Raw genomic sequence first — 72,089 nt, 5'->3', positions numbered from 1 at the left:
TTTGCTGAGCGCTAAGCAGGAGCAGAAACTACCACTTTTATAGACTTTGGTGTGTCTTGGCCAGGGGACAGAACCCAGAGCCTTCCTCACAGGGGCGAACGCTCAACGCAAGGCCAAAAGTGAGGCGGTGCCAAGGAAGGCATTAGGAAAGATAAAGTCAGTTAGGAAGAAAAGAAAAGATAAGATCCTAAATTTAGTCTCCTTTTACGATCATGCAATAGGGGCAGCAGGTACAATTCTAACGCCCTACCTGCAGGGCTCACTATGACAGAACCTGTACGATACCGATGTGATGATTTTTGGTTAGAGTTACGTCCCTTGCGACGGAGTTTTCTATTTTCTATTAGAGTTATTCCGCTTTGCACTACATTAGGTAAACATATGGTACATATGTTATTTTGTTACTCTACTAATTATATTTGATTGTAATAGGACATTTAATTAGTGATAATTGCCGATCACACCTAATGATAATTTCATGATTCTACAGAATTATTTGATTTAATTGTTTGACGGGAGATAGATAAAAGGGCAGTCATTATTTTATATCGTTTAATTGTAATATGCAAATCAGCGTCACGAATGTTTAATACTCCAGGCCCGAAATAAATATAAGTGAGATAGATTACATTGGGTTGGATTTTTTGCTGAGGACGCCTGAGATCGAAAACTATTCAACGACGACAGGTAAGCCACTTTACAAAGTGCTGTGCCAGTAGCTCCTGAACAAGGGGTTGCCTGAAAAGGCTACACTGGTTAACGGTACGTTGTATTGTCGCTGGAAGCTCCTGAATAAGGGGTTGCCTGCAAAGGCAGTCTGTCGGCGTGCACGTTGTGGGGTGGTGTCGGTGTGTGAAAGGTTCTGGGTACGCCAGTGGCTCCTGCATAAGGGGTTGCCTGAAAAGGCTACACTGGTACGCTCAGACCAGCAGCATACTGGTACTGGTGGTCGTGATAAGTGTGTTTCAGAGGTATTGTAGATAAGTTTGCCTCGGAGCAGGATACTGTCCGTCAGCCGCGTTCTGGCAAGCGTGCCAGGGGTTATTCACTACAGTAACAAGGTAATAGGTTTACCTTGAAGCCGGACAGCTCGTGCTGGCAGTTGTGCAAGGGGTAGTCACAGCCGTGACAGGTTATAAGTTAACCTCGGAGCGGGACACTGTACGTCCGGCTTGTACTGGCTGTTTTGCCAGCGTTTGTCACGGAGTAGGGACTGTGGTAGTGGTCCTTAGAGACACGTGGTTGTAGTGAGTTAAGGTTGCTGGCGAGTTGTAAAGCCAGTGTTAGTGGGTACGACGGTTGGCTAAGTAGGACAGAGGCACTGTCCAAGCGTGTATTTTGTATATAGTTATTTTTGATATTGTTATAAATATTGATCAACTGTCCGACCAGGTAGTCGGGGATCCCAATCGCTTCTGGAGCAGGTAGTTCTCTCTAAATTGAGAGGTTGCACGCTACACCTTTAAAAAAAATCAAAAGGCCCCAGGTGTCTGTGCTAGGGATGATTTAATGTTGCCATCCCGAAGTATACACCAGAGTTCCCTTTTAGGTCCAAAACTATATCAATCTGATTGAAATACAGATCCTTATAACCACTCCGTTCAATAGAGGATCTGAGAAAATCCGATTAAGGGTCATGTTCGAATGACCTTTATACCACGTGTAATTCAGATCGAATGCATTTTCTGCACGTTGCTCTGTCAATTGACAATGCCATTTCGCCCCAATATTTAAATACGATTAGCTTTATTGTGCTTTTTGGGCGAGATGACTACGTACACGGAAATTATTCTGACAGATTTTCAAACTATTTCGTCCCCTGAAATTCACTGTCAAAAAATTTGATTGGCCATTTACAAAGGTCACATGGACATGACCCCTGATGGGATTTTCTCAGATCCTCTTATCTAACGTAGTGATAATATGGATAATAATATAATAAGATTGAAAACTATATCCAATGAATGTTCAATTTCAAAAACCGATATCATGTTCTCAAAAGTATACATTTGCGCAAATTTTGACTGAACAGATGTAACTTAAAAATTTGAAATAATATTTTTCTAGCTTCTTGAAACCAAAAATAACCAAATTTGGAGGTCTATTTTTAGCTATATCAAATTTTCACCAAAATGGTACACCCACTTCCAGGTCTTGTACACCAAATATATTTAGCAACTTTTTAGCACAAAATATTAGAAAACTATTCAAAATTTCAAAAAAAAAAAAAAAAAAAAAAAAAAAAAAATCGATGACCGGTAAAGTTGTCATCTGAAAGATAAATCACATATAATGATAATTAAAGGGTGCAAACTATTATATTTCTTTTAAAATGATATGTTTTTATTAATAGAATGATTTTCTGATAATATTAGGCACTGAAATTATATTATTTAGCGCATTAAGATAAAAATATTTAATCCTAAACCCCTAAAGATAGGGTACTTCTATTGAAGATTTGTAGCTGAACAGAGTTTTAACGAAAGTCGTTTACTTTCTTCCGGTTCTTGTACACAAAAAATATAAAGTAACTGTTTTGAACATGATGTAAGAAACCTATGTTCAAAATTTCCAAAAAATCCATGACCGGTAAAGTTGTCAACTGAATGGTATATATATATTTCTATTTACATGATATGTTTTCATTAATAGAATGAATTCTTGATAATATTGGGCAGTGAAATGTTATTATGTAGTGCATATAAGAAAACAATATGTAATATAAAGCCCAAAACGTTGGGGTTCTACTATAGAAGATTGTAAGCCAAACAGAGTTTTAACGGAAGTTGTTCACATACTTCCAGTTCTTGTTTGTTTGTTTGTTGATTAATTAACGTCCTATTAACAGCTATGGTCATGTAAGGACGGCCTCCCATGCATGCGGTGCGTTGCGTGTATGTTGTGCGAGGTGCGTGTCTTGGGAGACTGTGGTATATTCATGTTGTGTCTTCTTGTATAGTGGAACTATTGCCCTTTTTATAGTGCTATATCACTGAAGCATGCTGCCGAAGACACCAAGCAACACACCTCACCCGGTCACATTATACTGACAACGGGTGAACCAGTCGTCCCACTCCCGTTATGCTGAGCGCTAAGCAGGAGTAGAAACTACCACTTTTATAGACTTTGGTGTGTCTCGGCCAGGGGACAGAACCCAGAGCCTCCCTCACAGGGGCGAACGCTCAACTCAAGGCCAAAAGTGAGGCGGTGCCAAGGGAGGCATTAGGAAAGATAAAGTCATTAAGGAAGAAGAGAAAAGATAAGGTCCTAAATTTAGTCGCCTTTTACGATCATGCAATAGGGGCAGCAGGTACAATTCTAACGCCCTACCTGCAGGGCCTTCCAGTTCTTGTACTCCAAAAAACAATGATAATGCTAATAAACTATGGTCAAAATGAAAAATTAGCAAAGGAATATAAATTTGAAAGCTTCTACGAATATTCTTCCCATAACAAAATCATAATTTAGTATATTACTGAAAAAGGAAACAAGTATGCTTGGAATCCCGTCCACAATAAAAGTGTTGGAAATCATAAATCCAGGAGATAAAGTAGAGAAGTTATTGCTTCTGATTTGAAGTTACCAATTTTATGTCAACCGTTAGATGCCACATGACATTTTATTAAGCATTTAACGTCTTTCAGTTGGCATTCATAGCCAACATGAATGCCAACTGGACAGAGGCAAATTCCATAAACGCGCTAACGTTTCATGTTGAATTTATCTGTGTCCAGTTGGCATTCATTTTGGCTATGAATGCCAACTGAAAGACTTTCAATGCTTATATTTAAATTTGGTTACAATTTTATGATGAAATCTCAAGGGATTTTGCATCTATAATGAATTAGTCATTCGTTATCGTCATGGATGTAACAGCCGTTTTCCGTGATCGCTGGCACAATCATAATGACATCATAATAAACACAGAAGTTCATAGACTATTTCAATGCAAATTGCGCTTGGTATGGTGGGACTGCAGTATAAATGTAGATATAGAAGCATAAATTACTTCTTGTGACATGATAAGAATATTTCACCCTATCAGATCATAATGACCACAAAAATACTTCCTCAAAGCTGTTCTACTACGCTGTATTTTCTTTCTGGAACCAAATGCATGTTAAAGTGAATAGTCGGGCAAAGAAAACCAGTCTAAATGCGTTCATTGGCCTTCCAAAAGTTCTCACTTATTAATACGACGGTCAAGTTATGCTTAGTTTCTCAGTTCTGACCATTAAAGTAAAGAAAAGTTGAAAGCATTGATTTTGGCGAGAGATTTTATTTTTCTATCTCATAAGAAATTATACTTGATACATTCACACAATTTTTACCGACTTTAGCCATCCTTGCCCGACTGTTCACTTTAAATTCATTTCTGAATTTTAAATGTTGACGCATGTGTTTGATGAGTTTAGATCACAATATGCATTTGCCCTATTGGTGAGCAGATGGCTGAAGTGCTTTAGCATTTGTCAGATGGGCATAATAGCCCAAGTAATACATGGTGAATGCCACATGGGCACGCATTTCTGATGGCCTTTTGTCAGCAGGACATATGCAATAGTAGGTCGTCACAGGATCATCAATTGCATCATGATTAAACTAGATCCAGACAATAAATTCAGTTTGAGACTTATGGCCAGAGTTAATTTGACCTCAGATGATGTTGTTTGCATGTTGGTAGACGCATATCTCATATTCATCGTTGTTTGTCTGGGGTTCTGTAATGTAACCTGGTGCATGTTTCAGCTGATAGGTTCCACAATCCAGAGTTTCTAGGTGATCCAAATCTAGCTTTGGAAAAGAAATTTCAAGAAATTGTAAGCTACTACCATTCGCTCTTTGCTCTTCAAGACATATTTGCTTTATCTGCAACACGCTTGGCCAATTCATTGTCCCCATTTGTCAATTATGTCTTGGCCAATTCATTGTCCCCATTTGTCAAGGATGTCTACATCTTTAACTTAGTAACGCATACATGAATCCTTTACCAATGTCAGTTTTTTTTCTATAATTTTGACCAAAGTTTATTTGTTAACTGATCTAAAACATTATTTTTGCTTTTCCTGTGTACAAGAACCGGAAGTAAGTAAACTACTTCCGCTTTATCTCTATTTGGCTTAAAATCTTCTATATAAGAACCGTATCTTTTGGGGTTTTAGGTAACATATTTTTTTCTTAAATTCACTAAATAATAACATTTCAGTGCCCAAAGTTATCAAGAATACATTCTATTAATGAAAACATATCATTTTAATAGAAATATAATACTTCGCACCCTTCGATTTGTCATTATATGAGCAATATAAGGATATATGATTTTTCTTAAAAAACACTATCCTATGGTAATTAACCATTACGTAGACTTTACCGGTCATGGATTTTTTGGAAATTTTGAACATATGTTTCTTACATAATGTTCTAAAGAGATTCTTTATATTTTTGGTGTACAGGAACCGGAAGTAGGTAAACTACTTCCGTAAAAATTATGTTCAGCTACAAATCTTCTATTGAAGTACCCTATCTTTTAGGGTTTAAGATTGAATATTTATTTCTTGATGCGTTAAATGATAGCATATATCATTTTAATAGAAATATTATAGTTTGCACCCTTTAATTATCATTATATGAGCCATATAAGGATATATGATTTTTCTTGAAAAATTTACCCCACAGTAATTTGTCTTTTAGACTTTTAAATGATAACTTCACCGGTCATGGATTATTTTGAAATTTTGAATATAGTTTTATATACATTATGTGCTAAAAGTTGCTAAATATTTTTGGTGTACAAGAACTGGAAGTGGGTGTACCATTTTGGTGAAAATTTGATATTGCTAAAAATAGACCTTCAAATTTGGTTATTATTTTTTTTGGTTTCAAGAACCTGTAAAAAAATATTTCAAATTTGTAAGTTACACATGTTCAGTCAAAATTTGCGGTAATGTATACTTTTGAGAACATGATATCGGTTTTCGAAATTGAACATTAATTTGATATAGTTTTGGACTTAAAGGGAACCCTGGTGTGCACCTCGGGATGGCAACATTAAATCATCCCTAGCACAGGTCCATGGGGCCTTTTGAATTTTTTAAAGGTATCTTACAGGTTCACTGTCTTAGTACTACAAAATGCACCTGGGTTTTGTTATATTGGTTTGTGGGCAAAATTCAATGGTAGGTGTAACAGGTCCTTTGGTTACATTCCATGCAGAACTCTATGACTAGTAGCGATTTAAAGAATTTACTACTATTAAGCGCAGCCCCTCCTGCCCCCAGGGAGTCAAAGCCAAGTTTTATACAGACTCTGTTCCCCTTCCCCAAGGATGTTTCTGGCACAATTTGGTTACATTCCATTCAGAACTATATGACTAGTAGCGATTTATAGGCTTTACCTCTTTTTCCTCCCATTAAGCCCCGCCCCTCCTGCTTCCGGGGGGTCGGAGCCAAAATGTACACAAACTATGCTCCCCTTTCCCAAAGAATGTTTCTGGCAAAAAATGATTACGTTCCATGCAGAACTCTATGACTAGTAGCAATTTACCTTTATTTACATTATTGGGCCCCGCCCCTCCAGTCCCCGGGGGCCAGAGCCAAAATGTATACAATACTCTGTTCTCCTTCCCCCAAGAATGTTTCTTGCCACGTTTGGTTACACTACATGCAGAACTATATGACTAGTAGCGATTTAAATGGTTTACCTCTATTTCCCTTATTGGGCCCCGCCTCTCCCGGATGGGAGGGGGGTCAGAGCCAAAATGTATACAAAACTCTGTTCCTTGCCCCCAAGAAAGTTTCTGACCACATTTGGTTACACTCCACGCAAAACACTATGACAAGTAGCGATTTAAAGATTCACCACTATTTCCCCCATTGGGCCCCGCCCCTCCTACCCCCGGTGGATCAGAGCCAAAATTTATACAAACTCTGTTCCTCTTCATCCAAGCACTTGTCTAATGTAAAAAGAAAGATTCAAGGAACTGCATTAAAAGGTTTTTGAAATGTAGCCCGGAAAAGGATTTCTTACGGATTGAGAGCAAAATAATATCCTGCGCAAAAACGTTTCGCAGGAGATAAAAACTGAGAAAATTTGCTTTGCTAGAAACCAGACAACGCGAAAATCTGCGGAGCTACAATCGCGTATTCAAACAAGATCTGAAAGAAATGGGAAAAAATATAGTAAGAACATGAACATCAATAGCCCTGCAGGTAGGGCGTTAGAATTGTACCTGCTGCCCCTATTGCATGATCGTAAAAGGCGACTAAATTTAGGATCTTATCTTTTCTCTTCTTCCTACTTGACTTTATGTTTCCTAATGCCTCCCTTGGCACCGCCTCACTTTTGGCCTTGAGTTAAGCGTTCGCTCCTGTGAGGAAGGCTCTGGGTTCTGTCCCCTGGCCGAGACACACCAAAGTCTATAAAAGTGGTAGTTTCTGCTCCTGCTTAGCGCTTAGCAAACGGGGGGTGGAACGACTGGTTTGCCCGTTGTCAGTATAATGTGACCGGTAGGGGTGTGTTGCTTGGTGTCTTCGGCGGCATGCTTCAGTGATATAGCACTATAAAAAGGACAATACTTCCACTATACAAGAAGACACAATAAGAATATACCACAGTCTCCCAAAACATGCACCTGGCAGTGAAGTGAATCAAGGTCACAAGCTAAAAACACAAGCATGTGGTATGACTTGAACATTTGTCATGAAAAGTGGGACAGCTTGTCAGTTTTCAACTTCGGTTGATCACTACATCAGCATTCTGTCGCTATTGCCTGACAGGCTGGCAGTACACTCTCGATACCTTGCTCACAGTTTTGGTTTTGTTATCTTGACGGTGCCACCAGGTGGCGCTGTTACTGTGCAAGTGGGACAGCTTGTCAGTTAAGTTTATTAAATCTACGACTAAAAGAGTATTTACAGCAAAAACCAAGAATAAAATGTTGTGGACTTTTGAAGGTAATGGACTGTTTTGAGCAGAATATCAGTGTACCATTAAAAGAGGCCTGGGATGCCTATGTTTACTACCATTGCTTGAAACTAACATCATCAACCTATGAATATGTTTCAAATGACGCAAGAGATTTCTTATTGAAAAACTTACCACTTTGCTGGCACTCAAGCGCATTAGACAAAAAGACTTGAAGGAGTGTCATGAACACAGTTATTAGAAAATCTGGCATGGCCTTACATTGATTAGGTAACAAAAGTTACAAAATTCCATCATGCCTGCTCTCGGCTTTGCTACCACCACCAGAGATAGTATTTTATTGAAGTGCATGTGGACTATGGTCTGCGGAGCTATTGCAGTATCAAAAACATTTGGATTTCACAAGGGAATTTTGGCAAAATATGTTACACCGACTCAATTTCAAATAGATAAATATGACATTAGATGTCGGAGGCATCTAAATTTATATCAACCACGATAACTACCGTCCAGACATCGTTCCTACCGCAAAGACCGCACATCTTGTAACGTTGCGCTGTCACACTACTGTACTAACTACCACTTTTAAAATGCACCCGCACTTCATACACGCATTCCAGCGCACACATGGGAGGCCGTGCGTGTTCTTACATGGCCCTGGCTGTTAATAGGACGTTAATTAAATTAAACAAAATTATAGACTTTGGAGTGTCTCGACCAAAACCCAGGAATCCGGTGCCTAAGATAATTATAATATCTTTATTATGAGAAACCTGTATATGACGTTCACATCGTTGCTTTAATGGTCTGGTTTATTTGATTATATTACACGAACAAACAGGATCAAAGACGGCGTACAATGTGTTGTTTGGCTGTCAATGTTTTGGAGGCTGCGATATATTTGTATTAGGCGAACCAGTCGTCCCACTCCCGGTATACTTTGTTTGTTTCATTATTTTGCGTCCTATTAAGAACCATGAACTCCTGACCTTTTTATAGTGTCCATCATATATGCGGTGTGTAGTGCGAGTTGCATGTCTTGAGAGACTGCGGTATGTTCGTGTTGTGTCTTTTTGTATAGTTAAACTATTGCCATTTTGTAATGTTATATCACTGAAACATGCCGCCGAAGACACCAAGCAACACACCCCACCCGGTCACATTACACTAACTACCACTTTTGTATACTTTGATGTTTCGGTCCGGTAACAGAACCCAGAGCCTAAGACATCTATAATATCTTTATTTATGCCTTTAGTTGTATTACAGCGTGAGATATATGTGTGGGATGTGCGAGGCAGCCTGGGGCAAAACCTGTTACGAAACTGTGTATTTGAAATCAGTCCTAAGGCAAGACATAGGAAGTGAAAATTTGATAATCAGGATGATAATGCATAAGTACAATCAGTGGGCGGCGTGTAGACCAAAAGTAACAACCTGTAACAATTCATTATTTTATATCATAATATCAATGTATACTCTATATTTTTCAATTAAAACGAATGTACTGTTTGTTGTGTTGCCGTTTTATCTAAACGCCCATAGCACGAGTAAAGACACTGTCCAGGGTGTACTGTTAATTGCGAAAAGTGATTTAGTGTCAATTGTAATGTACGTCATGCAGTTAGTGTTACGGGGGTTGAAAAGTGCAGATCGACATCAGGATATTTCCTGTTCTTTGTATACAATTGGCAAATGTGCTTAAGTGATCTATTATTCGCGGTCATTGTAGGCGTCTCCGTCACGTGAAGATTGTCACACTCTGACCTTGTGCTAATATTGTCCAGATATTGTTGCACTTTTTGCAAGTTTAATTTTTCCAGTATTACAAGTCTATGGGGTTCGTAACATATTTCTATCGCCAAACAAGAGGCCCATAGGGCCTGTATCGCTCACCTTGTTTGTAATGCTAATTAATGTTCTGATTACAGGTTCATTTTTTTCTGAAGGAATTTGAATATTTAACTCTAATTTCCCTATTGAGTCCCACTGATTCTGCTCAAGGGGTCCGAGCCAAAATTTATATTTGGTTCCAATTCATGCAGAAGTTTTTTACTTCATAGAAGCGATTTAAAGGATTTGCCTTTCATTCCCCTATTTGGCCCTGCCCTTCCTGCCCCAAGGGGTTCAGGCCCACACACAAAAATCTGTTCCCTTTTCCAAAATAATGCTGTCTACTTGGATACAATCCATGTATAACTTTATGACTACCAAAAATAGATACATTGTCTATAATTTAAGACAGATAAAAGGTATTATCGATGAAACTGCAAAGCATAAAATTAATGAAGCAATACATTTTTTTTAGATTTCACCAAAGCATTTGATACTGTTGAATTAGAATTTCTTCATCAAGCTCTTGGCAAATTTGATTTTAATCAACACTTTATAACTTGGATTAAAGTACTATATAGCAAATTAAACTGTGATCAGCAATAAGGCCATAGTTGTGTTTTTTTCTGTTTTGCGTCCTCTGGAATTTGAAAAACCTACCAGCCAGCAAGGGAAAAAAACAAACACGAAAAAAAAACCCACAAAGTCTACCCTTTGTCTGGAATGCCTACACTTTGACAATTTTTGTTCTTGCAAGCGTTAGAATAGACGATATTGCATGAATAGTCTCCTTATACTTGGTATAGAACACAGAGCACAATATTTAATGCAACAAGTATGATAAATTATTATCCATTAAAAATTGAAAAAAAATAACTGTCGGATTGCATATATAATGGGGGAGGAGAAATAGGTTCCCATGTACCCCTCTGGCAGTTTTCCGAAACATGTTTTTTAGGACCGGCATGGTGTCTAGTTTCATTTTATGCTTATTGCCATTGCCAACTAATGTCCCATGGGGGTCATATGGCAGCCATCTTGGATTTCAGGTATCAAAAATGGCCAAAATGACACATTCGCATAGATAGAGAACCAGACAACATTCAGATGCATATAAACACATTTTTGATATGATTGAAACATTCTGAATACGATTAAATCATAATAATGATGTTACGTCTTCTCATTGTTGTGAAATGACGGGAAAACAATAAAATTTTCAGCTTTTCCCCCCTAAAAATCGATATATGTCATAATTTGTATCACAAGTAAAATAATTGATGGACAAATCACCTTGTAACAGTTATTTCGAATTGCACTTACTCTTGTGTAAACATATGAATAATATAAAAGATAGATCACATCAATGAGGTCGGAAAAAGAGAGGGACCCCCCGAATAAAAAATTATCAAAAAAATGGCCAAAATGACACATTCGTATATACGCGCATAGATAGAGAACAAAACAACACACAGAGGCAAATAAACACATATTTGAATATGACTGAAACATGCTGAATACGATTAAATCATAATAATGACGTTACGTCCTCTCATTTTTGTGAAATGACGGGAAAACAATAAAATTTTCAGCTTTTTTCCCCTAAAAATTGGGTAAGTGTCATAACTTTTATCACAAGTAAAACAAATGATGGACAAATCACCTTGTAACAGTCATTTCGAATTGTACTTACTCCTGTGTAAACATATGTATACTATAAAAGATAGATCACATCAATGAGGTCGGAAAAAGAGAGGGACCCCCCCTAAAAATAAATAAAAAAATGGCCAAAATGACACATTCGTATATACGCGCATAGATAGAGAACCAAACAACACACAGAGGCAAATAAACACATTTTTAAATATGACTGAATCATGCTGAATACGATTAAATCATAATAATGACGCTACGTCTTCTTATTTTTGTGAAATGAAATTTTGATCAATATCATAATTTACATCATAAGTAAAACAATTGATGGACAAAACACCTTGTAAGTCATTTTGAATTGCACTAACCCTTGTGTAAACACATGTGTACTATAAAAAGATATATCGCATGAGTAGCACTATAAAAAGGGCAATAGTTCCACTATACAAGAAGACATAACATGAATTTACCGCAGTCTCCCAAAACACGCACCTCGTGCAACATACACGCAACACACCGCATACATAGGAGGCCGTCCTTACATGACCGTAGCTGTTAATGGGACGTTAATTAATCAAACAAACAAAGGGAAAAAGAGAGGGAACCTCCCCCCACACACACACCGAAAAGAAAATGCAGATGAAAAATTGAGAAACAAAATCAATAAATTAAAACTCCAAATATTCTAACAACACACATTGTAACAGTTATTCTGAATTGAACTGACTCTTGTCTAAACAAATGTGCATTATTAATAAAGGGATAGATTTATGGTTTTAGCAGGAGAAGCGAGATGACCTCCAACCCCCTCCCCAATAATTAAAAAAAAAATATTTACGGATCCAGTAAACATCCATAGGCTAGTTCACATGTTTTATCCATAATTCAGGCAGTTCCTAATAACCGTAATGATTTATTTCAGGCAGTTCCTAATAACCGTAATGATTTATTTCTTTTCAGTGAAAACAACTGGGTTCGAATTATTCTCCTTCAATTTTGGATATACCTCCCCATGAAAAAAGTGTACCGTTGCGATGCCTGCTCGCATAAGTTAAAAACTACAAATGCATATAATATCTGCTGAGGAGGAACAAACACAGACTGGGCCGCCACAACGAGACCCTAGGAAAACAGTCAATTAGAATGAGAGGGCAGGGACCGTAGGTAAAAGTCATTGAAAGTAGTCTGACCACGCCAAAAGGCAGCAGACATGATGTCCTTGAACCAGGACCCATTATGGAGAGCCAAAGAAGCCGCAAGGGCTCTGACCTCATAGGCCATCTCCTTGCATTTCGCCCAAGATTGATAATTTGACTGCTCATAAGCAATCCTGATCACCTGACATATCCATCTGGAGATTTCTGTGATGAGAAATCCTGCTGACCCTGTTTAATGGGCAAGAATAGTACATCGCCCCCTTATCTTATCAAGGGAAACCTAAGCGTCCGACTGGGACAAAGCAGCCGATCATTCTCCTTCGACTCAATAGAGATTGTGAATCTTTACCAAAAAGGCAGGATCAGTGAGTAGAGTAACAGAGCTATATCTGGCCCAATGAAGCACGGAAAGTGAATAGATGGATATCACTCCTCATACAGCCTGAGGCAACAGCAAGTCAAAAGCAAAACCTTAATGGAGACCGACACCAAAGGCTCTTAAGGAGCCCCTTTCTGTAACATGAGTGCTAGATTCCACTGTGGAGCTAACTGCCGAACCCTAGGCCTGTCCAGACTGAACCACCTAATCAAGGCAAAGAGTTGGAAGACCCTAACTCTGGTCTACCATGAGCATACAGTACACTGGAAATAGCCATGCGATAGCCTGCAATAGTACTAGAGGTAAGTTTGCGTTCCCTAAACAAATAGAGAAGGGAATCCGCAATCAGCTGGGCAGAGGCCTTGGCCTGATCAATCTTCCTGTCGATACACCAATCACAGACGATCTTCCATGACTGTTAGACTGTTGGCCTCCTGAGATAGCTTCCACGCTCTTGAATGGATCTTCCGGGACCGAGGCTGGCGCAGGAGATTGGTTCTGAATAGGAAAACCAGAGGAATATCCACCAACAGAAACGACAAGAGCTCCGGAAACCAGGATTGTCTCGGTCACAAGTGCGCTATCAGAAGGAGAGGAAAATGATGCTCCCGAAACTTCTATTAGAACCCTGCCCACCAGGTTGAATGGTGGAATGCATAAGCATGTATTCCCTCCAAATCTAGAGATAGAGCGTCCACAGCCCAAGTCATTTGGTCTGGCACCGGAATGACAAAAGTGGACAATTAGTGGCGAAGAGGTCTATATGAGGTCTGTTCCACACCTAGCAAATGCCCTCGAAGATCGGGAGATTTAGCTGCCTTTCTGCCACAACCGGCTTGCGGCGCCTGGAAAGAGTATCCACCAGAACATTCAACCTGTCTGGAAGATGCTTAACTAAGAGAGTCAACCGCATTTCCTAACAGAAGAGAAGAGCACGAATTACGAGGGGACAAAGGACCTAGGACTTTGCCTCCCACCCTTTCCCTCCAGATACGCGACAACTGTAGAGTTGCCTGTAGTCACACACACCACCTTGGAATGTAGAATCTTCCGAACAGCCTGCAGAGCCAACCGAACAGCCTTATGTCCAGCACGTTGATGTGCTCTGAGACCTGATCCCCAGACCACTCCCCCGACTGGCAATGGCCGTCGAGGTAATCCCCCCCAACCTGTCATCTGTCATCGCTCCAACGATTCCTAGACTCGGTGGAGTATGAGGGAATCGTCGAAATAGATGTGTTCATTTATTTTCCTGGAGTGATGAAATCCTACGCCAACATGCAGCAGTTTGATGAAAACAAAAGCAACAGTCGTGATACCGAAAGAATTTAGTTTTGTGGTGATGAGCTGTGCTATACCAAGATAAAAAAATCAAGGATAATAATTCGAACACAGTGGTACGTTTCGTGTTGGCACGAGCCGAAAATTTATGAAAAATTGTATGTTTCCAGTTCACTTAAAGAGAGTGGATTATTATGGTTCTAACCACGTTCTAGTAATTGGGGCCGCGAAGGCCGATTGGTGTGATGTCTCGACATATTACCACAAACCCTCCACCTCTAGGTAGCTTGTTCGAATCTACAGGGGCAGTTGCCAAGTATTGACTGTTGGCGGTGTTTTTTTTATTCGGGAACTCCGTCTTTCCTCAACCAATAAACCTGGCACATCCTTACATGACCCAGGCTACTAAAAATGTAATTGTAGTTTGGAACTGTCTGAATCAAAGATCGGGAAATATGTAATTTATGTTATAATAATTATGATATTTTTTTTCTCTATGAGTAGTGTTGGGAGGGGGATGTCCACGATTCTTCTATTAAAAAAACCTTAAAATCCTTTTAAAATACACATATGTTTACACAAGGGTAAGTGCAATTCGAAATGACTGGTACACGGTGTTTTGTCCATCAATTGTTTCACTTGTGATGTAATTTATGACATTTATCGATATATTAGGGGGAAAAAGCTGAAAATTTCATTGTTTTCCCGTAACGTCATTATTATGATTTAATCGTATTCAGCATGTTTCAATCATATCAAAAAAATGTGTTTATATGCCTCTGAATGTTGTCTGGTTCTCTATCTATGCGCATATATGCGAATGTGTCATTTTGGCCATTTTTTGATAATTTTTTATGGGGGTGGGGTCCCTCTCTTTTTCCCACCTCATTGATGCGATCTATCTTTTAATAGTACACACGTGTTTACACAAGGGTTGGTTCAATTCGAAATGACTGTTACGAGGTGATTTGTCCATCAATTTATTTTACTTGTGATAAAAATCATGACATTCATCAATTTTTTTACGGAAAAAAGCAGAAAATGTCATTGTTTTCCCGTCATTTTACAAATATGAGAAGACGTAACGTCATTATTATGATTTAATCGTATTCAGCATGTTTCAATCATATCAAAAAATGTGTTTATTTGCCTTTGAATGTTACCTGAAATCAAGATGGCCGCCATATGACCCCCATAGAACATTAGTTGTCAATGTATATCCATGTTTATCCTGCTTTGTCATTCTCTGCAACACTTTTCATTGTGATTCATAAATGCTATCAGTGTCATGGCTGTACTACCACAACTACACAGTTATATACAATCTGTTAAAAGAAAACTACAACAGAATAATAAATATTTGAAAATTTAATTCAACAAAATAAAAATTAACAAAAGAAAAATATTTCTATCATAATATCTGACTAGAAGAACAGAGTGCAGAATATTAAATTGATATGGATTTATTCATATTATATTTGAAAAAAAAAACAATATATTTAATATAAAAACATTTCAGCAGATCATTTTATATCAAATTTAACCTTAGATATCAGAATTTCTGGAAATTTGACAAAAAGTATCAATCAAAGTACTCAAAGAACTGCAAATACAACGCAACAGAAACAGAAAAATAAAATGAAATCAAACGAATTTCCAAAATCAAAATATATATAACCATATTATAAAGACTTTGATATCAAGTATTTAAGAACATTCAACTGATCACAGAAAATACATGTTTTGTTTGACATTTTTAGGGCGAGCAGAGTACGCTCGCCCTATTGTTTTCCTTGTCGTGTGTAGAGTCTGTGTACATCCGTTATGCCTAGTGCGCATGAAATACCGGAAGTGAGATCTACGTATTGAATAACTATATTCTGTTGGTCTTTGGCTTATGGTTACATACACAGCTTATGATTTCATAAACATAAATTAAATATTAACTCTTTTGCAACGATTTACATATGCAATTGTCAGTAATCAAGAACGTACCTGGATTAAACACTTATCACAAAAATACGTTTGGAACTGGAAGCGTATAATCATAAAAACGCTTGCAACTCTCTATATATTCAAGCACCTCGCCGATTTTGTACACCAATGTGCATTAAGGTTTAAATAGTCGATAAAGGATTATGGAACTGGAAGCGTATAAACATACAAACGCTTGTATCGCTCAAGAAATCCAAGCACCTCACCGATGATGTATTAAAAAGGTTCAAATAGTCGATAAATATAGACGCATTGTGAAGCGCATTATCATACGAGTGAAACAAAAAAAAAGACAATATAAAATATCAGTCTGGGTGTCTGAGCTCTAGATCTAATGTACCCCAGAAAGGCGTTCAAGCGTGGCACAGGTGAGTCACCATATGCACAGAGACTAGACAGTGTTCTAGCGGACGACTATTTTGAACAGCGAATCAAGTCTTGAGTCTATCGTATCAATATCTATATAATAATAAACACGCTTCTATGTAACAAAGAACACACTTAACAAAGTTCAAAGGTATTTCACATTTAAAGTTCTGATGAAGTAAAGGAATGTATCTATTACAATACACCAAGGGTGTAAACCATCTCCTTGCAATAGTCCCAGAGATAATGAGCGAAAGTGCTATGTACACGGGGACACCTGTTGCCGAGGATTATTTCATACTGGAAATTAAGGTTAGGAAGTAGTTAGCGAGCACTTAATGTCTAACAGACATATTTCTAGTTCTTCATTTGTTTGTTTGTTTGATTTATTAACGTCCTATTAACAGCTAAGGTCATGTACGGACGGCCCCCCATGCATGCGGTGTGTTGCGTGTATGTTGTGCGAGGTGAGTGTACTGGGAGACTGCGGTATGTTCGTGTTGTGTCTTCTTGTATAGTGGAACTGTTGCCCTTTTTATAGTGCTATATCACTGAAGCATGCCGCCGAAGACACCAAGCAACACAAGTTCCTACATGAAAATTACAAAGAAAACAAAAGTCTTCATTAAAATGAGTTTTTATCCTTAATATACTCTTGTTTCTTATGTTGCACATACACCTATTTTGGTAAAACCATGCACATATGAGGGCAGCCTTATACATTATTCTGCCTTTACCTCAGATCTGTGTTTAACATTCATTTAAAAACATTATTTTAAAGTACACAAAAAGGGCATATGATTAGTTTACTTTAAAACTCTTATGTCTATAAGCATTAGATAGTAAGTTATCATTAACAGAGATTATGTAAGTATGACAGAGGAGTCACCAGCAAGCAACAGTTGACCTAGATGGGCTGTGTATTATATAACACTCTGTGTATTCTATACACACTGTGTGTATTCTATACACACTGTGTATTCTACCAATCAGTAGGCAGTCTTCCCATGGCTACTGATTGGTCCAAAGGAATATTATTCAATGAATAGGGAATTTATGAATGGAAGTTTATGAATGAAATGGTTCAAGAGGTCACCACTAGATGTCATTGTAGGGCAAGTCCTACTCAGTCTTACACATCAATAGTAAACCGGATAGCATTAATACAACCGCTAGTCGCGTTGTATTAAAAATCTGTGTAACACTTATCAAAATTCTATTCAAATTTGCTATGGTACTATGCTTTTGAATAAAGTACATCCAAATAAGTTTCCAAACCTGTAAAACACCAAATTCAATTCTATTCAAATCTGATATGTATATATTACCAAATTCAATTCTATTCAAATTTGATATGTATATATTACCAAATTCAATTCTATTCAAATTTGATATGTATATATTATCAAATTCAATTCTATTCAAATTTGATATGTATATATTATCAAATCCAATTCTGTTCAAATTTGATATGCATAATTTTACTTTCTAATAGAATACATCTTAATAACAAATGACTGAATCTATTGAACAAAATTTAGACGATTAAATAAGACTTCCTGTCAACCTGTACTGTATTTGGCACTTCTATATTTGGCACACTTTATTATCCATGGAAGGTACAGCATTAAAAATACAATACAGTACGGCAAATTAAAAAAAAATAACACAAAACTTTTATCCTGGACAAACAGACACAGAAGCACATTCATATAAACTATACCCTTGACCCTCAATCAGATCAATTAATGCTCCATGGCACTTGGATGATGATCTTGGCAATATAAAATATGATCAACCAACTATAAATGGAATTAATGTATCAAAACTTTCCTTTATACAAATGTGAGAAAGATATAATAATGTATTTATGAGAATGGTACACTTTGGCAAAACTTACAATACAAGTGCAGGATTCATTGTAGTGACACAGATGCAACTTAATTTGTTTATAACATACTCAATATTCATTTTTAGCTCACCTGGCCCGAAGGGCCGGTGAGCTTATGTCATGGCGCGGCGTCCGTCGTCCGTCTGTCCGTCAACATTTCCTTTAAATCGCTACTAGTCAAACTAGTAACCAAATTTGGCCACAAGCATCCTTGGGGGAGGGGGAACAGAACTTGTATAAATTTTGGCTCTGACCCCCCGGGGGCAGGAGGGGCGGGGCCCAATAGGGGAAATAGAGGTAAATCCTATAAATCGCTACTTGTCCTAGAGTTCTGCATGGATTGTAACCAAATTTGGCCACAAACATCCTTGGGGGAGGGGGAACAGAACTTGTATAAATTTTGGCTCTGACCCCCCGGGGGCAGGAGGGGCGGGCCCCAATGGGGGAAATAGAGGTAAATCCTTTAAAACGCTACTTGTCCTAGAGTTCTGCATGGATTGTAACCAAAATTAGCCACAAACATCCTTGGGGGAAGGGGAACAGAACTTGTATAAATTTTGGCTCTGATCCCCCAGGGGCAAGAGGGGTGGGGCCCAATAGGGGAAATAGAGATAAATCCTTTAAATCGCTACTAGTCATAGAGTTCTGAATGGAATGTAACCAAATTTGGCCACAAACATCCTTTGGGGAAGGGGAACAGAAATTGTATAAATTTTGGCTCTGGTCCCCCGGGGGCAGGAGGGGCGGGCCCAATAGGGGAAATAGAGGTAAATCCTTTAAATCGCTACTAGTCATAGAGTTCTGAATGCAATGTAACCAAATTTGGCCACAAACATCCTTGGGGGAAGGGGAACAGAACTTGTATGAATTTTGGCTCTGACCCCCCGGGGGCAGGAGGGGCGGGGCCCAATAGGGGAAATAGAGGTAAATCCTTTAAAACGCTACTTGTCCTAGAGTTCTGCATGGATTGTAACCAAAATTAGCCACAAACATCCTTGGGGGAATGGGAACAGAACTTGTATAAATTTTGGCTCTAATCCCCCAGGGGCAAGAGGGGCGGGGCCCAATAGGGGAAATAGAGATAAATCCTTTAAATCGTTACTAGTCATAGAGTTCTGAATGGAATGTAACCAAATTTGGCCACAAACATCCTTTGGGGAAGGGTAACAGAAATTGTATAAATTTTGGCTCTGGTCCCCCGGGGGCAGGAGGGGCGGGGCCCAATAGGGGAAATAGAGGTAAATCCTTTAAATCGCTACTAGTCATAGAGTTCTGAATGGAATGTAACCAAATTTGGCCACAAACATCCTTGGGGGAAGGGGAACAGAACTTGTATAAATTTTGGCTCTGACCCCCCAGGGGCAAGAGGGGCGGGGCCCAATAGGGGAAATAGAGATAAATCCTTTAAATCGCTACTAGTCATAGAGTTCTGAATGGAATGTAACCAAATTTGGCCACAAACATCCTTTGGGGAAGGGGAACAGAAATTGTATAAATTTTGGCTCTGGTCCCCCGGGGGCAGGAGGGGGGGGGGGCCCAATAGGGGAAATAGAGATAAATCCTTTAAATCGCTACTAGTCATAGAGTTCTGAATGGAATGTAACCAAATTTGGCCACAAACATCCTTGGGGGAAGGGGAACAGAACTTGTATAAATTTTGGCTCTGGTCCCCCGGGGGCAGGAGGGGCGGGCCCAATAGGGGAAATAGAGGTAAATCCTTTAAATCGCTACTAGTCATAGAGTTCTGCATGGAATGTAACCAAATTTGGCCACAAACATCCTTTTTGGAAGGGGAACAGAACTTGTATAAATTTTGGCTCTGGCCCCCGGGGGCAGAACAGGTGGGGTCCAATAGGGGAAATAGAGGTAAATCCTATAAATCGCTACTTGTCCTAGAGTTTTGCTTGGTTTGTGACCAAACTTGGCCATAAACATCCTTGGGGGAAGGGGAACAGAACTTGTATAAATTTTGGCTCTGACCCCCTGGGGGCAGGAGGGGTGGGGCCCAATAGGGGATTTAGAGGATAATATTATAATTCCTTCAGAAAAGAAACAATGAACCTGTATTCAGAACATTACTTGGCATTACAAACCAGGTGAGCGATACAGGCCCTCTGGGCCTCTTGTTAGTTCTTTCAATAAGTTCCATGTGACCACTTTTAAAATCACCAGAAATGATTCTTAAAGAATCATTTTTTCCTTTTTTGTCCTTTTTTTCTCGCCTCTCTTTCTTTCTTTTTATCCCTTGTCAAAACACTCAATGGAATTAAAATTCCAGTAGTTGAACAAACTAAATTTCTTGGACTAATATTTGATTCGAAACTGTCCTTTGTTCCACATATCAAACATCTGAAGGATAAGTGCTCGAAGGCGCTGAACATTCTACGAGTTCTTTCCCATTCTGATTGGGGTGCAGACCGTGAAATGCTTCTACGTATCTATCGGGCACTTATTAGATCAAAACTTGACTACGGCTCTATTGTCTATGGGTCGGCTCGCAGCTCCTATCTACAGATGCTTGACCCTATACAGAATCAGGGACTGCGTCTCGCACTTGGAGCTTTTCGGACAACACCTGTGAAGAGTCTCAATGTGGACGCTAATGAGCCATCTCTAGACGATCGACGAAAGAAATTATCCTTACAGTATGCTGCTCAACTGAAATCCAACCCCAAAAATCCCGCATTTAACCTTGTATTCAATCCACAACATCAAGAAATATTTACACAAAATCAAAAGCTCATACCAACATTTGGCATCAGAATTTCAAAATTGTTGCTGGAACTAAATATAAATTTCGACACCATTGACGAGTACACCATATCGGATGTACCACCATGGCTCATTCAAACACCTGATATCAATTTATCTCTACATGAGAGGGCAAAATCCAGTGCATTACCCGAAGAAGACAAAACCTCCTTTCGGGAGTGCATTGGGGCTTTCCCTGACCATGTTCAGATCTACACTGACGGATCAAAAGATGGTGATAATGTTGCGGCAGCATGCTGTACATCTAATCACTGCTCCTCTATCCGACTCCCGGATGTTGCCTCCATTTTCTCTGCGGAATCTTGTGCTATCGGTCTGGCTCTTGACCATATCGAAGAACACCGCATTGAAAAGGCAATTATCTGTTCCGACTCTCTTTCGGTTCTTCAGGCTTTGAAATCAAGAAACCCTAGAAACACATTAATCCAAAATCTTTTGATCCGAACATTTCGATTGTCTTCTAAAACTCAAATTACTTATCTCTGGATTCCCAGTCATGTGGGTATAAAGGGGAATGAACAGGCTGATAAAGCAGCTAAGACTGCTCTTCGCCTAGCACAAATAGATTTGAAACTACCATACACCGACATCAAACCTTTAATTCATCAAACACCATTGGCAACAAAGGTGGTCTACCGAAACAAACAACAAACTGTTTAAAATTCAACCTACACTTAATCCTAAACTGTCCAGTCGGAGAGACCGCAGAGAGGAAATTGTTCTCTCTCGGCTCCGAACTGGACACATATTTTACACATTCCTATCTACTGAGAGGGGAGGATCCTCCCACATGCCATGCATGTGATTCTCCTCTCACAGTGGAGCATACCTTAGTGCACTGTATTGATTTTAAGCACATACGAGATAAGCACTACGATGTCTCCGACATGTACGCTTTGTTTCATGCCGTGAGACATAATCGTATTTTTCTCTCAGAGAAATCGGTATTTTAGATAAAATATGAACGTTTTTCTCATCATATCTACTCAACATTTCATCGTTTCATCAACATTTTGCATGAGTTTTCTCGTGTGTTTTAGCCAAAACTATTTTATCCCATGCAAACCTTTTTTTTATCAAATAAACGTTTACAATCTGTGTTTAACCCTTACTTGCCTTTTCTTACCCTGATCTTTATCCTGATAATAATGCATGACTTGTAGTTGGCCCTAAATGACCTTAGTTGTCGATGGGCCGTAAAACTCAAACAAACAAACAAAAAGGTACAAACAGGATGTATAGACTGGAACCGAGATTTCTCTTCTTGGGTAATGGTCCGAAGCGACTCTCCTAAACCATAAACATGGCAAACTAATCGGACGTTCAGTCTAGAACTATAATAGTTTGCAGTAACTTCTGTTGCACACGTGATCCCGTCAAGTATGAAGCATACCTGGTAGAGGTCATGTGTATCAGGGATGAAATTTGTTCCGCACACAAATGCTACTTCTTCTTCTAATTTCGCAAGGGACTCACTCTGTGCTGTGGTCAGTTTCTTGTTGGAGTATAAACATCTGAAAATATAAATATAAAATAATTCTAGTATTTTCTACAAAATTAGAATACTATATTGAAACATTTTGCTTTAAAGGTGTTGAAAAAATGAATAGTAACAGCTAGATATAGGAAAAATACCTATAAATAATGAACAAACAATATACATAAGCATACAGTTAAACCTGTTTATAAAGACTATCAAAGGAATGGCCTTTACAGCCAGGTGGTCTTTATATACAGGTTGAATTGTGTTGGAATTGGTCATTTAGAATTCTGAACAAGCCACCTTATTAAGCGGGATGTCTTAATACAGAGGTGGTTGCTATTGTAAAATTTAATTTAGCATCTTTAAATATAAATAAAAAACAGTGTGTAAAAGAATGAATTGACTGCATCTTAGTATAGGTACTGTGTCCATTTGAGACTCATCAATTGTGCTAGATAACAAACTCTGAATGTATTCCTTGAAATTAAAATAAAATAAATTAACTAATTGTATTCATATTTTATCATTTTAATACCCAATAGAACAACACATACCTTGGAGGAAGTGATCCTCACTCAAGGGCATGCCAGTGTTACACATAGAAAGCTTTTATCAAAAATAAAATTTCTATTTATAAAATTGCAGTAATACCTGGCAAAAAGTGAATCTGGTCAAACTCATCTCTGGATCCGCGAACTGGTTTGCAGATTTTGCAGTCACCTTTCCCACACTTCTTAATCATGAAAAAGTACTGTCTTCGGAGGGTACAGTGCTCGATGAAGTCTTGGTAGCTCTTCTTTCCTGAAAAACATAAACGGATATTAAATTTGAGATCAAAGCATTTCAGAAAATGTGGAAGAAAAACACTAAATTGATTTTTCATTGAATCATCTGTTTCTAATTGTAATTTGATACAACCATTCCATATTTTTATTTGATAATTTTTATGCATCACAAAAGTATTAAATATTTATTTTATGCATCTCCCACACCATAATACAGTGTATTTTATGTTGTTCAATTAATAAATATTAAACTTACCAGAAAGAGACTTAGAAGTTGTGTCATCCCGAGAAATTGTTTCATCCAATGAAGACAAGGAGATCCACATTTCTTCCAGCAGACTATCATTGTCTGGCATTCCGATGACGCAAGGCCTGCAGTGCCAAATTCATTACTGAGTGCCATCTCTCTGCGGGATTTGTGTACGACCGAGAAAGACAACATCTAGCCGCGAGGAGAACATCTAGGTCATCGAGGAGGAACAGAGCAACAAGGGAAAGTTGTACAGATGGGTAAGTTACACGATGGTCAGGACCTCCATCACTATAAATAACTCTGATGGATTTGTTCATGTTTCCTGTTACACCCAACATTTTTCGAATTTCGGCAGAGTGCCTAAGAGGTGAGGATGGCTGAAAAATGCTATCTTTCAGAATAGTACAAACAGTACCCCTATAAAAAGACCCATTTTCGACTGCGTCAGGGATGTCTGGAATCAGAATGGTGGATGGAACAACTTTACACTTTGTGGCAGTGTCGTGATCTGCTACAAGGAATGGCACATCACCTTGCATGACCGTTTTCTTTCCCCTAGCTACTGTGGCCATAGGTACCCCAGGTTCGCCTATGGGTATGGCAGCCTTGTCGTCAACACAGAGCAGGACGGTTATTTCTTTGTGTTTCACACAGAATTCTTTGACATATCTAAACACTGCCGCTGCATAGTGAGCATCTGGGTGATCTACATTGAATTGTCTAGACTGGACTTTCAGTTTCAGATTAAATCGGTTACTAAAGTGTACGGCTGATTTGTGATATGGATTTTGCATTGTAAGTACAGCCATTTTTCTGAGGGAATGGCCACATTTTCTGGAAGTCTGGATTTGATAAGGTTTCTCAAATCTGGTACCGACATAGCAATGCTGCTGTGACAAATAGTCCCATGGCGGCGATCGTCAACAGCTTTAGCCGCTTCTTCATTTAAGAACTTGTCCATTTCAACCCAAAATTCATTAAAACTTTCAGGGCGACCTTCATTGTTTGACCGCAGGTCATAGACAATGTCTGGGTCTTGTGTGTCTAATAACAACCTTAACCTGGCATGGACATCTTTACTGATCTGTGATGACATAACAGATTGATCACCGGTTAAAAATTGATATAGCTCAGTCATAATCGCTGGGCTCAAATTCGACACAAGAGAAAATCTGCTTACAAATTCTTTCCGCATTGCTCTCGTGTGGAATATTGGTAGATCACCACTGCTTTCAACTTTGTGAATGGTTTCATTGGTTTTCGAAGGATCTGTACCAGAACTTTTCCAACCAAAATAAAGGCTTTCGTATCTACCACCTGGGTGATATGTATAAAGTTCGATGTCTCTGCATCCAAACGTGCAACATTTTTGTGCTTTTCAGGCATGTTATAAGTTTGATCAAATATTTCAACATTCTTCAGAAAACAGTTGAAAAGTTCTGGAAATGTGAAGCTTCTTGCACATATCTTTGCTAAGTGAGGCAAAATGTAAAATAACATGTCACACAAACCAACTGTAATTGCCTTACCAACAGACTTTTCGAGACCATTTGGGAATCCCATACCATGTTTCCTTAACAAATCTATGAAGTCATTTCTCAGTCTGTAATCGCCTCTGCTACATTCATTTGGATTTGCTCCAAATTTCTGAGGATATTCTAGTAGCACTGTTTTGGACGCCGACATCATTATATCAAAGGCGTTAACTTTTTCGACTGGTTCTTCACATTTGTAATCTTGGAGTTTAAACTCAACAAATCCACCAAACATATCACATCCCTCTTTACAATTTATGCCTAAATTTACCTCGATAGGGGAGCCTGTTTTTGAGGAAACAAAACATTTTATAAGAGTCTTATCAGAAACCGCTATGGTTCTTTTAAACCTTGTACATAACGTGTCTTTGGCACTAGCCAAGAAAAGGCCTTCGAGAAGTTGTGAGTACGTTTGACTGGGATCAACTTGAAATGCATACGGTTGCATTACTATTTCGGCATTTTGAACAACCGAAACACATACTATGGGATTAGACATTTTAACGGCCATCCTAACCCTCATGTTTTAGGGGAAAAGATTTTAAAAAAACCTACCTCACTCCCCTCGATAACCTAGATGTTCCTCATGGTCATCGTGTCCTTACGGCGCTTGAGCGATAGCGAGATCAGTGTATTTTTCCGCAGTCAGTAAAGCACTGAGGTGACGCTGACAAGGATTGACTAAAATCAAAACCGGACCGGATATTTTTTTCTGGGATTTTTATTTCAGGCCGACTTTTTAGCGAAATTTAAAAAAAAAACCTTGTGTTTGTTTTTTCCTCACTACAGCAATAAACCTACCCGCACGCGGACGCAAAACAGAAAACAAGAGGCCCAGAGGGCCTGTATCGCTCACCTGGTTTGTAATGCCAAGTAATGTTCTGAATACAGGTTCATTGTTTCTTTTCTGAAGGAATTTTAATATTAACCTCTAAATCCCCTATTGGGCCCCGCCCCTCCTGCCCCCCCGGGGGGGGGGGGGGGGGAGGGGGGCAGAGCCAAAATTTATACAAGTTCTGTTCCCCTTCCCCAAGGATGTTTGTGGCCAAATTTGGTTACATTCCATTCAGAACTCTATGACTAGTAGCGATTTAAATGATTTACCTCTATTACCCCTATTGGGCCCCGCCCCTCCTGCCCCCGGGGGACCAGAGCCAAAATTTATTCATGTTCTGTTTCCCTTCCCCAAAGAATGTTTGTAGCCAAATTTAGTTACATTCCATTCAGAACTCTATGACAAGTAGCGATTTAAAGGATTTACCTCTATTTCCCCTAGTGGGCCCCGCCCCTCCTGCCCCCTGGGGATCAGAGCCAAAATTTATACAAGGTCTGTTCCCCTTCCCCCAAGGATGTTTGTGGCCAAATTTGGTTACATTCCATTCAGAACTCTATGACTAGTAGCGATTTAAATGATTTACCTCTATTACCCCTATTGGGCCCCGCCCCTCCTGCCCCCGGGGGACCAGAGCCAAAATTTATACAGGTTCTGTTCCCCTTCCCCCAAGGATGTTTGTGGCCAAATTTAGTTAATTCCATTCAGAACTCTATGACTAGTAGCTATTTAAATGATTCACCTCTATTTCCCCTATTGGGCCCCGTCCCTCCTGCCCCCGGGGGACCAGAGCCAAAATGTTTGTTTGTTTGTTTGTTTGATTAATTAACGTCCTATTAACAGCTATGGTCATGTAAGGACGGCCTCCCATGTATGCGGGTGTGTTGCGTGTATGTTGTGCGAGGTGCGTGTTTTGGGAGACTGCTGTATATTCATGTTGTGTCTTCTTGTATAGTGGAACTGTTGCCCTTTTTATAGTGCTATATCACTGAAGCATGCCGCCGAAGACACCAAGCAACACACCCCACCCGGTCACATTATACTGACAACGGGCGAACCAGTCGTCCCACTCCCTGTTTGCTGAGCGCCAAGCAAGAGTAGAAACTACCACTTTTATTGACTTTGGTGTGTCTCGGCCAGGGGACAGAACCCAGAGCCTTCCTCACAGGGGCGAACGCTCAACCCAAGGCCAAAAGTGAGGCGGTGCCAAGGGAGGCATTAGGAAACATAAAGTCAGTTAGGAAGAATAGAAAAGATAAGATCCTAAATTTAGTCGCCTTTTACGATCATGCAATAGGGGCAGCAGGTACAATTCTAACGCCCTACCTGCAGGGTCTAGCCAAAATGTATACAAGGTCTGTTTCCCTTCCCCAAAGGATGTTTGTGGCCAAATTTGGTTACATTCCATTCAGAACTCTATGACTAGTAGCGATTTAAAGGATTTACCTCTATTTCCCCTATTGGGCCCCCGCCCCTCCTGCCCCTGCGGACCAGAGCCAAATTTTATACAAGGTCTGTTCTCCTTCCCCAAAGGATGTTTGTGGCCAAATTTGGTTACATTCCATTCAGAACTCTATCTTTAGTAGCGATTTAAAGGATTTACCTCTACTTCTCCTATTTGGCTCCGCCCCGCCCCTGGGGAATCAGAGCCAAAATTTATACAAGTTCTGTTCCCCCTTCCCCAAGGATGTTTGTGGTCAAATTTGGTTACATTCCATTCAGAACTCTATGACAAGTAGCAATTTATAGGATTTACCTCTATTACCCCTATTGGGCCCCGTCCCCGGGGGACAAAAGCCAAAATTTATAAAAGTTCTGTTTCCCTTCCTTCAAGGATGTTTGTGGCCAAATTTGGTTACATTACATTCAGAACTCTATGACTAGTAGCGATTTAAAGGATTTACCTCTATTTCCCCTAATGGGCCCCGCCCCTCCTGCCCCCTGGGGACCAGAGCCAAAATTTATACAAGGTCTGTTCCCCTTTCCCAAAGGATGTTTGTGGCCAAATTTGGTTACATTCCATTCAGAACTCTATCTTTAGTAGCGATTTAAATGATTTACCTCTATTTTACCAGAGCCAAAATTTATACAAGTTCTGTTCCCCCTCCCTCCATGCAGAACTCTATGACTAGTAGCGATTTAAAGGAAATGTTGACGGACGGACGACGGACGCCGCGCCATGACATAAGCTCACCGGCCCTTCTGGCCAGGTGAGCTAAAAACACAACTATGGCATAATTGATGGATATCCAGACCTATTACTGTCGGCGCAAGAATAGTGTGAACTTCGGTTGATCACTTCATCAGCATTCTGTCGCTATTGCCTGGCATGCTGGCGGTACACTCTCGATACCTTGGTCACAGTTTTGGTTATGTTATCTCGACGGTGCCAGCAGGTGGCGCTGTTACTGTGCAAGTGGGACAGCTTGTGAGTTAAGTTTATTAAATCTTCGACTAAAAGAGTATATACAGCAAAAACAAGAATAAAATTTTGTGGACTTTTGAAGGTAATGGACTGTTTTGTGGACTTATGAAGGTAATGGACTGTTTTTAGCAGAATATCAGTGTACCATTAAAAGAGGCCTGGGATGCCTATGTTTATTACCATTGCTTGAAACTAACATCATCAACCTATGAATATGTTTCAAATGACGCAAGAGATTTCTTTTTCAAAAAAAAAAATTACCGTTCCTAGTTGAATACAAACATCCTTTGCTGGCACTTAAGCGCATTTGACAAAAAGACTTGAAGGAGTGTCATGAACACAGTTATTAGAACATCTGGAATGGCCTTACATTGATTAGGTAACAAAAGTTACAAAATTCAATCATGCCTGCTCTCGGCTTTGCTACCACCACCAGAGATAGAATTTATTGAAGTGCATGTGGACTATGGTCTGCGGAGCTATTGCAGTATCAAAAACATTTGGATTTCACAAGGGAATTTTGGCAAAATATGTTACACCGACTCAATTTCAAATAGATAAATATGACATTAGATGTCGGAGGTATCTAAATTTATATCAACCACGATAACTATCGTCCAGACATCGTTCCTACCGCAAAGACCGCTCATCTTGTAACGTTGTGCTGTCACACTACTGTACTAACTACCACTTTTATAATGCACCCGCACTTCATACACGCATTCCAGCGCTCACATGGGAGGCCGTTCCTACATGACCCTGGCTGTTAATGACGTTAATCAAATTAAACAAAATTATAGACTTTGGTGTGTCTCGACCACAACCCAGGAATCCAGTGCCTAAGATAATCATAATATCTTTATTATGAGAAACTTGTATATGACGTTCACATCGTTGCTTTAATAGTCTGGTTTATTTGATTATATTACACGAACAAACAGGATCATTTAAAGACGGCGTACAATGTGTTGTTTGGCTGTCAATATGTTTTGGAGGCTACGATATATTTGTATTGGGCGAACCAGTCGTCCCACTCCCGGTATACTTTGTTTGTTTCATTATTTTATGTCCTATTAAAAACCAGTGAACTCCTGCCATCATATAGTGCGGTGTGTAGCATGTGTAGTGCGAGGTGCATGTCTTGAGAGACTGCTGTATGTTCGTATTGTGTCTTCTTTTATAGTTGAACTATTGCTATTTTGTAATGCTATATCACTGAAACATGCCGCCGAAGATACCAAACAACACACCCCACCCGGTCACATTACAGTAACTACCACTTTTGTATACTTAGATGTTTCGGTCCGGTAACAGAACCCAGAGCCTAAAACATTTATAATATCTTTATTTTTGCCTTTAGTTGTCTTACAGCGTGAGATATATGTGTGGGATGTGCGAGGCAGCCTGGGGCAATATCTGTTACGAAACTGTTAATTTCTATGTTTCGGTCCGGTAACAGGCTAAGGCAAGACATAATAACAATATAGGAAGTGAAAATTTGATAATCAGGATGATAATGCATAAGTACAATAAGCGGGCGGCGTGTAAACCAAAAGTAACAACCTGTAACAATTCAGCATTTTATATTATTATATCAATGTATACTCTATATTTTTCAATTAAAACGAATGTCCTGTTTGTTGTGTTGCCGTTTTATCTAAACGCCCATAGCACGAGCAAAGACACTGTCCAAGGTGAAGTGTTAATTGCGAAAAGTGATTTAGTGTTAATTGTAATGTACGTCATGCGGTTAGTGTTACGGGGTTGAAAAGTGCAGATCGACATCAGGATATTTCCTGTTCTTTGTATACAATTGGCAAATGTGCTTAAGTGATCTATTATTCGCGGTCATCGTAAGCGTCTGCGTCACGTGAAGATTGTCATACTCTGACCTCGTGCTAATATTGTCCAGATATTGTTGCACCTTTTGCAAGTTTAATTTTTTCCAGTATTACAAGTCCACGGGGTTCGAAACATATTTCTATGGCCAAACAAGAGGCCCATAGGGCCTGTATCGCTCACCTTGTTTGTAATGCTAATTAATGTTCTGATTACAGGTTCATTTTTTTCTGCAGGAATTTAAATATTTAACTCTAATTTCCCTATTGAGTCCCACGGATTCTGCTCAAGGGGTCCGAGCCAAAATTTATATTTGGTTCCAATTCATGCAGAACTTTTTTACTTCATAGAAGCGATTTAAAGGATTTGCATTTCATTCCCCTATTTGGCCATGCCCTTCCTGCCCCAAGGGGTTCAGGCCCACACACAAAAATATGTTCCCTTTTCCAAAGTAATACTGGCTACTTGGATACAATCCATGTGTAACTTCATGACTCCCAAAAATAGATACATTGTCTATAACTTAAGACTGATTGAAGATATTATCGATGAAATTGCAAAGCATAAAATGAATGAAGCAATACATTTTTTTTAGATTTCACCAAAGCATTTGATACTGTTGAATTAGAATTTCTTTATCAAGCTCTTGCCAAATTTGGTTTTAATCAACACTTTATAACTTGGATTAAAGTACTATATAGCAAAATAAACTGTAATTAGCAATAATTGATGGATATCCAGACCTATTACTGTCGGCGCAAGAATAGTGTGAACTTTCAGTATTCTATGAGGAATTGTACAGAAACAGAGATGTTGATAATATTAATTTAGATTTATTTCGTGAAGATTATGATGTCCCTAAGTTGACTGGGAATGAATCAAACAATCTTGAAGGTAAATATCTTTAAAAGAAGCAGGTTTCGTTTTGAAAATATCAAAAACAATAAGAGTCCAGGTGCAGATGGTTTTACAGCAGAATCTTTTAAGGTATTTTGGAGTTATATAGGGGATTTTGTTGTTCGCTCAATTAATAAGTTTTTCACTTGGCCAGCTATCTATTACTCAGAGACAAGGTGTAATTACATGTATCCCCAAGGGAGATAAACCACGTCACTTCCTCGAAAATTGGAGACCCATTTCTCTTTTAAACATTATATATAAAATTGCTTCTGGTATAATTTCACAAAGAACTAGAAATTGTCACCGGGACAATTTGACGGGCTTTTCACCTAACAGCTACTTCGTTCAAGGTCATTAACACTTGGTAGCGCTTAGTTTCAACGTACCAAAAGTCCAATACCACGTCTTAGGCCTTTCAGAACTTTACAATAAGTCATTTGAAGATTTTAGGATTGTTAGCCCGAGTGCCCTTTGATATAGGTCAAGGTCAATCAAATTAACAAACTTGGTAGGCATTTATGTCAGCATGCTTCGTGCTTAATATTAGGTCTCTAGGCCTTCTAGAAATTGAGAAGAAGATTTTTTAATGATTTTGTCGAAAAATTGCATTTTTGAACTTTGTCCCTTATTTCCAACCGGAAGTTGACGTTTTACAGAAAAGTGGTAATGAAATGAATTGTTTCATTTTTGATTCTACATAACATATCCAAAAATGAAAGTAATTGGCTCTGTGGTTAACGAGCTACGGCTGTCTCAATGAGCAGAATTTTCACAAGATTATTTTCATAACTCTACAATCACACGCACTCTGTGACCTTGAATGAAGGTCAAGCTCGTTTATGTTTTCAAACCCGATAGTCAACTACCTAAGCTTACTTCATGCAAATCATGAAGCCTCTATACTATGTAGAACTTGCCAAGAAGATTTTTTAGTGATTTTCACCGAAAACGGCGATTTTGCACTATGAGTCAATAAACAACCGGAAGTTGACATTTTACAGAAAAATGTACAATTACAAAGTTTCTCAGTATGCTATTCTACACAACATATAAAAAACTGAAAGAAATTGGCTCAGTGGTAAACGAGTTATGGCTGTCTAGGTTAAACCGGAAGTGACGTCATTGCGGCCATATTGTTGTAGTTGTCATTCTATAGTGTGCATGTTTTTTGATCTGTAACAGATCAAGAAATCATCCACAAATAGAGACCCTTCCGTAAATTGGCAAAGACATTTAGTTATGCTGTTAATTTTTAGTCCAAAAAGTGTGACAGACAGGATACCACCCCGAGGGACGCCCATCTCCTGTGTTTCTGTTTCTGAATAAGTTGAACCCGTTCGAACTTTGAAATGCCTGTCAGATATATAAAATTTGATATAAACTTTGGCAAATTACCACGTATACCGATATCATGGAGATCGTTCATGATTCCATATTGCCAAGTTGTGTCGTATGCCTTTTCATTTTAGTGAAGAGTCTGGTAATTTTTTTAAAAACATATATGGAATTTCGTCTGGTCCAGCTGCCGAGTCCTTTGATTTCTCAAGGGACTCGAGTAATTCTGGTATCTCAAAAGGCCTATTGTAACTTTCACTATTTGAGGATTTAAAATTAAGACGTTTCTTTTTTAAAATAAAAAAAGGAGCAGAAACTACCACTTTTATAGACTTTGGTGTGTCTCGGCCAGGGGACAGAACCCAGAGCCTTCCTCACAGGGGCGAACGCTCAACTCAAGGCCAAAAGTGAGGCAGTGTCAAGGGAAGCATTAGGAAGGATAAAGTCAGTTAGGAAGAATAGAAAAGATAAGATCCTAAATTTAGTCGCCTTTTACGATCATGCAATAGGGGCAGCAGGTACAATTCTAACGCCCTACCTGCAGGCCAAATTTTTTGGAATGATTTTTGATGGATGAATTTTTAGCAAAATTTTTGGCAAAGGCGTTAGGTATTTCGGATTTTGAAGAAAATATTTTATTTTTGTTAATGAGGTGGGAGGATGGTGTTGCTTTTCTTTTCCCACTGATTTTACCAATCATTTCCCAAACTTTCTTCGAAGATGTATTGGAATTAATTTTTGAGACGTACTCTTTCCAAGTACTTTTCTTGTCGGATTTGATAGACCTTGGTAACTAATGCGGTCTGAATGTTCGGACTTAAAAATGTGTAGCACATCGTGCTTTTTTTGGTTTTGATAACATTCGTATAGGCCTATATTGTTACGTTTAATTAATCCATGTGAATATAGATTAAGAAAAAGAAACCAATCAAATTACTGTAGGCTTTTACCTAATGCATTAATTATTATTTGAAGTATTAAGTCAAATGTACGTCATCTTCAGCAGCAGCAGGTTGGGCACACTTTTCCTAAAGCCGGAATTCGAACAACAATTCAAATATTTTTTTTTTGGTGAAGTATAAATGTATATGTCTGATCTAATTTGTTTTTGTTTTTGATTGGAACTTTGGTAAATTTAGCAAATTTCTACACTTTCAAACTTCAAAACTGACAAAATTGAGTTTTTGAATTCAATTTAAAAAAAATTGTACCACACATTTTAGTAGAGGGCCGGGGTGGGTGTTGGCAGTGCCCTGTTTTGGGAAGTGCGCCCAAAATTCAAACTTTTTAAGTGGAGAATTCAGTAATTTAAATACATGTGCTTGCTGTCACAGTACAGTTTGCATGGAATATATATGTCTGTAAGATATGGCTGAGGCCCAGAAGGGATGCAAAGGCATTGTTTCATATATAAATATATAACATGTACAACACAGAATTTATTTTTAGTTTTACTTGTTTGTTTGTTTGATTAATTAACGTCCTATTAACAGCTATGGTCATGTAAGGCCTCCCATATATGCGGTGTGTTGCGTGTATGTTGTGCGAGGTGCGTGTTTTGGGAGACTGCGGTATATTCACGTTGTGTCTTCTTGTATAGTGGAACTTTTGAGTTAAGCGTTCGCTCCTGTGAGGAAGGCTCTGGGTTCTGTCCCCTGGCCGAGACACACCAAAGTCTATAAAAGTGGTAGTTTCTGCTCCTGCTTAGCGCTTAGCAAACAGGGAGTGGGACGACTGGTTTGCCCGTTGTCAGTATAATGTGACCGGGTGGGGTGTGTTGCTTGGTGTCTTCGGCGGCATGCTTCAGTGATATAGCACTATAAAAAGGACAATAGTTCCACTATACAAGATGACACAACAAGAATATACCACAGTCTCCCAAAACATGCACCTGGCACAACATACACGCAACACACCGCATACATGGGAGGCCGTCCTTACATGACCATACCTGTTAATAGGACGTAAATTAATCAAACAAAATCACTTGTATTGAATTGAATCAACTGATATATATTGCAGACAATGGAATAACTGAAGAAATACTACAGCAATTTAGGGATGACGACATAAACGACCTCTTAAAAAACTGTAATTTTATGGACAGATTTAGTTTAAGACGATACATATCCGAGTTGGCAGAGAATTCAAGGACACCAAAGGGCAATCCCCGATGTGAAGCAACTAAGCCAAACATACCTAGCTCGACTCCAGGACCATCTCGGTCTGATGAATCCATATGTTCAGCCGGTAGTAATGTTAACTACGATGTTATGGAGATATTGAGGACCAAGGAGAGGCGGGGCAAGCCCAGCCAATCACAAATGTATTTCCAGAGTCTTTTGAGAGACTCAGCTGTAAGTGCAAAGATATGGAAAGGAGGACTTAAAACATCTGAAATTCCTCCACGCAAGAAGGAAATTTTCCTTAGTGCTGTAACAGATACATGTCCACAGCTGAAGCCTTTTAGGAAGGAGGTGTGGCGTAAACTCTGTGCTGCTTTACAAAACAGGAGAAAATATCTGAGGGATGTACAAACTGGAAAGAGAATATCAAAATCTGCAATGTTAACTCCAGATTGTAAGAAACCATGGCCAGCAGAAGAGGTAGAAAAGGGTCAAAAAGTGACTTTTTGTTTGTTTGTTTGTTTGATTTATTAACGTCCTATTAACAGCTATGGTCATGTAAGGACGGCCTCCCATGTATGCGGTGTGTTGCGTGTATGGTGTGCGAGATGAGTGTATTGGGAGACTGCGGTATGTTCGTGTTGTGTCTTCTTGTATAGTGGAACTGTTGCCCTTTTTATAGTGCTATATCACTGAAGCATGCCGCCGAAGACACCAAGCAACACACCCCACCCGGTCACATTATACTGACAACGGGCGAACCAGTTGCCCCACTCCCTGTATGTTACAAATACATTGATATCAGAAGGTGATGAAGTTGAAATCTTAAGTGGAGACGGGAGTGCCATTGGTAAATGAATTTACATCGGGATTAATAAAGATGAAACTTTTTGTGAAGTGGTTGTGTCGGTGAATGATGGTGTAGCTGAAAGTGAGATTGAATTACCACATCAAGTTGATGGTATTGTGTATTTTGGTAAATCATTGATCAAACGTGTCATTCTTTGGATGATTTACCGGATACGTGTACGTGTTACTGCTGGAAAATCAAAGAATCGTAAAGGTAAAACTACACAAGAGGGAAATATTGATAATTATTTTAGAAAGGAACCAACTGCCAAATCAAGAGTGAAAAGGAAGCTACCTGACATCAGCAGCACTAGCACTAGTACTAGTGACAGTACTGATAGCGATCCTAAAAGCATTGATAGCACGTATAGTAGTGTTAAGTGTAGAGCGAGATCTGGAGGTCGGGAAAAGTGCCCCAGCCAAGCAGCTGGAACCTCGCGAACTACGAGGAAGCAGCCATATGCATGTAGCAGCAGTAGTGTTCATGTGTATGATGAAATGAATGACCCGGTGAGAGCCTGCATATATCAGTGGGGTGGGGGACAGCTCTAAGTTGGAATATCTTACTTTTGTAATGACATTGAAAAGGAGTCTATAAAAGTGGTAGTTTCTGCTCCTGCTTAGCGTTCAGCATACAGGGAGTGGGACGACTGGTTCGCCCGTTGTCAGTATAATGTGACCTGGTGGGGTGTGTTGCTTGGTGTCTTCGGCGGCATGCTTCAGTGATATATAAAAAGGGCAACAGTTCCACTATACAAGAAGACACAACACGAACATACCGCAGTCTCCCAGTACACTCACCTCGCACAACATACACGCAACACACCGCATACATGGGAGGCCGTCCTTACATGACCATAGCTGTTAATAGGACGTTAATAAATCAAACAAACAAACAAGCCAATTCTGTAACGGGAGAGAGAAGAAAATGTAGCTCTTCCGACTGACTTATTCATTGTAAACACCATTTTGGGGACGAAAAGTCTAGATACTTTGTAAACAATTCAGGTGAAAATTTTCAAACTGAAGATCTTTTGGATAGTGTATATAGTAAGGATATGAAAGCCGTAATATACGCTTATTTTAGTAACTTTCATATTCAAAATTTGCTATTTAAAATTCCCGGTAAAATCAAAGTTGTTGAATACACTGCCGCCAGGAGCGCTAGTATCTGCGAGCAATTTCTAAGCCAATAGTTCGTTTCGGGTTAAATCTGGCGCATGCGCATATATCATTACGGGGGACAAACGTCACTCGGGCGTGTTCTGTTTATAGCAACCAAGATGGCGTCGCGGGAATTTCCAAAATTATTTTTGGACGACAGTAAGCGATCATCTGCTTTACCAGCCTATGATTCTGCCCAATATATATCGATATCCAATGCAAGCGTGCCGAAACTGACTTTTCAAACAATATATGACTTCATGGTAAATAGAAAGAGGGAAGTTCGAGATGCAGGCGACGGATGCGATCAGCTGACTTCTGTCAAATCCTACAGATCAATGGACAGAGCAGTCTCGCATTATCAGGCAGGAGATGTTCAACAGATGAAATTTGTGGAGGTATGAACACAATAATATAAAACTAGGACAATGATCTCAAGCTCCTATCGTTTATATTTAATCGTCATTTACCTATGCAAAAAATACACTGTACTGTAGCTATCCGGTAATAATTAGCTTCCGTCACACGATACAGTGACCTAATTTTCGGAGGTCTGATCGTCTAATGAGGACAATCCACATTGAAAGTATAATTTTAATTCCAAAACAAGGAAATTACATATTAGGAATTCGCATGCTTTTAAAATCAAGCATAAATAAATAAATAAATATGAAGGTACATGCGCAAAAAAAAAATAAAAAAAAATAATAATAATAACCGAGTTTACCTTACTTGCAATGAAGTCAGTATTTAAGAAGATCTTTCTTCCTTCAGGATTTGCACTGACATTATCATGAATATAATGAAATATGAAAACTTCACTGTTAAATTGAGAAATAAATTATCATCATACCATAGTTGTAATCGATTTTTACATTTTCATAGGTTGATACAGATCTGATTTATGGGAGAGCAATGGTCTAGGCATCAATGAAGAAAACCAGATACCAAGTCAACATGGCATTCCAAAATGACAAACCTGTACATGCATATTGTCAGTGTCCTATTGGGTAAGACCACAATTTATGATACAATGTGTAAAAAATGACATTCATGTTTGATCACATTGAAAACAATATTTGGATGGAAAGAAATAGTTTGTGTATCATTCATTCAGTAATCTTCTTTTTTTTTATTTTCCTTTTTTAATCTTATTTATTAATTCATTTGTTTATTTATTTATTTTACAGTCTTGCCCAATGTTGCAGTCATGTAGGGGCTTTTTTATTTGCCATCAATGGCTATCTAGTTGAAAACAACAAAGAAAATTCAAAACTGAGCTGTACATCAAAGAAATGTACATGGAATGTTCCCAGAAAAATGTTTATGGACCCACAACCAGTCAGGGAGATGAAGTTTGGGAAAGGAGCAGACATCAACAAACAAAGTGTTTTGGACTTCGATCCCAGACATTCTCTCCATAAAATAAATGATGCAGACCACTACAATAAAATGATGATGGAATTACAGGCAGTGTTTCCAAAAACAGGTTTGTGAATTACCAGGTTTACATTATTTTAATGTAAATTGTATATATGCAGATATTTTAACTTTCAGGGGCCAGTTGTTCAAAGGCTGATTAGATTTATCACAGTTTACAACAATTTTGAAATTTTGGTAAAATCAATTCTGGAAAAGCTAACCTTACCAAATTATATAAAATTATAGCACCTGTCAGTCTGTTTATATCTGTGAATTTTAAGGAATATATGCAAACAGGTTTTGATATAAAGGAGAAAATAAATTTTCACTAATCAAGTGATTAAACTAATCACGTTTTGAACAACTGGACCCAGATATATACATGTAATTACCACAATGAATAAAAAAATATTATAATCATAATTTTCTATTTTTCTATCATTTTCCCTCCAAAACAGAACCATTGTATTACCAGCCTGTTTTTTGTGTTGGCAGGCATGTCACACTTGGCAATAATACCTCATATTCCACCACCAGTCCAGAGAGAGGAAGTTGTGACCTCCACCATAGATCCCATGGAAGAAAAAGTGCAGGAACTGGTCTACAAGCCAAATAGCAGCACTGGTACATACATTATAAAAGAAATACACAGCCGAACAAATATTATTGATTAGTGTGATTTATTAGGTCCTAGATAAAGATGATATATTTAGGACACAAAATAACTAGTTATATTATATAAAGCAGCATGTTCAAATAATATATGATGAAAATATTTGGACTTATTTTTTGCTAATACAGGCAAATTGACATTATTAACAGGTACCATTAAATATGTAGATATATAGACCAATGTACATATGTATGTTACACACCAATGCATCTCAAAAATATGATAACCAATCCTTAATTATAAATCTTACTTTTTTATGAATTTCAGTTCATCTTCTAACACCAATAGCCTCATCTTTGAGTCTACACATTGAGGAGAAAACAAGAGCTCAACGAGCAAGTCTGTTGTGGCTAGACTTACATAAAGGTCGCATTACCAGTTCTGTGTTTGGGGAGATACTGCGTGCAGGTGGTAAACCTTCTTCCCTTATTGACCGCATTATTAATGGATCTGATTTAGAAAGGTAGGAATCTGTCCATCTACATGCAGTATTACAATAATAATTAGTGCTTTAAATCAAAATACATGTATGTAGAATATGTAGTTCAAGAAGACTCTTGATACATATTTTTATTCAACTTTTTTAAATGAACAAAAATGTGTACAAGCTATTGAAATATATTAATAATTGAACTTCAATGCATTGGATTTTGTGGAATTGTTTTGTCATATATATGTATAAAAATTAGGAGCTCTCATCCATGTAATTATGACAATTTTTAATCTGTTCACCTTTCAATCTCATCATTTATGTATAGAAAAAGAATGTGTCTGAGCATGATGTAGATGTACATTGCGGAGGACCTTAATAAGCTTTTGTTTTCTCTAATTTTAGGTACAGCAATCTACCCAAACCAATCCAGTGGGGAATTGACCATGAGAGAGAAGCTGTGGCAGACTACATCAAGCTGCAGAACCATGTGACATCTCTGTCTGTTGGAGAGACAGGTCTTTCTCTTCTCCCTTCTCATCCCTTCATTGGCGCGTCCGGAGATGGAAAGGTTACAGATTATTCTCTGTCTACTGAAAACAGTGTGGGAGTATTGGAGATAAAATGTCCTTTCTCGGTACGGGGTAAGATTGTCCATGACATGGAAGTCTATCAAATTGTTCAGATGAGGTCAAAAGATTTTTGTTTAGAAGAGACAGAAGAGGGTACCACCAGGCTGAGAAGGAATCATAATTATTATGCACAAGTGCAGGGAGAAATGGCTGTCATGGGTGTCACATGGTGTGACTTTGTTGTGTGGACCAGAGCAGCAAATGGAAATTGCTTCATAGAAAGTTGAATTCTATGTCAAACATATCTTACATGACTAACTCATGTGACTAGCGGATATCATGTGTTGTGAATATACTGGACTGTGTGGCCTGGATCTAATATCAGCAAATACAGTAATATATTTACTGCAACAGTGTATCTGATTACCTGGTACTAAATCAATTATGCAGATATTTCCACATGCTAATATCATTTCTAACCAAAGATTTTAGTGAAAAATTAATACTGTTCATAAAATTATTATACATTAAACCCTGTTAACTTCAAAGAGTTTTTTCCCTTTAATGAAATACAAAAATATAGTTACATTACAAAATGAGTTACAAAATGTAATGTACATATGTTGTGTAAGTCGCTTTTTACATTCTGTTATCATATTAAGGGAGGATAATGGCTGATGTCCAATCCTATTGGAGCACGTTCACTGCCAATAGTTTGATTTAAATTGAAAGACCCTATTGAAATGTTATCTGTATACATGCATGAACAGAATCTTTCAATATAGAAACCACAACCACAATTAAATATCTCAGCTGTGACATGTTTGTGCAATTAATTATTTTTTTTTTCAAACAATATCCAATCATCAGTTCATTTGATACACCTGTCATGAGAGAAAGTTTCTGATCCATTAAATATTAACCTTGCTCTAATACTAGACAAGGGAATTTCTATATTCATGTTTCCTGTTATTATTACATTATAACTTATAAGTTATATTATGTACATGTACTCCAACCAAATAATTACAAAAAAACGTATGATCTAATACAGAGTTATAATGAAAGCAGTATTGATAATCTTATGATTACTTTTAACAAAAAAATGCATGACTATACAATAGGCACATCCAGGTTGGTTAACCAGCAAGCAACCTTGAAACATTTTGAAGCAATAGGTGCCAAAGATAACGGCAATACACCATCAAACAAATGGAACTTTTTCACTCGACCAATGGTTCTTTCAACATGAATTCTGACTTTAGCAATTGATTGTGTTTGAAAAACCTCTTCAACAGTGAACTGTGATTTACGCTTAAAAGGTGGTATATTTAATGAACACTTTCTCTCTCTGAGTAAATCTGAAATAGTAAAACCTTTATCAGCCATAACATTATCTCCTGGCTCTAATAAATCCAAAAAACCACTCTCCATAACAATACGGCGGTCAGATACTTTTCCACCCCAAGCATCTGATACATATGAAATAACACCTGAAGGTGTAATACCAATTAAAAAATTCAAAGTCGCATGATGTTTGTAATTTGAATACAACAAATTCTGGTTCACAAGACTTGATGACCTCTGTACAAAATTTATGTACAGTCTACTATAATTCTTAAATTTGGGAAGGATTTGAACGCTTCAGGCATGTTCTGGTTTACTAACTCTCGGGAAGGATACACATTAATTAATTTCAACTCTTCATATAAAAGACAGATCCATGACACAAATAAATTTGAAAAAGTACTACAAGAAATATCAAAGCGATCAGCAATGTCCTGCACAAACAGACCCAACTTCAGTCTCATCAATACTGCCAGCAGTTGATTAGGCAATGAAATGGAAAGTTTCATAGGTCTTTTCCTGTCTCCTGGAGTGTTCTGTCCATCCCAGAAAGTCATATCCTGTGCTTTAATTTTGAGGAAGTTGAATAACCATAAAAAAAACTCCAAAAGTGGGTAAACCAGTATAAAAACGAGTTGCCTTATCATTCTCTTTGATTTTTCCACAGAAAAGGTCAGTTTTCTTTCTTTCTCTCTGAGAATGATGTTCTCCTCCCTCAAACTGATGTTCTCCTCCAAGACAGGATCACACTCGGATTGAATACCTGTATTTACATAATTTTTCACGTCTTCTGTCTTATCAGTGACAATGGCATAGTCATGATGGGCCATGGACAGTCTGAGCATTCCGTCTTCTCTTTCCTTTTGCCTCCGAGCTGCTTCCTCAAATGTCTAAAATGTTCAACAAGATATACAGCATATTAAACATACATTTTAAGAATATGAATAATAATTACATAAACTGTACATGTACTGCATGCATGTTGAAAATAGTGTGAAGTTTTAGTTTGGATTATTTCCCTTGGATTACACTCCTTTGGTTTGTGTATGTACTGGTAAGGTGAGCCTATATGAGATTGTCTTGTGGGGGTCAGTCTATGGTCAGTGATAATTATATGACGTAGTCGCTAATTAACAATAGGAGAGATAAGAGTTCATGTAGTGTTCTCAGTATTAATTAGTTGACACTATTAGCGTTATCAGTAAGTCTGACTATTATAAGTGATCTTAGAGTTTGTTGATTAATGTGTGTATAAGAAGTAAATATATAATTGTCCTTAGTGTATTAGTACATGATACAGAGTCTGAGGGACTGTAGTGTATAAATATATATGAGATCATTGTGAGTTAAGAGTGTCCATTTCCCAGGGTGTCGGGTTCTGATCTGGGCTTAGTTGGTCAAGTTCCCACGGTCTCAACTTTTGGGTTAAAAATAGGTATGAGGTCATTTGGGGAGGGGGTAGTTTGTTGTGTTGGTCACTTCCAGGAAAGGTTCTATATTAAGCATATGATGTCATTCTAAACTTAGAATTCTGTGGTACCTATGTATATCTATGTTGTAGCTAAAAGTAGTAAGTGATGTCATTAGTCTAAAATAGTCGGTATAAAAAGGGCTGTTGGGCCTTATTTGGGGCTTTTCTCTTGTTAGTGCTGTAGAAGTTGTGAATCGGGAGACTTAAAGTTGTTGTTAGGAAGATTAAAAGTTTTGTGTAGTTCTTGGATTTTGGATATTATTCGAAACTGTGTTGTGTATAATTTTGTGTATAGTTATAGTTTAGTTACTGATTTTGTATGACATCTTATGATTACTGGATATAACCCCATACTTTGATTTTACTTAACTTCAGCTTTCCGGGATTTACTTTGAGGAAATTTACTAAATATAGTTATTATTCGGAATATATTGGAAATATTAGTTGAATTCAAACTCCTGGATTACTTCCCGGCATTTCCGATTTCGATTGGAATAAATTATTTGTGGCAAGTATTGGGAAATAAATCTTTGATTACACTTAATAAAACTTAATTGAATTTTACATTTCTGTGTATGTTGTTTTGTTAAGAATTAGCCGCCTGACAACGGAATACCTGACGACAGGATAAGTTTATCTTACAAAGTTGAGAGTAACAAAAACCTTACAATAGAATACACATATGGCAAGACGTTTGAGTTTTAACCAATTATATATGTATTTTAATTATGTTTATTTTCATGCGTTTTTATTGCACAAGTTTAGGGCAATCTGTTATAGTGGTCTGGCACAGACCCTGGTAATTATAGGGATCTTGATGAATCCTTAAATTGGAAATAATATACATGTATCTTAAGATACACGATATTTGTATTTGTACAAGATATTTGTATTTTAAATAGAGATCTGTATAATTCAAATTTGAATATCTGAAATGATGTTGTAAAAATCATATGCACATCCATTTTAGAGACTTTAGTCAGGTGCCAGAAACTCTCTATTAAATGTCTTATTAAATGTCCATGAATTTATTCACAATAACAATATTTGTTGTAATTGGGAAACAAAATAGATAAATAAGCTAGCTCTACAAAATAATCATAGCATTTAACAATACGATTAATTTTTAGAAAACCGTGTGTATTTGTTCACACTTAATTAGGCCTAAAAGGAAACGTACATTGTAGGTACAATGTCATTTTGAATGTACTTGACTTTCATCTAATTCGGTCTTAATTTTAAAAGCCATACAGTTACCTACTTTACTTAAATTTCGTCGGAATGCCCGATTTGATCTACCTGGGCCGACTGGTTTCTTATTATAATGGAATACTGTCGGCGTGTAGTCCACCTCGGATCTATCGTAAGCGTGCCAGCCGCTGACAAAATGGTCAGAGCACACAAACGAATTTGACGTAGGCTGCCAGTCCCTTCGATTGATAGCTTTGATCCAAGATCTTCTCTTATGTTTGTCCACGGAAATCTAAAAAATTTCACTCTGCGTTCCTTCGCCTGTCCATTTGAACGATTAGTACAGCTCCAAACACTGCAGCCCTTCACCATCTCGATCTCGTAGCGAATGTAAACAAACAATGACGGTTTGTCCCCCCAAGCCGTTTGTACGCATGCGCCAGCATCTATCCCGCAGTTAAGCCGAAACGAACTATTGTACTATTTTTCTATATTTTCTATTGTGTTTTTCTATATTCTGTAGTATTTGTCTATGCATCATTATATAGTGCTTTTCTATAGCGCATCTATCTGTTGACAGCTGGTAATTAGAATGGGGACACGCTGGAGGTGGTGGCTAAATCTTGTATCCCGTGCCGCGCCCGCGCTGGAGCTGTGGTTATTTTCACTTTTCTCCTTAACGACTGCATACATTAAAATAATATTTTGCACGATTAGTCTTTGTGTTAATCTTTATCTTTCCGTGTAAGTTATGTTATTTGAGATGATTCGAAACTTTGTAAAATCGACGATTTCATTTGGCGAGTCGAGTTTGTTTACCCCGCGCTCAAGCGTTAGGTTTCAAAGTTTTATGCAGATCATTTAAAATTTAAGCATTTATTGCATGAATTGTTATAATCCCAACAACAAGTAAACCTAGCTGATTACAAATATGTGTATTTCAACATAAAGTACAAATCTTTTCATAACAAATTCTGCCTTTTTATTAACCGTGTCCACTGGCGCGGGCCTCGCCGATCTCATTTGTTTACCCGAGCTCGCGCTAAGGGCAAACAACTCTATTGACCTTATACAATAAGCTAACTATATATGCGTACATATTCGTGTATTGCCAAACAGTAACAATATTAAACCGTTTCATTGCTTATTTGAAGTTGTTGTAATTTATAACCATATTTTAAAATATTAATTACATATATATGCATATGTATTTATCAATACTATTACCAATTATGTATATATATATATATCTTTTATTCATATACACGTATACATGTATATTAATTTATATTTTATAAAGTATACATCTTATAAAATGTAGAATAATTTTTTTTTAAAAAATCGTTCTACAGTAAATGTTTTTTAATGCTAATTACCAAAGGATGATGAGTTTTTTCCATGGATAGTAAGCTAATCCAAGGTGTGAAGTGTAAAGCGATAATTAGGTTAGAGCTGGTGGAGTCATTATACACTATTAGCAACCCCAGCTTCGAACAAAGAAATCGCTCACAGCCACCGTTTTAAGCTTGTTATTGGCTTCATGCTAATTAGAGTACGTATGACTACTTATCATTTAATCATTAATAAATTAAGTGAATATTTGTCATGAACAACCAATGAAATCGCACCAATTACACTATCTTGGCTATATATTGAGTGTTTTTTTCAGTCTCTGTCACTGATTCTGATTTCAGAAACTGATATTGATTATATCGTATCAAGCTCGACAGCATCGACAACCACTACTCCAGCACCGAGACAGACAACCACTACGCCAACACCGAGACAGACAACCACTACTCCTACACCGAGACCGGCAACCACTACGCCAACACCGAGAAAGACAACCACTACTCCAACACCGAGACCGACAACCAATACGCCAACACCGAGACCGACAACCACTACTCCAGCACAGAGACCGACAACCACCACTCCAGTACCGAGACCGACAACCACTACTCCAACACCGAGACAGATAACCACTACTCCAACATCGAGACAGATAACCACTACTCCAACACCGAGACAGATAACCACTACTCCAGCACTGAGACCGATTAGTAAATTAAGTAGACGTCAGCGGAAGAACAGGAGAAGGAAAACAACTACGCCAGCACCACGTACGTCGACACCACCTACTCCAGCACCACGTACGTCGATACCACTTACTCCAGCACCACGTACGTCGATACCACCTACTCCAACACCACGTACGTCGACACCACCTACCCCAGCACCACGTACGTCGATACCACTTACTCCAGCACCACATACGTCGATACCACCTACTCCAGCACCACGTACGTCGATACCATCTACTCCAACACCACGTACGTCGATACCACCTACTCCAGCACCACGTACGTCGGTACCACCTACTCCAGCACCACGTACGTCGATACCACCTACTCCAGCACCACGTTCTACTCCAGCACCACGTTCATCGATACCACCTACTCCAGCACCACGTTCGTCGATACCACCTACTCCAGCACCTAATCGCTATCAGGTATACAAATAGGAGGGGGTGGTGGGTTATCGTACCGTAGAGTAGTGCATTCATCTGGTTTAAAAACGTTTTTAGGGAGTGATAAAATATTGTAAATTCTTAATAAAGCAGATAAGAATAAGGATAGATTATCAGATGTTCCGACGTTAAGGCCAAAGGGAGTGGATGCTTTTTTGATAACCGATAGTGAAGATAATCGTAGGGTCGATGATTGGTCATGTGATGGTTATTTTTGGATCAATAGGGGAGGTCAGGGGATTCCTAGACAAGGGCCAAAGATGTGGAAACGATCTTATTATATTAGTGTAAATAAGGGTGATAGTAAAGGGTCGAAGAACTTTCAGCGTAGAATGTATATGTTTAAGAAGGGAAACGTTACTTACAGGTTTGTTCAGTATATAGGAGACGAGACAATTTTTGACCCCAGGGCCCATGGGAATAGTATTGATGGGAATGATTACAGGAAAACTTTTCCCTCTGTTTTAAAACAAATTAAGTAATAGTAATCCTTCTTTTGTGTTTAACCGTAATCAAACTGATAATCCGGTTAAGGGTAATTTACACGGTAGGGCTAATCTTAGGTGTCCCCAACAGGCTAAGCATCAGTTAAAGGTCTCAAGAGACGAGAAACGGCTAAGTCATGACGAGATATATATTACTTTAGAGTTAACGTATCACTTAGAGGGTTATATTCATGAGTTGGCTATAAGTCCAGATCTTAGGGTCATTTTGGGTGTTAAGGACTTACTAAATGAGTTAAATTTAGTACTTCAAGTCGAGTCTGACGATAAGTTATATATGTCTTATGACACAACCTTCAAAGTAGGAGATTTTTATGTTTCAGTCTTAGTTTTTAGGCACGTTTTATTCAAAGATAACAAAACCATTCCAGTAGCTTTTTACATACATGATAAGAAATCGACCAAGATTCACGAATTCTTTTGGAGGACCATCAAATCACTTGTACCAAACTTGTCTAAGGGTAGTCATGTTATTGTTGTAGATAGAGAATTAGCCATCAAAAACTCTATAGAAGAAGTTTTTCCAAACGTTAAGTTAGTTTTTTTGCTGGAATCACATTCGTAGGGACATCAGGTTTTGGTTAAATCAGCATAAGGGAAGTAGTGATATATCTATCTATATGGAGGATATTTTGCAATTATTGAGGTGTGATAGTGAAAGCGATTTTTTAGCTATGTTAGATAAGGTCTCTGAGAAGTGGAGTGAACCATTTGTAGATTATTTTAATTCTAATATCAAGGGAGATATAGTGAAATACACAGGTTGGTGGGTACTAGCTGAATTAGGTATGAGTTTGTTTGTTTGTTTGTTTGATTAATTAACGTCCTATTAACAGCTATGGTCATGTAGGTATGAGTAACAAGTACATGGGTATTACAAATAATATAGTTGAAGGTACGAATAGTTTGATAAAATCTTTAAATACATGGAAAGAGATACCTTTAGATAGTGCAGTTTTGTCATTTTATTATCTCCAAATTTACTATAGCAATGAGATCAAACGGGGGTTGATAGGAGTAGGTACATACCAGCTGAAAGCTATGCATAAAAGTGCTCAGTTAGATCCAGATGATGTAGAATTTTCAAATAAGGTTTGCCATCCTGACGATGTATAAGATTTAATCAAGGGTAAGATTAGTGTAAGAGAGACAAGTGTCCCGGACGAGCAGGCTGACGAAGAGGTAAGTGATGATGGTGCCGTAAGTGATACCGCTGTGTCGGATGTTCCACAAACAGGTAAGCATACCTCTCAGAAATCGTTAGCACAAGCCGCAATTAATGATAATAAGGTAACTCATGTTCCGTCAGCTAGGACGTTTATAGTTGAAGGGTCACAAGGAGATAAGTATGCAGTTCAATTACATCCCAAAGAGAAATGTCAGTGTCCCTCGGTAAGTACGTGTTACCATATTATAGCTGCAAAGGTAAGTATAGGAATAGATGATTCGGTAGGTAAGAGGAAACTTCACATGGCTCAACTTAGGCGTAATTCTAGAAAAAAGTAGATAAGAAAGCAGGTAGGAAAAGGCCACGACCTTGTGATAGAGATGAAAGTGATATTGTTCCCGCACCAGACAGTTAACTAAACTAAGTGAATCTTTACTTGTTTGTTCTACACCTAATACAACTATAGTTTCTCCAGTTAAGTCGGCTCCCACCTCTCCTCTCCATGACATTTCAGACATCGGTACCCCAAAAAAACCAAAGCCTAGGTCTAGATTATCCTTAACTCGTAGATTGTCAAGAAAAAAAGAAAGAAGAAAAAGAAGACGTCACAAAAGAGGAAAGTATAAAACAGTCAGAGGAAAATACCTTAAATGATGTAAGTATGAAACAGTCAGATGGCCTCGAAAACGTAATTATTGAAAAGTCAGAAGAAAACACATGTGCTGATAACCAAGTAAGTAATATTGAGTGTATTATTATCGGTAGTCCTAAGGTAAAACCAAATAGAAAGAGACTATCGCTACCCAAAAAACACAAACTAAAGGTAAGTGGTATTTTAGATGATGTTTCATATGATAGGCCGTCAAACGTTAAACCAGTAGAAACAAAACGTATTTGGATGGATAATGGTAAGAGTACAATCAGTTTTAAAGAAAAGAATGATATTTTAATGGATAGGAAACTTTGTGGAAATACTATGTGTTACGTTCAGGACATTTTAAAGAGGCAATTTTCGAATATAAATGGTATGCAAGATACGGGCTATGCTCCAGTTTTGAAAAATGGTAAGTGGGATTATGCGTTAAGATTGAAACCGACTTCAGCATCAGCAGCACAGATCCATCATACAGGTGAGGACCATTGGGTAGTGTCAGTTCAAGAGGAAGATTGTGGTGAGGTATATATACTTGATAGCTTGATAGTTATAACTAGACAGAAGGATCATTTGTCAGCATCATTAGAAATACAGTTATCATCTACCTATGGGAAAAATAGGAAAATGTTACAGGCAATTTTATCAAGTGTACAACAACAGACAAACGGGGTCGACTGTGGGGTTTTTGCAATAGCTAATTTAGTAGAGTTTTGTTTCAATTGCTTTAAAGGTAATGACGATTTGGAATTCGATATAGATTATATGAGACAGCATCTAGTTTCTTGCATTTCGAATGGGGTTTTTACTAAATTTCCAAGGAAGAAGTTGACTAGGCATAGGAAAAAGAAAGTTGTTAAGGCCCTTACATATGATATCTTTATCGATTGTGAGTCAGATGGGTGTCACATTTCTAATGTTTTTGATGATATGGTAACCTGCGATGCTGGCTCTAACCGATGGTTTCATAATAGATGTGTTTGTGACAAGTCAAGTTTCAATTTTCAAGGGATAGTTTTATTTGGAATTGTGATAAGTGCTCCTGAGTTTTACAACAGTCCAGCTAAAAAAAACACAAAAAGAAGTTACATGTTAGCAATTACAAATGAAATCTTAGCTATTCAATAAATAATAAATACATATTTTGGAACAGTTAAATAGGAAATTGTATAATTATTAAATTAGAATAGTTTTTTGTATTGTTTTTGGTTTTTAAGGCATTTCTGCATATAATAAATTAAATAAAGCTAATAGTTTGCAAAATACATGTAAGTATATCGTTATAGAAGTTACATTGTTAAAGAATATGTTCATAAGTATAAATAATCCAAAATAATAATAATACAATATATGGGCTCTTTGTAGAACTGCGTCCCCGTCGCAGAGCCCGGTAACATTCTCGAAAGAATGGCTAAATGTTCTACTTTTACTAAAAGCTCGGGAGTATAGACTTCCAGTTGTCTGCCCTTAGCGCGGGCGCGGGTTGGGTAAACAAATGAGATCGGCGAGGCCCGCGCTAGTAGACATGGTTAATAAAAAGGCAGAATTTGTTATGAAAAGATTTGTGCTTTATGTTGAAATATGCATATTTGTAATCAGCTGGGTTTACTTGATGTTGGAATGCTAACAATTATTGCAATAAAAGCTTACTTTTGAAATAATCTGCATAAAACCTTGAAACTCAACGCCTGAGCGCGGGGTAAACAAACTCGACTCGCCAACTGAAATCGTCGATTTTACAAAGTTTCGAATCATCTCAAATAACATAACTTACACGGAAAGATAAAGATTAACACAAAGGACTAATTGTGCAAAATATTATTTTAATGTATGCCGTCGTTAAGGAGAAAAGTGAAAATAACTACAGCTCCGGCGCGGGCGCGGCACGGGATACAAGATTTAGCCACCACCCACGCTGGACCCTTAATCCGTGAAGTAATTAATTATCCACGGCCGTGGCACTTATCGTCTGCGGGGCTCCCTCAATTTTATTGCACCCCTATTTGAGAGGTATTTAACATTTACTTGTGGCTAATCGTTTTTCTAAGTGTTGCGTTTTAGTGTTATTGTCAATTTTGGTAACCAGAGCCCACCGCTCCTGCAAAGGAGGAGCGGTGTGCTCCTGCAGCGCTCCTGCTGTCCTTCAGCGCTCCTGCAGGGCTCCTGCATGTTTGGTATAAAAGGGGCACGAAACTGAAGCTGGGTTAAATAACGGAGTTCAAGTGTTAGCTAGTTTGGATTATTGTTCAAGTGCACGTTTCTATGCTAGAGAGAGCGGAGTGGTTATCCTGTGAACTGTAACTGTATCCTGTAAATGCTATTGTTGCTGAATACACGTGGAACTTTATTACGGCGTTGAATTGTGTTTTACTCGACGACCCACTCTATCTTAATCAAAACTCAGGTATTGTGGCGGGTGCCTGACGTTACCCTAGAAGGCATCTACCGAGGGCTGCGGGCTTGGAATACGTATACACGTAACTCCCGCAGTTTTTCGCTTCAATTGGTGGCAGCGCTTTGGGATTAGTCTGAGATTATTCACGTCATTTTGTTATGGAGCAGGATAAAACACCTCTAGTGGATTCAGGACTCAACGTATCAAAAACATTGCCGACCTTAATTTGTGGAACGATGAAAAGAAAAGACGAGTGCTATTAACCACTCTACGCGGTCAGGCTTCAACATATGTATATGGTCTACAACCGTCATTCAAAGGCAGCTATAATCATTTGCTGCGGAAAATGGACGAACGATTTGGATTCAAAGCCATGAAAGAAACATATGTAAAAGAAGCCAGATTACGACGACGAAACAAAGGAGAGCCACTAAGAGATTTTGCCCGAGCCTTGGATGATTTGTACAGGCGTGCCTATCAGGACAAACCTGATTTAGCAAGAGAACATTCCCTTCAGGCATTTCTAAATAAGTGTGGCGATACTGAGGATTTTCGTCTCGCGGTAAAGAGAACGAAACCGAGGTACATTTCAGAAGCAGTGTCCAATGCTATTCATGAGGAATGTTTACGCGCTGGGGAAAGAGAACTACAGAGAGAAAACATGTCAAATATGAGACGGGGTTTTCGAAGTTTTAATGGAGAGAGCAAAAGAACAAAATATAGCAATTACTTATGATAATATGGTAATATGTTGATAAATTGTGATTCACACTAATTAAGACATTAGTGAACATATTTAAAGGCAACGTATTAAATTTTGATATACCATTGTAAAGCCTCCTACCAACTCCTCTTCACTGCATTCTAGTGGTACACTGGTCACGGTGTCACTCTCTGCTGGCTGGGATTTCTAAATCAATAAATAATTTTTATTTTATTTTAGAAATACAGTTCAAATTTGTCCTGAATAATGAACAGAAATATTCACCGAAGATTTTTTTTTATGTCAAATTTATAAATTGTTACTTGTAAAAATGTCCCAAATGTGAACACTTCTGTACGCTACAGGAATTAGATTAAATCAATTTACAAAACTTACATTGTATTTATAAGTATTTTGAATTTCTCTTCATATCTATTATCAAAATTATGAGATATACACTGCATATATATAAATGCAACTGATTATTAAATGTCTTACAGAACATTCGTTGGTTTCAGCCTGATGAAATGTGGCACTACGCACATCATGCTGAATCTACATGACGAAATAAATAAAATCAGTACTGAAATATTCATACAGCAGTGTTCAATTATTTTTTATTTGTGTAAAACGAATAATGATTTATTATTTAGACTATTTCTGTCATTTTCATGCTGTCAAACTATTTATTTTGCATCAGAATTGTTTTATTATTTACCTGGTGGACCCATCCCCAAAGGTTTGACACTGTGTTTTCCAGTGATGCAATCTTCATGTGGAGCTGCGATATCTCTGCCCGGAGATTTTTCACAGTGTTGTCAGAAATGTTTTCATGGTTAACGTTAGTACCGGAGGTAACTGAATTACAATTATCTGTAAAATGAAAAAAGAAAACACAAATAGAAATATTACCAACAAGGGGCCCTAAGAGCCTTAGAAACAACTGCCATCTGACTATTGGTACAACACAACATAGGAAATGTATACAATAGTGGCTAATATACTTTATATAAGCAATACAATTTACAAGATACCTTTAAGTAGAAGCTGCAAGATTCCAATGTAATCTTTATATCTGACCTTACAAGTAGGTCAAGGTCATTCATTTAAACAAACTTCCTAGCCCATATCAGGTATCTAAGCCACTAAATTATTGTCCTTCATCCCAGTATGCCACAGGACCAATATCAGGTATCTAGGCCAGTTGTTGGCAAGAAGTTATTTAAAGTTTAAAGCTCATAAAATTAAAGCTTATTTGAAGACTGACAATCATTGATTTTAAAAAACTTTGAAGCCCTTTATAAATACAAATGTGCTACGACCAAATGTCAGTACCCTGAGCCTTTCTGTTATTGTGAAGAAGTCTTTTGAATGAAAAGTTTATGCACAGTGGCAGACAGACGGTACACGACAAAGGATGAAAAATCGTGATCAGCCACAAAAAGATTTGATATAAATACAAATAAACCTAGAATATTAACAAATCCTGTAATCATTGCTTAACATGAACTATTTTTTTTAATTTTCTTTAATATAAAAAAGAGAAGGAAACCAAATGAACCTATATAATACCTTGTGGGTTTTGCGGCAATGCCAAATTCAATGACTCTCCGATCAAGGCCGAAATGTCAATTGTTGATTCTTTCTCACTCAGAACTTAATTTGGTAACTCGTCTAGTCTGAAAATTTAAATAAGTTTTGTAAGCAAAATTTTAATTACAAATTGCAATTGTCTAGGATTGCCCAGCAGAGATCCGGATGTCCAAGTAATTTATCTCCTGTAAAGGTCCAACCAAATGCCAATAGAGACAAAGATTCATCATGTTTTGTGTAATTCAGCTAAGTATGCTTCAGAGCAAATTTGTCTAAAGGAATTAATTATTTTTTTATTCTGACAGAAGAATTCTCAATAATGAATTGCTGTAATATGCACTTTCCATTGTTTGACCCTGTCCCTTAGCATCCAGTAATGCCAAGTAATGCAAGAATCATAGTTTATACAATTATATGCTCATTATCCCAAAGGATGCTTTTGACCATGGGCAAAATTTGCTCTAGATGTTTCAATTGTTTGAAGGAAAATATGACAATCAATGTACACTGTGACATAACAATTGATAGAATCATTTTTGCTTGAAGCAGGTATTATTGTTAAAGCTACCTTACCTCTGACATTCGACTGCCAGCTCGGTAAGCTCCAGTTCGTTTGCTGCTTTTGAAAGTTTTTTTTTTTATTTCTGCTGGACTCATTCTCTCTCTGAAAGAAAAGAAATACGCACTGGTTACATGAGCTTAAGCTGAATGGCTGACTTTTTGAACCAGAATTGGAGAAAGTCAAGAGAGTAACTATTAAAATGAAAAACAAACAAAACAAAAGAAAGAGAAAGAGAAAGAGAGAATCTGAAATTGTCTCTAACAATTGTTATCCGACTCCAATTTTTACTATCTGTCTGTTTATACCACCACGCGATTTATCGTGTATGCTACGTTTTGTGTTGTATCGGATAACAAACAGTAGTTTTATGCCTGATCAACTATCATTCAAATTAGTTTCCCTTTGTGTTGGTACCACTATGTAAACTTTTTCTGCCAATGGCTTATATTGGGAAAATAGTTTACATGCTCGGTTCCAACACCTCAGGGCAACAATTGACTATTAGCTAATATTAGGTGTGAATTAAACAGTTGTAAAATGTGGCACAGGTGTATAAGTTACAAGAATTTGAAATAAAAAAGGGCAAAAATCTTACCAGCTCAGAATATTCTGCTTTCCTTTTTCTTCCAGACGTTACTTTAGTCACAGCAGGTGTCTAAAGAAAAATGAGAATTCTTGAATGAACACAGGTATATATACAAATGGAGAACATTTAACAAACCAATTAAAAATGAACCAGTTAAAATTCAAAATGATGAGATCATAATCTTTAGATGTAGGTTATGTTATATATATCAGTGTTTTTCCTGTGCATTTTGGGAAATTGCCACCTGGTGAATGTAAACATTTTATGAACGTCCCAAAGATAAACAGGGTTTATAAATGCTAAAACATCACAAGTATTAATGATATTAAAACGACGCGTAGCGCTTCAGTTGGACTGTTGACAATTTCGCTCACGCGCTTTCTCCCGCATTGGAATTCCTGAAAGTTGACAGGTATGGAACTTCAATAAGAATTAGAACAATTCAATTGTTCTAAACATGCATTTTGTATAATACAACTCTTACAGCATATTACTAATAAAAGTCATATATGTAATTATCAGAGAAAACATGACTCTGGGTCTCACCAAATTTGATTTCCCTTTTGTAGCAGGTGTAGCAGGTGTACATGCAATTGGCAACAGGAGAGATGGGGAACGAGGTTGATCATCTTGTTCTGGTGATTGCAGCTCACTGGCCATGGTCTTCTATAATTTAATAAAACAATGTATTGGAATTTCATAATCATTATATAATTTATTGGTTTAAAAGATATCGAGCAAGTGATAAAAAAACATTAGTTGACATATACTTTTAATACTAATATGTGAAGAAATAACAACTTTAAATTTCTAATGGTCATTTATCAAAAAAATTATTTCAAATCATTGGATAGCAATACTCATAATATTGCTCGTTTGGTGGAAATGATCGTCCAACTTCATAGTCCAATACAATCACAAACACTTATTTGAAATCATACAGTTACTGTCATAATTACATCTTGATACATGCACATCTTGCATGTAATTTGGATAGGCAGGTTCAAACATGCAGTTTTGTTTCAGTTATATATATATAAGGATTAATAAACCAATCAAACCATATATACTTATAATTTAGACAGCTCCACAAAATCATTTAGTAAAAACATTCTTACCGGCACATAGCGATCAACCAACGCTGTAAATCTTTCCGTATTGGTGAGGATATCAGTGAATTCCTTCTTGTCTGCTTCATCTGCATTTATAACGATTTATGAAAATTCATTATTATGTAGCCAGTACTAGAGAAAATGTGCAGTTGTGGGATATAAGTATTCGCCAGTCTTTTTTTCCCCAAGGCCTATATAACTGTATTATTCTTTTTTCTTTTCTTTTAATTTTCCTGATTTCAATAACGGATGGATTTAAACGAAATTTGGTGTGCTTATAGAAAATTGTCCACACTTTCAGCTCATAATACATGTATTTGCGCAATTTTCCGTTTTTAACTTTTTGAGAAAACAAAATATATAGTTGATTGCATCAGATTTAGTGTAGTTACAAGTAATAATTTAGCGCTGATCAGACTTGTCAAAGATAGCAAAAACTAACAACGCGTTTTATTTCTATCAATCATAAATAATGAACAAAATTCTTAAGAAAATAATCTTGCCGTTTGTCCTAAAACTTACCGCCGATTTTGGCGAGGATGCACTTGTGCTTCCCGCGATAGCCACGGCAGATCGCCAACACTACGTCGCCTTCTTTGTAGGAAGAAAGTTCTTTACGGGGTTCTTTGACATTTTGCAGTGAAATAATGTTCCCCCGTATCGGAACATCGTCTTTCCAGAGAGCTAATGCCAGATTTGGAGCCATCACGTAAATAAAGGTGGCGAAATACGAGCTATAAAACTATATGAACGCTGTAGGTAGCTGAGAATATGCTATTCAAATTTGGCGCAAACGTTTACCGGATACGGCTGCTGGGAGGCCGGAAGTGATTTTTTTTTATTATTATTTATGTGATAGAAATCTACTTTAGCGTTCTATCTCCTGAAAAATATTGGATTTACTATCATTAAGCTAAATAAGAACGTAAGTTTATACTTCAGTGTCTTTGTGAAATATTCTTTGGGGTACACTCCCAGCATCCTCAGCGGTCAAGCGTCCGCAAGCTCATGATGACTGGAACCATGCATGGCCTACACACAACTGCGACTCTTAATTGATGTTATCTGTGTTATCAAAATACTGAATGGAAATTAATTCGACAGATATGTCAAATCGGTAAGTACAATGATTTGAAAATTGGCACATGGAAACTTTCATCGACCTTAAACGTTGCTACGATATGAAATCGCCCCGACTAGATCATATCGTGTTATATTTCATGATTTGATTTAATTGGTTCCTATTTATACTTAATGGAGTGACATCAACGAAACAATATCTTTTGGCTGACCCATGAGTGAAAAGTGTAGCATAGTTCAATCAACTGTATGTCTACTAAAACCATGAGGTAATAGGTTAATATTTTTTCTAATGCATCATTTATTTTTCTTGTGCATGATTTATAGATTTGTATAGCTTTTTGTACACTTTTGTAAGAGAATCGGGTTTCTATTCAGTTATGTGAACTTCAATTTGTATATTTTTGTTTTAGATAAACGTAAGCCATACAAGAGATATGAATTGGATTCCTCAATACCAATACCTAAGAGCACTCGCCACTGGAAGAAAGCACGTCTTTGGTAATACTTTTAGATATTGTTTTTTCAGTAAAGTAAATTGTTAAACGTTTTTATGCCAGTGTATATCGGCATATAGAATGCATACTAAATAATTAAAAGAAAAACACAAGGCAATTGACTGTCCAAATTTTAACTGGTAAAAAAAAATTGAGCGAAAAACTTTATGAACACATCAAATATATATAATGAAATCTACATCTATCTTGGTTGACTCTTAAAGAGACAATTCGATCTAAGAGTACATTGAAACTTGCACATATTTCGGATACAAACCAGTTCTAATGGAAATTAGATTAGTTGGTTTGATTGCGATATGTCAGAATAGCCCACTGTAGTCAAATGTATGTGAAATGTTCAATCGCCATTACACATAGACTTGTATGCCGAACCCTGACCCTTACCTGTGCTGTAAAGAAGTTTTTGTCTAGAACTTCTCAAAACACTCTTACAGTTGTGTAAACATTATTAGATGCATGTTCTTGTCTAAAAATAATTTCATCAACTCCTCGGTGGTTATGTATTGCTTTTGTTTAACGTGCCTGACTTTGACTCGGGCAAGGGTACAGCGTACATGTTGTACCTGCTTAATCGTATTGATCAATGATCTGGAATTTCAATGATATTAATTAAGATACTTAAAGCTGACAATGCAAGTTAAAAAATGTACATTTGAGATTAAAAAAAAAATGAAATTTCTTTTTTCAAAATTTGTTTCTGAGACAGCCCATTGCGTTTCTAAGGACGGGCAGACGCCATTTTGTTTGAACTCAGCTTGGATACGAGACGCCTGCCGACCCCTATATAAAGCGCGTGAATCGACACACGTGCGCTCAGTCATGTACATAACACCTAGCAGTTGTCCACTGTGTATCACCTACTGATACATAAACAAAACACCTTACCTGTAAATATGTGTAGGGCTGGTTTTAGCAAGCAAACATGTCAACTCTTCTAAGCTGTATTTAGAGGTTTCACAAATTTAACTTTCCACACAAATGAATAAAAATCCTGATAATAATCCGTCCACATATCTCCATGTATGCTATCGTACCCCATGTACTCGACTTGCCACTTGCACGTGACCACCTGCCTCGAACAAGTGACGCTTCCATATATAAACTACCAAAGGCACACACGTGTACATGTGCGTGTAATATCTAATATGTTGAAGTGTTTTATTTGCTCGTATTTGACATATTTTGGGATCTAGCTGACATTATTACTTCAATGAAACCTTGTCAGGTGAGTGCAGTATTTATATTTAGTTTGACAATGTTATCTCCTATTAGAATTTCCGTGTCTGTTTACGTTATAATCAAAATGGATCTCGCACGTGGAAAGAAAGTATGAATTCATGCATTACTTTTAATTTAACTGTATATATCTTTATATGGTTCTTAAAAACTTTATTTGAGAAAACATTGAAAGTACTAACCATTTTATTATTACGTTTTGGGTATATAGTACAGTAGATCTAAAGCCGGTCAAGTGTTAGTTGTTACACCTTGAACACCAAGCGTTCGACTGCTAGCACGTGTGTGTGTTTCACACGCTTTATATAGGGGTCGGTACCCGGTGTTGTATCGAAGCAGAGTTAAAACAAAATGGCGACTGCCCGTCCTTAGAAATGCAAGGGGTTATCTCAGAACCGAATTTTGAAAAAAAATATTGAAAAAAAACTTTTATTTTTTTTTATACTCAAATGTATATTTTTAACTTGCATTGTCAGCTTTAACAATGTTGTGGAATTTGTCACTATTTCTTGTCATATGTTTCATAAGGATTGTAGAACAATACATTTATGTCATATTTTGCTTCGTGGTTATGTAACAAATTAGCCTCACTGAATTGTCCCTTAAAACTATATACCAAATATATAATACTGAATAATATTTTTAAAAAAAATCACTTTCCTGGGTTGAGGTTTTCAGAAATTATGCAAGACAATGTTTAATGGTGGCTTATACATATTCATTTCATTTACTTGATAATTCATATAATCATTAAGATGCAAATCACAGTGGCCGAGTGGTTAAAATGTCCCATCTTGTTACCACAAGCCCTCCACCTCAGGGTCGTGAGTTTGAATCCTATATGGGGCAGTGAGGTACTGATCGCTGGTCAATGGTTTTCTCCTGGTACTCCGGTTTTGCTCGACCATCTAACCTGGCTTGTCCTTAAATGACTCTGGCTGTAAGAGTATGTAAAAACTACAACAAACAAAAGCAATTTCAAGGCTGTGAAATACCATATATATATATCTAACAATTTGAAGAAAAAAAATTGTTAATTTTTTTACTGATATTATGTCTTGTTTCTCTTTTCAGTGAAAGCAATGACCAGGCCAATTTCAATGATCCTTCCCTTGTTGCTTCTCAACCAAGTACATCTTTTTCAATGCATCAGGCAGATGTTGACAGAGAAAGTATTTCAGAACATGAATGCCAGCTTGACTTCCCTTCCTTGAGTCTACAAACAGTTGAGAGCCTACCAGCAACCAATTCATATGATTATAATGAAGAAGATGATGATATGTCCATCTCTGCAAGTGATGATTACAGGTCCGAAGAAAGCTGTACAGATTCATCAGAAGATGAAAGACAAGACTTATCAACTCAACATTTGAACAAAGAAATAGAAGGAATAACTGATCCCCCACTGTATGTCATACCAACACAGACACAGATATACAGCTCTAAAATTACACGATCAGAGAACATATTAGCTGTAAGCTCCTTAGCAAGTCGGTTCAATTTATCCTCAAAAGCCATAGAGGCTGTTTTGGAACTCACCCAAATTCATCTTCCTGAAGCAAATATTGGGGAAACTTCTGTGGAATCTCTGAAAAATGAATGTGGTTTTGGAAAAGACTACATTACATACCATCTCTACTGTGTGTCCTGCAAAAAACTTTTCTCTAATGAAAATGAGTGTAAAACCCCATCTTGTAATGGATCGAAGAACAATCCAGATTGCAAGAAGTATTTTGTAACAAGTAAACTTGATATACAACTGAAAGAAATCTTTGAAAGACCAGGCATCTGGGAATTAATCGAACAGTCGCACATTTTAACTACAGGTGATGTCATATGCGATATCAAAAATGGTGAAGGCTACAGAAAACTACAAGAGCCAGGTGGATTTCTGCATGGTACCACCAATATCACACTATCCTTGTTTACAGATGGAATCCCACTTTACAAGAGTTCTTCTGTATCTTTGTGGCCAGTGTATTTACTTATAAATGAACTGCCACCTAAAGAGAGGTTCCAGCGTAAAAATCTGATCCTGTGGGGTGTATGGAAAGGGGTAGGAAAACCACAGATGTCTATGTTTTTACGACCTCTTATAAAGGATTTAATCACACTACACCAAGAAGGATTTCTATTCAATGTCCATGAAGAAACAATAAGTTCCAAAGCAATGCTGACAGTTGCCACCATGGACCTTCAAGCACGTGCATATGTCTTGAACATGACACAGCATAATGGATTGTGTGGTTGTTTGTATTGTTTAGAGCCAGGAATTATTGTTCCAAGTGGGAAAGGAAGGTGCCGATCATACTCCCTCAACCCTACACCTATGCTAAGAGATGCAGAGTCTACAAGAAACAGTGCTGTCCAAGCCAGGCAAACTGGAAGTCGAGTTGACGGATTTTTTGGGGAGTGTTTTAATGTACCTACCCTATTTTGATATCACAAATAATGTTACCATCGACTACATGCATGGAAAACTTCTTGGCATTTGCAAAAAAATTGATGGATTTGTGGTTTGTCCATCAACATGCAAAAGAAATATGGTACATAGGGGAGCAGGTAAAACTAGTTGATAAACTTTTACTGGACATAAAACCTCCTTATTTCATCCACAGAAGGCCTCGTGTTGTGACAAAGACCTTCAATCACTGGAAGGCATCAGAGTATCGAAACTGGCTGCTTTTCTATTCTATTCCGTGCTTGAAAGGGTAGCTGCCAGATGTTTACTTAAAACACTATAGCTGCCTTGTAGAAGCCACTTACCTGTTTTTGACAGAGGGGATATCAAAAAGTGACCTCAATAGAGCAGAAATGCTGTTAAACACATTTTGTGGAAACATGGCTGACCTTTATGGTGCAAATATAATGAGTCTTAATGTTCATAACCTTACTCACTTTGTGAAGTTCGTCAAGCTCTGGGGCCCATTATGGTGTTGGTCGTGCTTTGCGTTCGAGTCCTTCAATGGGGAAATCAAGAAGTCGATCCATGGTACAGGCAATGTATGCAGGGAAGTGTTCTGGGCTCTACAATCCCAGAAACGAGTAGAGCGGAAGATGGAAGAATTACGACTTGAGGAGAAAACTCATTCTAATGCATTTTCTTTCATGCAGAAAATGACTATGAAGCAAGAAAGTACTTCTGGACAAGCTGCATACATGTGCAGTGTGATGAAAGTAATCAACTTCAGCACAAATTTCACAAAAGAAGTGAGCGACTCGTTAAAGCAAACATTTAAGAGTGACAAACAAGATGACTTTTTCAGTGTGGCAAAAATTCAAAAAAATGGATTTACCCTATACAGCAAAAAGTGCACAAAAGTCAAAAAGCTATACATGTACCTCAGAATGTGATGTTCTTGAAATTGAATTCTTTGTTATGCACAAAGAATCACGGAAGATGCTAGCATTTGGAAAACTGTTGAAAAGAGCAGAATACGTTCTTCTCAATCGAGTACCACATCTTCGCCGTCTAGTTTACGAAAGGTACTTAAGTTTATCTAAATATCTATAATGCCATTAATAATCCAATTCCATGAAATTAATGATTAACAACAAGTTAAAATACAATGAAATATTACTGCTATAAGGTTGAGAAAAAACTTAAACTCTATAATTTTGTATTTTGGTACAAAATTAGTAACTTAAAGCTTAAGACAGGTGTCCTATATAAGTTTGTCTCTTGTCAGAGGTGTTAGGATAATCTAGGCCTCCTTTTTACAGTTTAATATATGGTAATAGGTAGCTCTAGTTAGCAAAAAAAAAAAAAAAAAAAAAAACTGACAATGTACAGAAAATATATCATAATCTTAATTTATTAATTTAGAAAATAATTTGGTCATGTTTTTATGTTCAGCCTACCTTCATTTATATCTACACTATATATATTATTATATATCTACATATATTGTGACTGTCGTGATGTTGCAATTTTAGGGGACCCATACTTTTCTGTAAAATCTGTATGCTGTCTAATGGAATTTAATCCAAATTTTTAAATCAGGCTTAAGGCTTAAGCGGTAAAAAGTACCAGGTACCGCCTGATGTTGAAATAGCAGATGTTGGATCAATATTAATAGCAATTGTTAGACTTTTTTTTAATTCAGTGGATTTGGTCAACACTGAGTATTAGTCTATATATATTTATTGTATGATCGTGAAGAAAACTCGGAAACAACAACACAATATTCATATATCACAATACATAATGTATATACTTAATTATTAATTATGAAGCATTAAAATCATATACAAGGTAATATAAATACAATAGTAACAATACAATTAAAATTCAACTTCATTTTATAAATAAAATGCATGTTTTATCACAAATTTTGAATATACATTGTATTCTCTTTTACCTGACAGTGATGATTCTCTGGTAGCAGTAAAGTCTGAAGTTCTGAGGGAACCTTTGATGGTAGTAGGAAATGGAGATTCAAGATATGCTGGAATTCTACCAAATCAGCATGAAAGAGACTAGAACCAAGGAATTGGTATTTGTTACTGATATACAAGCATACAGAACTTAAAAAATGCATATTGTAAATCAGTTTTATAATTCTGAGAGTGAGGACTCAGATATTGATTTTTTTATATTTTTTTTTTAATCATGCAGAATAAAAAACTGATAACTCCAAGATATGTGTTTTTTTATTACGAGCAAATTGCTGTCAGACTTAAAAAAATCGGACTTGAAACACCAAAGTTACATATTTTTAAAAGAAAATTCATGTAGCTGGGACTGGAATTTTTTTTGTACCAAACCAGAAAATTGTCGAAAATTGTCGAAGTCCACAAAATGCTTAAGAAATATTGAAAAATTATTTTAAGTACAAACTTCCTTGGAATTCCGCTGTTTTCTGTGGAAAATATCCACATATTTCCTCTCTTTTGAAAAATCACATGTGGAAAAAATCCACAGATTTTTCAAATCCGCAGATTTCCACAAATGTCCGCAGAAAACCATGGAAATCCGTGGAAATCTGTGGAAAGATTTTTATCTTTCATTCAACTGTGGAAAATGTACACCCGGGTAACCTGTTTGCAAATTGGCAGAAGGAGCGCGAACGTGAAACGAAGAGCAAACAGTATTCGAGTCCAATTCTGGAAATGAAAGATTCCCTCCTGAATGAAGCCCTTAGTTTCTTTATTGGTGAAGTAAGAAATGAAGCCGGCTCAGATTATAGACCAAACACCATGTATGAACTGTTAATATCGATTCAACACCATTTCCGCACCAATGGGAGATTCGTAAGCTTTTTAGACGACAAAACATTCTCCAGACTGAAAGCTGTTTTAGATTCTAAAATGAAGGAATTATCAAAAAAAGGAATCGGTCTCCAGCGACGTCAAGCAGATATAATCACCCAAGAACAGGAGGAAAAACTGTGGACAAAAATATTTTGGGTTCAGATAGTCCTCAACAACTACTGGATACCATGATTTTCATGATAGGCTTGAATTTTGCTCTGCGATCAGGTCAAGAACACAGGGACTTGAGATATGGAGAACAATCTCAAATCTGTGTGAAAACAGATACTGAAAACCGTACATACTTAGAGTATACTGAAGATGTATCCAAAACAAACCGTGGCGGTATCATGCATAGAAAAACTGGAATCCAAAAAGTTACACGGGCATATGAAAATCAAAAGCATCCAGAGAAGTGCATCGTGAAACTGTACACAAAATTTATTGCCGCCAGGTAAGTTATAAACCATTCCCATCTCTCACTTGAAACCTGCAGTTTATTTCGTTTTTCAGTTTAATTCTAAAACGATTTAAAGTATATCATAATTATATAGCTGTAAATATTTGTTAAAATGGTATGTTAACTCCTCCATCCTTATCACATACATATGTCACTATCCTAGATAAATAATTATTAACTATTCTGAAAATTTGTAGTTAAATACATGGTTGAAATACATCTGCCTTTTGTTTTCAGACCTAACAACTGTAACAATGATGCCTTTTACCTCAGACCTAGGAATTACACTCAAGGAAATGTATGGTATCAGGATGCGCCAGTTGGGGTTCACATCCTTCAGCAAACCGTAAAACGTCTTTGTGAACAAGCTTGGCTTCATTTATACAAACCATTCTCTCCGCGCTACGGCTGCATCACGACTATATGGTGCCGGAATCGATGAACAATTGATTTCGGAAAAAACTGGCCACTGATCAAATGCAGTTCGTGCATACAAGCGCACTAGTGACCAGCAGCAGTGTGACATTAGCAATATTCTTGGTGGAAATTCTAACAGTGTCAAAGTTCCCAGATTGGAAAGTGCAAATGGAGGGAACACTGAAATAAATATCGAGACCGGTGCTGTCAAGATACATGTTATATACTGAGAAGTGTTTGCTCAATATAAAAGCAAAATTGTCGGATTTTACTACATATGTGTTACTGTTGCAAATGCCATTGGATTATTAAAATATGGGTGTCCAGATTTTTGGTTTGGATTATTTTTTCAGTTATACAAAAACTGTCCAAAAATTTAATCAAAGTACTGAAAGTACTAAATGGCTCGGTCTCAATGATTGGAGGATATATTTCTAAAGTCAGCATTTTTTTTTGGACAATAAGAAATAAAGTTTGCTAGTATTCCTTCCAGTTTGGACTTTTGAGGATTCCTTGGACACCAAGGTGTTAAATAAGAAACATATACTAAACTCTTAGGAGCCCATTCTAATATTTCCTATGGTGTTATATGCCAAATGACTTTATAGCATCTTTAACCTTTTCCTTGTTAATTTGATGTCAATTAAAATATCCATTCTGAATTGCTATTCTCATTAAGTTCCTGGGACCAAAGTATCAGTTAACAAGTATTTTTTGCAGCAGAGACAAACAAGAGGCATATTTTTCGATGGCAAAATGTCTTAAATATATAGAATATGTCAGTCCTCAAGAAGACTTATCAATATAGTCATACCATTTCTGAATAAACTGGTCAATTGGTCTACTTTTAACAAGTTTTTGTAATTAGTCTTTTGTAAAACAGCAAGTTGATTGATATATCCAAACATGATTTAAACTAGCTCTGATAAAATATCTTAAACATCTTACAGCCATTCAAACAAGAGCTGTCGGAGAACAGCAAAGCTCGCCTATTCAGAAGAAGTTGTTGTTCAAGTATTTACTATTTAAACATGGAAATATGACAAATTAACAGACTAAAAAAAAACCTAAAGGGCCCCAAATTGGTTGTTTTATCACGTTCAGCATCCATACACATTAGGAAAATAAAATCATAAACATTTATGATGACTTAAGCTTAAACAATAGACAAAATAGAAACTTGCTCAAAAACTTACGTGAAATATGACAAATTAACAGACTCAATTGGTTGTATTATCACGTTCAGCATCCATACACATTAGGAAAATAAAATCAGAAACATTTATGATGACTTAAGCTTAAACAATAGACAAAATAGAAACTTGCTCAAAAACTTACGTGAAATATGACAAATTAACAGACTCAATTGGTTGTATTATCACGTTCAGCATCCATACACATTAGGAAAATAAAATCAGAAACATTTATGATGACTTAAGCTTAAACAATTGACGAAACAGAAGCTTGCTCAAAAACTTTAACGTGAAATGGGACGCCAACGCTGACGCCGACGCCGGGGTGACAACATTAGCTCCCCCTATTCTTCGAATAGGCGAGCTAAAAACGTCTGGTCTATTTTCATGTTAAGTATACATTATGCCAAAAAGTAATCATTCTACATTTTATTCCAATATCAATTGGGTATCTTGTTAGCTCGCCATAAACCATGAATTGTTTTATACACTTTTTTAACTTGAGGAAATTACAAATGATTTTTTCTACAATATTTGTATTTTCAAATCCCCATACTAATAAAACTGGCATTACAAGTGACTAAAATATTTTCAGTTTAAAATCAACAGGAAGGGATACATTCCTTTGTTTCTTAAAAATAGTAGACACTGATTTAATTGTTTGTTCAGCAGTTTTTTTTCTTTTCTTTAAAAACGCTACCATTAATGTTAAAAAATATACATAGATATGTATACCCTTCTTATCAAAATAATTCTATATCCCATAACGTAAACTGGTGTTGTTGGGCCAATTTACGTTTTGAGAATATTACAACTTTTATCTTTCTGATATATTAGATAATAATTTCCATGTAATGCAATAATGTAATGCAATATTATTCAAATCCGTTTAACATTTGTTGTAGAACAGTGTCATCGCCATATAAAATGATAAAAGTTTGGGATACATTTCAATATTATCTGTAAATAATTTGTCAATAGTTGTCAGACAATTAACATTCTTTTTCCGCCAGATAAGATTCCAAGTCATCAAGGTATATTGAAAATAGGAAAGGAGATATAAATAAGGTACCATACTGTGCATGTATATGTTCAATGTAAATTAACAATGTAAGCCGGTCTTGCAGAATTGCCTTACAGCGTTATAATAAATGCAGTTGTCTCATTGCATTGGATATAATTGATTTAAGGCAGTTCATGTGGCAACCGAAAAAGGTAAAATCACCATTTTCAGAGTGATCAGAGAAGATTGATAGTCAAGGAGGGAAAACATAAGACAACCTGTGTTATGCAAATTAATATCTAATTTATTTTGAATAAAGTATGCCGAAGATGATGATTAGTGTATTATTAACAATAATCTTAATTTGTTTTCTAAAAATATTAACAACTAATGCCATATTGTGTTATAAATTTAATGTTTTATTTATTCTTTTTATTTCAAGCATGTAGATGTCATAGAAAATAAACAAATACCAAGTATATGCATATTAAACTAAAATTCACAAATCACAACACTAATGTGTATTGTATATATGGAATGAAGATTATGATGGTAATTATTTGGATCAAAAATGTTTACAACATTAAATGTATTATATATGTGGAATTTGAATATGATGATAGTAATTATTTTCATATCAAAAACTATTACAGTATTAAGCTTCCACAGTTGAAAATGATTTCTTTCATTTTGTTCACACATTTTTTCTCCTGGACTGGTTCCAATTGAAATGATACTTGCATGTAGACATTCTGTAAAACATAAGAAAACAATAAATGTATTAACAGCGTAATTACCGAAAAGGCTAATATCATATAATTAAACATTTTTTTTTTATAAATAACAATACCAGTTTAGAGTAAATATTATTGAAATTTATTTTCTGTTGTTCTTGTCCTCCTGTTCTTTGGAGTTTTGTCCTTCATAAATTGATTGTAATACAGCAGTTGTCATATAATGTATCTGATAATGTGCACACAGAAGTTAAGTATATGCATATGCATGTGTGCATGGGCACGGTGATAAGTTTATTTTGCCGAGTAAAAAGTTCAAAGAACTAGTATTGTTCATACTCAAAGATGTAATCGCACTAAAAACAGTGATCGTGTAGGCTTTTGTGTGATTGCATTTGTAAGGAGTGTATCTCTGAACGCCAACATTTTGGATTTAGCTGTAGGGTAGTTTGTTGTGACAGTGGTTATAGTCTTTTTCCTAAAGGCAGACCCAATGCCACAGGTAAATTTACCTGTAAAAGTTACCTGTGTTGATACTTATCTAAGTGTATATTGATTAATTTTCATTTCAATAAGTGTTCATATTTAATATCAGATACATATATCTATGAAAATATAACAATAGAATCTATGAATGAAATTAAATTAAATTCACAATGATTGTATTTCAAGAATTTTAAAGATTTCCTTGATATATCTAAAATCTCTGGTATAAATCTCATTAGATTTTCAATAGATTGATACTAAAATCAAGCAAAATTCTTTGAAACTTATTTCACATGGAAGAAACTTTACCATTCAGTAATATCAAAGAAAAAATCCAAAAAGGAATTATCCAGTTTCAACTTAGTGTAACACTAATTTGATTAAAAGTTTGAAATAATATAAGCCTTTTGCCTGTTGAAAAGCGATATATTTCCACAAGGTCTTCCATATATGTCTGTTAAGTGACCTTATATACATATATAGTACATGTACATGTAACATCTGCGTTAATAACCTACCAAAGAGTAAGTGAATTTATGTCAAATATGATTTCCAAATTTTACTTGTACTTGACTGACCTTTTTAAGTTAACAGAACATACAATATATTTTGAAAGTTGCATTAGGATGCATCATTTATCATAATTATATAATTTTCCTGCTTTCTTATCCTAAGATGGTATTTCTAGATCAGCGTGATGTTACATTATAATGTAAATGTACATGTACATTTGTATATCATTATAGCAAAAGAGCACCCAATAATTAAACTGTTGTCCGTTAACAGCGCAGTAAAATTATATATTTTTGTGCATGTTAGAAATAACATATAAATTTCTTTCCTATGGTTGAATTTCGGTCAAACATTGTTACTAGATACAAATTGGTATATGTACTATAATCTTTAAACAGAAAAAATTAGAAAACTGTTAATTTGGTATTCTGAGCACTAAAAGTTTGCAACATTTTGAGAATTACAAGACCTTCAACATATGGACTTAAATAATTTTGCCAGTATTGCAACATAAACATCTATAATGTGTATTAAAATGAATATGGTTAAGACCCTAAGTAACAGTCTTCAATCTCATTTCATTTAGTATTTTTACATTATTAAGTGACTTCTAAAAGTATTTTGTATCAAAAATACATATAGAGCATTAAACCCCAATGATATATTATTACCAATGTTTATAAAACATCATAATGTGTGTTTGTGTCGGCTTCAATAGATTACCAACTTAAACTATAATCAACAGGTCAAAATTTCCGACAATATTAATTTAAACTTTTGTGATATTGTTTTTTCCACTCATTTTCTAACCAAATACTTCACGGTGTACGTCTATGCGATAAGAGAAATCATGCGCAACTATGCACAGTCACAAGAAATGAAAGTTGGCTAAGAATGTACATGTAGCCCTACTGGAACTCCTATGTCAAAACAGAATACTGTTACATTAGAATATACACTGATCAAGAAACCTGTTTTTCTGATAAAATTGAGATATGATTTGTAAAAAAATATTTCACCTGGAACTCAAAATGCATCGTTCTTAATAATCCACATGTAGCTCCATATTAATTCTTAGCATATTAAAGCACTGATTATCTTTAATTAATAATTTACGTTGTATATAATACGGAATATATTGACGGAATTTTTATCCAAAAACCCACCAATGTTACCTATGATACTGATTGAAATACAGGTAAATCTCAAGTGACTTTACAGGTGAAAATAAAGACAGCTTATATGAAACAGTATATAATTGCCTTCCTATTGTTTCCTAAAACAACACCTACCTGTTGTTGATAAATATGTTGGCGTTAAGAGAACACCCCTTTGTAAGACTGTGCCAGGTGGTAGAGATTAGTTCCGCTCGAGTGATCACACAATGCAAGTGAGAATCGGGAGTATGTTTATGTAAGTTTTAATTACTAATCTCTGATGATTGTTGATAAAATATAACTCAGGATAATTGCTAAACATTTAACCGTTTTCTCCACGGTTGTTGTAGATTGAAACAGCTTTTTAAGTGCCGTTCTACGGAAGAATTATGAAAAAAAAATCGGCATTTTCATCGATCTACAAATGAAGTAGTCCAAAAAAATCTCACTTCGAGTTATACGAACATTTTATGTATGATTTTTGTCATTTGGACCAAAAATACTTCGTTAATTACGTAGTTTACTGAATACGTTATATATAGTATCAGAACGTCAAGCTCCTGTAGGCCTACATGTGATGAAAGTGGCTAAAATGTTTTTAGTGACAACCTCTATACGTGCTTTAATATGTATATATAATCTGATAATGTATACATGTGCTTATAAAATTATCGATAATTATGGATGTGGTAAATATTCATACCTTATTAACTGCCGTAAGTTGGAAGATTACGCCAGCTTGGACATTTAGAAAATGTTCATCGTCTCTCACGCGCTATTTGATCAGTTTACAAAGTTTATCCTAAATTTTCTTAGAGTTGTCTTTCTTCCATTGTGGATTTACACGTACATGTGGCATAACGCAGCCGTGATAAACAAATCTCTATTTCGTCCTGAGATTTATTTGCTCCCGAACTAATATGATTCAAATTACAAAAATCATTATTGTAAAAATTTTGATGTTTGAGGTGAAACATTGATTTCATTTTTTCCGTTGCGGGATAATTTCACTAGTAGGGACAAAACGCGTGGGGCGAAGCGAAGCATTTTCGGGACGAAACGTCTTCATGCATTGTTAACAACATTTTCGGGACGGAAAGTCTAGATACATTGTAAACAATTCAAGTGAAAATTTTCCAACCTAAGATCATTTGGATAGTGTATATGGTAAGGATATGAAAGCAGTTATCTTTTTCTCCTATTTCAACATTACAGATACGCTTATTTCAGTAACTTTCATATTCAAAATTTGCTATTTAAAATTCCCGGTAAAATCAAAGTTGTTGAATACACTGCCGTTAGGAGCGCTAGTATCTGCGAGCAAGTTCTAAGCCAATCATATTGAGGAAATTGACTGAAAGAGAATTTTGCAACCACGATCACAATGGCGAGGTGATCCTCGCCAATAATGGACTGCTAACCGTAAAAATAGACAGTCAGCAGTCCATTATTACAGTATTGTTACTATTGTATTTATTACATGGACTGTAACAACAATGAATGGTGTAATAGTTATGTTTTAAATTACACACGGTCAACATTTACTTGTGGCTAATCGTTTTTCTAAGTGTTATGTTTTAGTGTTATTGTCAATTTTGGTAACCAGAGCCCACCGCTCCTGCAAAGGAGCGGGGTGCTCCTGCAGCGCTCCTGTAGGCTCCTGCAGGGCTCCTGCATGTTTGGTATAAAAGGGGCACGAAACTGAAGCTCGAGGAGTTCAGGTGTTAGCTGGTTTGAATGACGGAGTTCAGGTGTTAGTTGGGTTAAATAACGGAGTTCAAGTGTTAGCTAGTTTGGATTATTGTTCAAGTGCACGTTTCTATGCTAGAGAGAGCGGAGTGGTTATCCTGTGAACTGTAACTGTATCCTGTAAATGCTATTGTTGCTGAATACACATGGAACTTTATTACGGCGTTGAATTGTGTTTTACTCGACGACCCACTCTATCTTAATCAAAACTCGGGTATTGTGGCGGGTGCCTGACGTTACCCTAGAAGGCATCTACCGAGGGCTGCGGGCTTGGAATACGTATACACGTAACTCCCGCAGTTTTTCGCTACACAATCATATTGAGGAATTTGACTGTAAGGGAATTTTGCAACCACGATCACAATGGCGAGGGGCGAGGTGACCCTCGCCAAAAATGTACCTGAAAACGTGATCTAGAAATATTCTCTTGTTTATGTACATCACATCACAGTGGCGACTGCATATATATATTCAGCATTGTGTGATTCTGCTGTATTAGTTTTAATTACCTTTGAATTTAATTGACACCTGTACATGTATATATGTATACGTATTTCCTTTTAAACGGTTGTTAAGCCTATTTGAAGTTCCTTAAAATTACCTG

The 72,089-nt window shown here is 37.0% G+C and overlaps 1 protein-coding gene and 2 pseudogenes across 1 annotated transcript; 2 read left to right on the top strand and 1 right to left on the bottom strand.

Moving 5' to 3' along the window:
* Window positions 1-40,986: 40,986 nt before the first annotated feature.
* On the bottom strand, window positions 40,987-44,003 carry LOC138306082 (uncharacterized; annotated as a pseudogene).
* Window positions 44,004-59,304: 15,301 nt separating this feature from the next.
* Window positions 59,305-61,588, top strand: LOC138305640 (uncharacterized). The gene is made up of 2 exons (XM_069245936.1): window positions 59,305-59,369; window positions 59,595-61,588. Exons 1-2 carry the CDS (start codon window positions 59,305-59,307, stop codon window positions 60,958-60,960), a joined length of 1,431 nt encoding a protein of 476 aa, XP_069102037.1. The 3' UTR covers window positions 60,961-61,588.
* LOC138305639 (zinc finger MYM-type protein 2-like) lies at window positions 61,362-64,880 on the top strand (annotated as a pseudogene).
* Window positions 64,881-72,089: the final 7,209 nt, after the last annotated feature.

The sequence above is a fragment of the Argopecten irradians genome, chromosome 13, assembly GCF_041381155.1.
Source record: "Argopecten irradians isolate NY chromosome 13, Ai_NY, whole genome shotgun sequence".
NCBI classification, from domain to species: Eukaryota; Metazoa; Mollusca; class Bivalvia; order Pectinida; family Pectinidae; genus Argopecten; species Argopecten irradians.
The sequence above is the reverse complement of the archived record's forward strand: the minus strand, read 5'-3'. Positions and strand labels throughout refer to the sequence as shown.

What these genes read in the sequence shown, in the direction of transcription:
- LOC138305640 (XM_069245936.1), top strand. Translation starts at nt 59,305, where the DNA reads ATGTCCCATCTTGTTACCACAAGCCCTCCACCTCAGGGTCGTGAGTTT. An exon ending in TTTGAATCCTATATGGGGCA is followed by an intron (nt 59,370 to 59,594) that starts GTGAGGTACTGA and finishes TTCTCTTTTCAG; the next exon opens with TGAAAGCAATGACCAGGCCA.